This window comes from Pleurodeles waltl, chromosome 8 (assembly GCF_031143425.1).
Source record: "Pleurodeles waltl isolate 20211129_DDA chromosome 8, aPleWal1.hap1.20221129, whole genome shotgun sequence".
In the NCBI taxonomy this organism is placed as follows: domain Eukaryota; kingdom Metazoa; phylum Chordata; class Amphibia; order Caudata; family Salamandridae; genus Pleurodeles; species Pleurodeles waltl.
In genome coordinates, this window is record NC_090447.1 from 1,272,615,291 (window position 1) to 1,272,687,379 (window position 72,089).

A 72,089-nucleotide genomic window follows, 5' to 3' on the forward strand; every position below is an offset into this window, starting at 1 on the left:
TGATGGAACAGGTCCGTTAATTGATTTGAGCTACCCTAGGAACCCACTGAATGATTTGGGATCACAGGAATTAGGTAGTAACCCATTTACAATGACACCAGAGACCCCAAGCCTCACATTAGAGCAAGTGCCTGGTGTGAGTACTAACAACATTTCATTACAAGGTTTGACAGCTCAGAAGTTAACTGAATGGTTGGAGAAGCTGAGTAGCACCCAAGGAGATTCCAGTTGAGGAAGTGCACTGAATTTGACCAGGCTTAGACTAGAAGCAGAAGACTTAATTGAGGGAACGATGGGGTTGGACAGAATTGACTCTTACTGTGAAGATGAGTTACGTTATTTGTGCAAACTGATTACCAACAAAACAGGAATAGCACATCAGAAATTAGCACATCTGGCAGAAAAGTATGATGTAGAAATTGAGAAAACAAAACATTGAAAGAGGAGTTACGGATTAGAGTTCGACTCAAAGGACTTTGAGACCATGAGAATACCAGGAATGAAAATCCACGTTAGGGAATTAGTTCAGAACATTCAAACATGGGGAGCATTAGAGAAGCGGGAAGGCAGATGGGTGAAAAAAAGAGACAATAAGAAAAGCGATTCTGATAATGCAAATGTGCAGCAGGTTGAGGATCCAGTGAAAATATAACCAATGAGAGAAATTCCCAGAGGGAATTTTGTTCATGTCCCTTGGAGAAGAAGTGCCATTTTTTCATTTACAAATGATTATCCCAGGGTGAGAGAAAAGCCAGTGGAATAGTACCAGCAAACAGATAGGTTTGTGAAACTCGTAATATGTCTGTGGGAGGATTTGAACACCCTGTTAGAAATAGTAGTTCCAGCAGACGTATGCGTCGAATGCAAGAGGAGTGTAGATTGGCCAACAAGAGAACCTCAAAGAGATCCAGCAACAGGTGCACCGTCTCCTGACGTAATTTAATATTACTATAAGGTGTTTGAATTTTTGAAAACGAGAATTTTGACCAAGAATATCGGCTGGCAGAGAATAGACAGGACAGCTCAGGAAGGGAAGGAGTCAATACATGCATACTGTTTGAGATTGTTGCAGGCATTCAACATTACAGTGGGACAGAAACAATTGAGCTGAAAGACATGATTCAATTTGTGTTCAGATTTGTTGAAGGATTGAGACCCGGAATTAGCCAGATGATTAAGACTCATTTGATTTGTTGGCAAACAAAGTTTAATGATGAAGTATTGCATTATGCAAAGTACTGTAGTGATGAGACTGAGTTGAAACAGAGAAAGTTGAAAGAAAAGGCAATGGTGATGCAGATTAAAGCAGCACAATCAGGAATGCAGGGAAATTTTCCGCAGCAGCCGAACGTGTGGTTGCAAAACCAGAGGTTCTGGTGGAATTGGAAATGTGAACCGTGGTCTTGATTTGAATAATGTGGTTATTCAGAATGATGTGCAAGGGATGAAAAGAATGTTACCATGACACGCTTACGGAGGCCTTGGACATTGGAAACGGGAGTGTCCGATGTTAGTGCCATAATGTGTTGTTCAGCGGACAAACAAAATCAATTCTTTCCCAAATATGAGAGGACCAAGAATAAGAGGTAAAATATCAAATTTCCAAAGTAATGTGAATCATGTACAAGGTTTTCAGCCTATGCAACAACTGCAAATTCCGCCTTTGCAGATGCCCCAGTCTCATCAAATGCAACCCCAAGTTCAAATGGTACCTAGGCAGCAAATTCAAATACCTCAAGACCCAATGGAGCAGCAGCAGGTGATACTTCCTCTGCAGGTCAAAGGCTTAACCAGAGTAATAACACAATACACCAATACCCATTACACAATGAGGATGAAGTGAATGATAACTGGGTGAGCGAGAGTTCAGATGAGGAGGAATGTGTATTAGTAGCTTTATTAGAAGTAGATCAGAAAGGTCTACATGTGAAGAGAAAAGTGATGGGTCACAAAGTCTTATTTTTTGTTGACACAGAAGCTACACGCTCTACGGTGAAAACTGAAGAAATTCTAAACCTGCCCCTTTCAGGGAAAACAATGCAGATTGTGGGAGTTGCAAATCAGCATTTGACAAACCCCATTACAGAACCAGTCAAGGTTAAAATTGGCAACTTTAAAGGATTACACAAATTCGTAGTTTGTAGCTCGAGTCCAGTATCCTTACTGAGAAGGGACTTGCTGTGCAAGATAAGATGTTCGATTACTTGCTCAAATGATGGAATTGCCATTCAGACTAACAGTGATGATGAAGATGACTCATCCACAGGGCCAGATTGTGACATGGTGAATGAGGAGTACCCTTCGATCAGTTTCTTTCTAGTTTTCACAATTACTTCTGACTTACAGGGAGCAGTTAAAATTAAAGTGTGGGATTTCGCAGAAAAGGACATTGGTGTGATCAGAGGAGTTGAGCCAGTTAAAGTCCCAATCCCTTATGCGATTTTACCCCAGATTCCACAATATCACATGACACAGGATAATATTGAAGGGATTGCACCTATAATTGCAGAATTTGTAAACCAAGGCATTTTAAAAGAAGTATTGAGCAGTCCATGTAACTCACCAATAATGGGACTGTGGAAGCCATGTGGGAAATTTCGAATTGTTCACGATTTGAGGAAAGTAAATGATATTGTGATTAAATGTTGTCATGTGGTGCCAAATCCAGCAGTGATAATGTTTCAAATCCCATGCAGTGCTGAATGGTTCACCGTAGTTGACCTGTCTCAAGCATTCTTTTTGGTATCTCTTCATTTCTGTTTTAAATTTTTGGATTGAGTCTACTGTTGGTGCAGAATTCCTCAAGGGTTTTCAGAATCACCGTCCATTTTCAATCAGATCCTCAAAAAAGAACCTGGAGTCATTGGAAATGCCTTTCCAGTCGACGTTAGTCCAGCACATTGACAATTTGTTCAAGGACAAGGAAAGCATGCAAGTATGATACTATGGCCTTGTTGAATCACTTGGGATATAATGGACATAAAGGCCCTCATTACAACTTTGACGTGCGGCGGAGGCCGCCCGCCAAAGTTGCGCCGCAGGAATACCGCACCGCGGTCTGAAGACCGCGGCCGGCATTCCAAGTTTTCCCCTGGGCTGGCGGGCGGCCGCCGAAAGGCCGCCCGCCAGCCCAGGGGAAAACGACCTTCCCACCATGAAGCCGGCTCGTAATCGAGCCAGCGGAGTGGGAAGGTGCGACGGGTGCTACTGCACCCGTCGCGTATTTCACTGTCTGCTATGCAGACAGTGAAATACAAGCGGGGCCCTCTTACGGGGGCCCCTGCAGTGCCCATGCCATTAGCATGGGCACTGCAGGGGCCCCCAGGGGCCCCGCGACTCCCCCTCCCGCCATCCGGTTCCCGGCGGGAGAACCGCCAGGAACTGGATGGCGGGAGGGGGAGTCGGAATCCCCAAGCCGGCGCAGCAAGCTGCGCCGGCTTGGAGGATTCCTTGGGGGCAGCGGGAAACCGGCGGGAGACCGGCGGTTTCCCTTCTCTGACCGCGGCTAAGCCGCCGCGGTCAGAATGCCCCGCGGGGCACCGCCGGCCTGTCGGCGGTGCCACTGCGTCCCGCGGCCCTGGCGGTTACAAACCGCCAGGGTCGTAATGAGGGCCAAAGTGTCCCCAGCGAAATTACAGTACTGTCAGAAAGAAGTAAAGTATTTGGGATACCTAATTGAGAAGGGAACTAGGAAAATTTCAAGAGAAAGGGTCACTGCCATATCGCAGATGAATCCTCCACCTACAAAGAGAGATGTCAGAATGTTTTTGGGAATGGTGAACTATTGTCATCAGTGGATTCCCAACTTATCAAGCATTTCAAAGCCATTGCATAAGCTGACTCACAAAGAAGTTACTGATCCCTTAGTGTTAGACCAAGTCTGTATGAAAGCTTTTACTGAATTGAGAGAGAGATTCTGTGCAAAGCCCCGGCTTTGGGAATGCCTGATTACCCAAAGCCCTTCATGTTGTTTTGTCATGAGCTTGATGCATGTTCTTTGTCTGTTCTGACTCAAGTCCATTGTGGTGTAAACTGTCCAGTAGCATATTTTCAGCTACTTTGGACCCAGTCGCAGCAGCTTTACCTGGCTGTTTATGCACAGTAGCCGCGGTTGGACTGAGCCTCACTCAAAGTGAGGGCATTGTGATGGGACATCCTTTAACTGTTATGGTCCCTCACTCCATTGAAGTTTTACTTACCAGAACCAAGACCCAACAATTGACTAAGGCTAGGTTAACCCGCCACGAAACTGTTTTTCTGGGTTTGCTTAATGTATTGTTGAAAAGGTGTACAGTGCTTAACCCAGCAACTTTGCTTCCAAAATCGAATATTGAAGTTGACAAATTGAAAGATGTCGAACATGACTGTCTAGAGGTTACTGATTTGTGCACAAAGCCAAGACCTGATATTCGAGATACTTGAGTGGAAGAAAATGATCAAATTATTTTTGTTGATGGTGCCTGTCTAAGAGTTAACATGGGAACATTGATAGCAGGATATGCTGTGTGCACAATCTCTGGTATACTTGAAGCATCCTGGCTTCGGGGAGTGTGCTCTGCACAAGTGGCTGAGTTGGTTGCCCCTATTAGAGAATGCCAACTCTCTGCACAGCTTAAAGTTACCATATATACAGACAGCCAGTACGGATTCGGAATAGTCCACGACTTTGGCCGCATATGGTCTTTGGGGTCACCAGTTAGAAATGGTGACAGAATTTATGATTTGTTACAAGCTTTACAAATGCCCGAAAAGATTGCTGTGGTGAAATGCAGTGCACACCTGAAATCACAAGATTTTGTGTCAATGGGAAATGGATATGCGGATCAAGTCGTGAGGTTTTGCGCATTGAACTGTGTATCGTTCAAAGACAAATGGGAATTGTAACCTGAAGAAGAAATAGGTGCCAGTTACACTCTAAATGTGATTGACACTTGGGAAGAATTGAAAGCGCTCCAAGATAATGTTGACAAGGATGAAAAGAAAACTTGGCTAAAATTTAAATGTGTTCAGGGTGAGGATGATGTTTGGGTGTCCGGGGAGGGACAAGTGGTGTTACCAAACAATTTGTTGACTCAAATGGCTAGATATTACCATGGTCAAGCAGATGTTGGAAGAGAAGCCTTGATTTGAACATTTAAGCTGTTTTGGTTTAATCCAAAGTTTAAACAGGGTGCCAAAACAATTTGTCATCGTTGTGTAATTTGCCAACGGATGAACGTGGGAAAAGGGACTGAGGTCAACATGAACCACATTGGAAGAGCAGGAGGTCCATTTAGCAGATGGAATTCATTGAGATGCCTGTGTGTGTAGGATTGAGATAGGTGTTGGTGATTACTTGTATCTTTAGTCATTGGATTGAAGCTTACCGCACATGAAGAAATGACAGCTTTACAGTGGCAAAGTTACTGCTTAGAGAACTGTTTTGGTTTTCTGATCTCTTTAGAATCAGATAGAGGAAGTCACTTCAACAATGAAGTAATAAAATTACTATGTTCAGCTTTAAACATTGAGCTAAAGTTGCATTGTAGCTTCCGCCATGAAGTCTCAGGACTTGCTGAGCAAATGAATGGTACTTTGAAGTCAAGAATTGCAAAGATGTGTGCGTCCGCAAATCTGAAATGGCCAGACGCACTGCCGTTAGTTCTGATGAGTATGAGAAACACCCACAAAAGGAAAACTGGACTATCGCCACATGAAATCCTAATGGGCAGAGCAATGACATTGCCAGCGGTTCTTGCTAATGTCTTGTGAAAATAACAGATGATGTGGTGGTGGATTACTGCAAGGGTCTGGCTGATGTGGTTTGCTCTTTCTCTCATCAGGTGGGAGCCACCACACTGCAACCGTCTCACGATCAAAGCCACAACCTGAGAACTGGAGATTGGGTTGTGATCAGAAAGCACATGAGGAAGACTTGCTTGGAGCCCAGGTGGAAAGGGCTGTACCAAATAGTACTGATTACTCCTACAGCTGTGAAGTGCGCTGGAGTTCCAAACTGGATTCATGCCAGGCATACTCAGAAACTACTCTGTCTGGTGGACAATGAAGAAGAGTTGTTGAGAGTACCAACAACTGCTGGACACACCCCAGGATCTGAGAAAAAAAGGGGGCATCAGAGATTGAATCTGAGCAGACCAAAAACAGGATAAACACTACTATGAGAGGTGAAGTGGAAAACATACAAGAGAGTGACAGTGAACCAACCTCAACTGAGGTAGCAGGAGAGTCTAGTCAGAGGAGGGCTCTCCCAAAAGCAGACTGTCCTGAAAGGCAAACAGAGCAAACTAAAGACCCCGAGGTGGAAGGAGTTGAGGCGGATCAAAGCCAAAATGATCTGACTCCTCCTGAACCAGTTGCAGGTACATCAAGAGAAAATCCTACAGAACAAAGAGAAGTTACAAGTCCAACACTAAAAAGAGCATTGACAAAAGGTCCACTGAAAGGAGATAGGTGGCCAGAATCACAATCCACCAGGAAAGAGGCAATTACAGTCACAACAATTGAAGAAGAAATAGACACAACAACAAGAGAAGACTTGAGTGATGGAGAGTTAAATGAAGATCGAAGATTCAAAAGAAAGTGAATACGCAGGTCCTGAATGGGTGTATGCAATGACCAGTGAATGGCAAAGTGAATTTTTGTCTTTTTGTTTTGATCGAGAAATCCCAGGTCAATACTTTGGCACATGAAGAAGATCAATGAACTGAACTTTGCAAACTGTGAAACTAACAAAAGTGCAAACAAGACTATTGAAAGTAACCGGAAGAGAGTTTTAAATAACCTGATTTGACAGGCTGCTAAACTGATTTTGACCAATTGCTGATTTTTGACAAACTACCTATTTTTGACAAGGTCCTGGAAGAAAGACTGAAAGCTGTAAATAACCGCTAAAGAAGATTGAAGATTTTTGTTTTGTTTTTGCTGCATAGTTATAATTTTTTTTTCCTCTTCTACTTTCTGATTAGGTGCTGTAAATACATAGGTATTGGTTTGGCAACTGTGTGTATAATATTGTGTTTGCTGTTGATTGGATGTATGACTCCTCTTGATAAGATTGTAGCCAACCATACATCTGCTTTAGAGACAACTACCACACTCACAGAATTAAACAAGTTCAGAATAGATGAGAAGTATTTGCATGTAGACATCTCCCAAGGAGAACTTTCTTCTAATGTTTTCTATCGCTTATTGCATGAGTATGTTGAGACGATGAATGCAAGAGATTGTTATGTTTGTACGCAGATTCCATCATCAGTGGAAGAAGGAGTTACTTATCATAGTTTGCCCGTTACTTATGGAATACGTTGTAGTCTTTTACTAACAAGATTCTATAACCAGGAACACCTTCAGTATTTCTGATCAAATCATGATGTAGTGTTTTTGTTTGTTCGTATAATTAAGTACCTGAGTAGAGTAGCTAAGGAAAATACCATATAATTAGTGAAAGGATTCTTTGAACTTACATTAACCTTTGGTACAGCTTGCGCTCACAGAAAGAACCTCACATGCTTGCTTACACCTAGAGAAAAGTGTTTCTTAGATCAGACTGAAGACAGGAGAAAGGCATTAAAGGAGAAATTAGAGAAGGATTTAGAGAAAAGGACATTTAGAAAATGATCATGCGTTAAGCAAAATAAAGACACTAGGGAAATTAGCTTTAGATGCACACGTTATTTGTGAGAACGAGTGAACGTAGACATGTGTTTTTGTTTCAGAGTAAATGTTAAATGTTAAATGGACAAGACCCAGCATTTCCAGGAGTTTATTACATCTGTGGACCCAATGCGTATTACCATCTTCCAAGAGGATGGTACGGCACATGTTACTTGGGGATAGTGTTCCCAAAGATTTATCAACTTGAGAACCTGAAAAATACCTAGAATGATTGAATTACATCACAATAGACAAAAGGGAGAATCATTTTCTGGCATAGTTGGAGATATATTTGGAGCAATAATTCCTTCATTGGGAGTTATTCTGAATTCTTTGGAAATTCGAAAGTTGTCTACAATTGTGGTTAACATGCTGACTAATTTTTCAGGAGCCATGATCATAATGGATACAGAAATGGCTGCAGTAAGATCTATGACTCTTCAGAAGCGCCTTGCATTAGACATCCTTTTAGCAAAGGAGGGCGGAGTTTGTAAAATGCTGAACTCGCAACATTGTTGCACTTTTATACCTAACAATAGTAAAGAAATTAGAGGCCTCATTAACAATCTGACTAATGATAACGATGATTTGAAAGAGTTGAAAGAACCAGGAATTTGGGAAAAAGTTGGCAAAGGTTTTTCTTCTATCGGAAACTGGCTGGGCAACCTTGAGAAAAGGATAATTTCAAAATGTATTCAGATAATATTGATTATTGCAACTTGTATAATTGGAGCATGGGGAATTTATAAATTGTATAATGTGATTAAAATGAAGAAGTCGAAAAATGATCAGAGGAGGGAGGAAATTAAAATGGAAAAGTTCTTTAGAGAAAATTTGAAAAGGGAAAGGAGAAATAAGAGTTACAGAGAATGCTAATTTTAGGTGAACACAAATTTAGTATGGAATAATGTAAGGTATAAGTCATCAGAGGAGGGATTGTGAAAGCTGAATTACTTACTAATAATTTTCGTTTGTTATGAGTTAAGAATGTGCATAGAAGTAAGCTAATATAGAAATAATGTGTGACTTGGAAAATGTGCCCACTTGAGTGGCCGACATAAAATACATAATGCTTTTAGTAAATGCATATTACTATTAGAGAAGTGCAGGTGTAGCGAAAATTGTAGTAGTATGTCACATTAATGATTTCTTGCCATGTATTTGCTTATTTTACTATAGGCCTTAAGTTAGCGAGGTTTGGGCATAGTCTGCACAACCTCATAATAAGCTGTAATGTCTAATAAAATGGTGGGAAATGTATGACCTGGGAGCTCATGCTTTGTGGTCACACTGTGCTGACCAAACGTTTAGCAAATGTTTTAGACTTTCTCATGAGAACCACTGCTAGAATGTCTTGTATTAGAAAGTGTAACTTTGTAAAGTTTGCTGCATGAGACAGCGATGTTCCAGGAACCAAACAATGGATGCACTGACTGGAGAACAGATTCCAACAAGAAGGTTACCTGACGAGTCTGATGATGGGAACAGGAGAGGAGGAGCCAATCATTGACATGTGAAAGACAGTTTCATTATATCTTAGATCTGTATTTAAGTTTCTGTTGGACTAACTGTAAACGTTTGATTTTCTGACCAATGACAAGGTGGGAAGTTTCTTTAGGAAATTCTATCTTAACCTGACTGCACAGAAGAGAGGGAGCTCTTTTCTACTCTGACTTTCCTCAGAGTGGTTCTGTTTGAGGAGCTGAATATGTTCCTGATGACTTTATTTCTAACTTTTACTTTATTGCTCAAGTTGCTAGTGCTGAATGCTGATCCCTCAGAGATTGCTTCTTAAATGGTTCAGATAGCTTAAAGTACCCCATGTCTGAGCCATTCCCTTTCACTGCCCCGTTGCTGAGGCTGACCAGACAGGTGTCCAACTGATGAAGAGAATTGCAGCTTGCTGGTCCATACTGAGGCGAGGTATAACAAAATGCTATTGTCCTTGTAGATTTGTTCTTTGTTTCTGGGTACCAACTGCTATTTTGATAGAGCCATAGTTTAGATCTTTTTCCAAATTAACTTTAACTAAATTGTTTTGCATAAAGTCCAAAATGCTCTTCTAATCAGACGTTTAGTTAGGGAGCCCTGGAAATGTTAACAAATTGCAATTAACCAAGAATTGATGTTGAATCTAGATGTATGTCATTTCTATTGTGCAGTTATTTTTTCTGTTAATTTGTATTGTGACTCTGGAATGCTTAATTGTTAATGATTTGGTTAAACTGAGATTATTTAGAAGATTTGGTCAGCCGGTGTTATTCATATATGTTTATCATTTGGTATTGAGACTGATTTAAGTGACATTAGCATTGTTAATATAGGGAAATCAACTTTCTAACTTTTACATAAAGTTGTGATTATTCATGGGCAAATGGGTCATGGTGTGTGAAGATTATTGACTCCAGATGAAATGTTTGCTTATTGATTAATGTTGAAAGAATTGTCGTTTAGATGTGAAGCTCATAGTGGAATCACTCCAAGCGTAGTCAAAAGGTCCATCGAACCTCTAAAGTGTCCCCTTATAAATTAAATTATAAAAGACCAACTAAGGTCAGATGTGCTCACACCCCTGAGCCCCTTTCCCCTGCCCTCCATGGTCCCTTGAGATGCACTGCCCTTCCCGCATGCCCAGCATGGTCAACCTGTTGCCTCTGTAACCTCCTCCCTGCCCTCAATTATCCGAGTCCGTGCCCCTGACATCTGCCTCCTCACAGAATTCTAATTAACAACTAGATTGCTAACATTCTATATTTATTTTTAAAGTGTGCCAAGCCTGATGTCATTTGATGTAATCAAAACTGTAATACCTAAAGCAATTCCTTTAGAAATTATAAAAATGAGAGTCTTGTTCCTATAGAAATTATGGTTAGTGCTGTGAAAACTAAAATGAGAACATATTGTCTGAGTTCTCAAACAGCGACAAAGCACTTTTAAATTATTTGCTATCTTGATTTTTTTCATCCAGTTGATCTCTTTATTATATGTTGCACTTAGGAGTTAGAATGTGGCATTACGGGTAGAGCTGTAGACTTTGCAACTGGGGAACCAGGTTTGAGTTTCAGCATCAGCTCAACGTCTACTGTTTCTGGGAAAATCACTCTCCATACCCAAAGCCCAAAATGATTGTGTTCTTGTGCAATGTAACTGATGCCAATGTAGAGCACTCCAATACCTTTGGGTCAAGTCTGCACTATATAAAACTGTAAAAAAGCAAAACATTTAAGTGTTTTGCATACTTCTGTCATTGGGCAATACTTGGGCTACATTTGGGTGATATTTGTGCTATATTTGGGTGCTTTTTTCTCTGGTGGCCATGTTAGGAGATTTCTTTGTTGTGAAGCTCCCCGATCTCCTCATTCACTGCAGTATCCTCAGTAGAAAATGCTTTCAGTTTTCCACTTCGATTCCATCAAGATGGCGGTCAGATATTTCACACTTTTGGCACAAATTCAGAATATGTATGTTTCAGTCTACATGTCAGAATTTTTTTATTAAATAGAAGCAGGAGATATTTAAGAACTCACGGGCCCTAATTTTTCTTTCTACAGCACTAACCATAATTTCTATGACAATATAAAACCCTTCATGTTGTTGCTTTCTAAATTAAATGTTTTAAGTTTTACCAGTTTGATTCAATCAAGATGGCTTCAGGTGTGCCACACTTTAGTCATAAGTAAGACTGCAGTAGAACACAAACTACTGAACAGATTTACACCAATTAACAAAACATACACTTTCTGCACCAAGAGCTAACTTTCTGCCAAATCTGGTGTAATTCCGTCCAGCAATTCAGGCTGTTATCGTGTTCAATTAAAATGTGAAATGCACTTTTTTGACCTCCCCCTTTTTTTCCCACCCCCACTTGACGGATCACCCCAAAACTTCCCATGTACATCAAGACTCTTGGGCACACTTTCTTGGAATATTTCAGAAAGATTCATCAAATTGTGCCAAAGATATAGCCAAGTCAAGAAATGATCTTTCTATGGAAAATAGGTCCTAACTGTAACTTTATACTGACGACTGCCAGTAGGTCATATTTGTATATATATATATATATATATATATATATATATATATGTTCATTGAAAAAAACAAAGGTTACAGGGACGTTATAGTTAGGGTCACATTTTCAACGTAACAAACCATAGATATTCACCTGGTATAGTTAGAGTTATCTCAAGTAACTAAGATAACTATAACTCACACCCCCACCATGCACAGTTTTTTCGTCAATAATTTTAATGCAAATATTACATTGATTTTATCAATGATGTTATCAAAGATGCCATGAGTGTTGTAATTTTTGGGGTAGTTAGCAGTGCATTGTGAGGGGTGCGAGTTACCTTTGAGCCTAACTATAACGTCCCTGTAACCTTTGTTTTTTTGAGTGAATTTCTATGTTTTTTTAAATCCTATTTCCTATTTATAACATGCCTGTAACCTATTTTTTTCAGTTAATTTTTATGGGTTTTTTAACGTAAGGTAATTGTTATTACTATACATTAATACAATCACCGCTGCGCACAGCCTTCGGTCGACCACTGCCTTCCGTGCGGGAGACCATGTGCACCCCCCCAGAATCCCCGGAGACGGCCACCTCTCCGGGGCATTAAAAAAATACAAAGCAGGGGGGGACGCTTGACCCCCCGCAGCTCTGGGGACTGCCACCTCCCCGCGTCTTTCAATAAATAAATACAGTGTGGGGGGCTATGTGGCCCCACACGGCCCCTGGGGACTGCCACCTCCCGAGGCTTCAATAAAAGAGTGGAGGAGGTCCGTGTTGGACCCCCATGCCCCAGGGGCCACCATCTCCCTAGGGCAATGCTCATTAGAGGCGGGCCTCACGGCCCCCTTCATGGAGCTAATAATGGCCCTGGGAACTGCTACCCCCAGGGCCGGCTCCTGCTATGTTCCGGGGTGCCCATCCCCAGGACATAGCTGTTTAACAGCTCCCACCAAGCAAAAGCAAACAAAGTCCGCTTTCTGACAGCAGGAGCTGTCAAACAGCTCTCGCTTGCAGAAAGCAGAGTTTTCATCCTTTTTCCTGCACGCAAGTATACGTGCAGGGAAACAGTTTAAAACAATTGCTCCCACAAGCAGGGAGCTGGTATTTAAATCAGCTCTCTATTTCTGTGAGCAATGCCAGCTCCTGCAGGACACGGAGAGTTGGCTAGGACCGCGGGGGCCTTGAGGCTCCCCCCTGTAATCCTGTCACTCTCCCTCTCTTTCTTCATGCCATAGCGGGATGGAAGAGAGAAAGAGAGAGAGAGATTTGCATTGCAATGGTCTCTGCATGTAATGACTTCAAATAGTAAGACTAGCAAGATGTTTGGTATGAATGTTAGACTTATGTTGGGATGCAGAGTGGAACAGAGTAACTTTTGGGCTAATGGTCAAGATCTAGTGCTGTCATTCAGTAGGCTGAACGTTCAAATCCTAGTATTGCTTGGCAGTGTGTTTGTTTGTTTACTGGTGTATTGACAGTTAAATCTTCCTAGTGATGGAACATCCACATGCGTGCGTTGACTGTCATTGGTATGTCTGGAAGTATCATAGTAAGGAGTCACCTATGGCCTGAAGGGGAAGGTCACAGACCCTCCCACTGACAGTTGAGGGTTCTACTCCAAGTGTGTATGTGGTCATTTTCATTCTTTCATTTCTTTTAAACTTCAGACGTTTAAGGTTCATACTGAAAGGTGATCTCAATCTTTTTAAATGACAAATACATTTTTCTTTTCAATTTGTTCAGAAATATCTCATTCTAAGTATATCATTCATCAAAGTCTAAAAAACTATCTATCTCTCTCCCTTTCATTCTCCTTCTCCTTCTCTCTATTTCTCTTTTTAAATCTGTTTCTCCCACTCACACACCTACTCAGACCCTTACACACCCACTCTCAGACCCACTCAGACACTCATGCAGACACTCAAAGACCCACTCAGACCCTCGTTTAACCACTCACAGCCCTCCTCAGACACTAACGCACCCCCTCACGGACCTACTCAGGCCCTTACGCACCCACTCACAGACCAACTCAGGCTCTCACCCACCCACTCACAGACCCACTGAAACCCTTACACATCGACTCACAAACCCACACAGACACTGACGCACCCACTAAGACATTGATGCACCAACTCTGACACCCAGACAGACACTCTCACAGCCACTCTCAGCCTCAGATACACTCTCTCACACCTATTCTCACACCCACAGAGACAGGCTGCAGCCAACTCCCTCTGCGCACGGCCAAAGGCGTTGTGCAGCCTGTGGTTAGCCGGGTTGGCAGCAGGGTCTGTTTTAAATGCCCCCAGGGCCTGGCCCACTTGGGAACTTAAGGGAAATCAGCCACGATTTCTGCTGAAAATGTTTTTTTTAAATTATTTTTTGCTCTGGGTGGCTCCCTCTGGGACCCCAGCACCATAGCTGTAGCTACCCTGGCCTCTTTTCTTTTTTTTCATATATTTTTCTGGGACTCAGCTTCAACATGGCTGTCAGCACTTCCTTGTTGAAATGTCAGCAGCCAATCAGATCTAAGAACGTGAATGGGAGGGTTCACAGATTTTTTGCATCCCTATATGTACAAATTTGGATTTTCTTTATTTTCTCTGAACTACTGAACGCATATACACCAAATAACAAAAAGAGCTCTTTCTGAACAAGAGCTACCTTTGGTGTAATTGTGTCCAATGGTTTGGGTGCTATTGCTGTTCAAAATCCTATGGAAAAATGCATGGGGGGAAAGCGTTTTGGGACCCCCCCTTTTTCTCAGCCCCTGCTTGATAGAAACTTTCCAGACCGTGAAGTGAGCGTCGTATTTCCTTGGATAATTTAGTGAAGATTCATCAAACAGTGCCAAACTTATTAGGAAAACAAAAAATGCTTTTTCTACAGAAACTAGGTCCTAATTTTAACTACCTAGTGGTGACCGCCACTCTGTAATGTGTGTGTATATATATATATATATATATATATATATATATATATATAAATATATATATATATATATATATTACCTAGTGGTGGTCGCAACTAGGTAGTTATAATTAGGACCTATATATATATAGTTTACTGAGTGTTACAGAGTGTTGGTAGCCACTCTATAGTTATTGTTAGGGTGACCAGTTATAGGAATATAGGGATTTTTGTCTCTTCATAACTTTGCATCCATTTGACAAATGTGTGTGTAACTTTGCAGACCTTCTTCCCCTATTTCTTGTTGGAAGGACTGAATGATTTGATGTGTTTCAGCAAAGTAGAAAGAGGGGTCCCAAAACAGGCTTCAAATCTAGTGGATTTTTAATGGACTTTGAATTTTGCATAGCGTAAATACCGTCAGCGGGATTATCATAAAATTTGTCAGTATTACTTATTAGGGGGTGCAGATGATTCTGTGGGGTACTGCAAGTAAGTGAGGTAAATAAATTTAGGTAAGTTAATGCTAATGTAAACCTATCAACAAATACATAAGGAATAGTATACATCTTAATCTACATACGTTTTCTTTGCATGGTCTCTGGCTCAAAAAATAAAACTGGCCCAACAAACCAAACAAAACCCAACTTCTTTCTGCACCCATGTACAACAAAACACAAAATTGACCTAGGAATGAGCCGTACAAACTACTATTTGGGGGTGTGAGCTGGTAGACCATATGAAGAAAGGTGGGGTATGGCCACCAGGCCACTTGTGCCCCCCTGTCCCTCCCCACCCCACTTGCCTGAGTTGATGCACCTGTCTGTGGGGTGCCCTACTGCTCTCCCCTCCCTGTGGGGGCCGCGGTTCCCCTCCTCCCACCTCCCGGTTCTCTAACCCCTTGCTACCTAGGCCACTAAGGTTTTTATGCAAGCTCTCTCTTCCTGATTGGATTGTGAGACTACGCACTGCTGAACTGCCACCCTGTTGTTACTGTTCAATGTACTGCATGATGCAGTCTGTACTGTTATGTGTAAAAATGTGAATAAACAAATTTGGGCAACAAAAACTACTATTTGGAGGCATGATAATTGGCCACTGGGAAAAAAATGATAATATAATTTTTTATTACGATAACAATGATTGCCTTTCATTTACTCCAGCCTTTATATGTAGCACAATCCTACAAAAAGTAGCAAGGAAGCTCAAAGAATAAATTAGACTCATTATGTAAAATTTCAGATTTAGTACATGAACAGCTGAAACCCCCATTTATGGTCAAATGCTAATGGAAATCTATGAACAAATACATAACAAACAGAATACATCTAAACGTACATAGGTTTTGTTTGCATGCTCTCTGTCTCACAAACAAACAAACAAACAAAAACAATCTTCCTTTTGTACTCCTATGCAACAGAATGGAAAAATATCCTAGCAGTGAACTACGCAAACTACTATATGGAGGATATAATAATTGGCCATTAGGAAAAAATAATACTTCAAATTTTTATAACAATAATGATTGGCTTTCATTCACTTTGTGCTTCATATGTAGCACAATCCTACTTAAAATAGGAAGGAAGCCCAAAAAAATCTAGACTGCATATATAAAGTTTCAGAATTACTACATGAACAACTAAAAGACACATTCAAGGAGACATGATTATGTAAATGAATAAACAAATACATAGCAACTACAATGGATGTAAAGAAATAACTCACATTAAATCCAATTGCCATTTTGTAGTTATAGTCATTATTTCCAAAGATAGGAATTCCTAGGATGTTACCTCCCTAATAACAGTCTGCCTGTTTGACAAATCAGCACATAACTTTCCAGACCTGCAGCATTTTCTACATTTTCAGATGATGTAAATGTTTGTGGGAATCCTCAAGGGGTGCAAAGGTAGAAGGAGGTCCCAAAACACATTTTTCCACCAATGCATTTTCCATAGACTATTGTATTTGAAGTGGTATGAAAAGGGCTAAATGGATTTCTGTGAACTTTGGCAGGATTATACATTATGGTGCCAAGATGATGCTTTTTGGGTACTGTAATTAAGTAGAGTAAGTATTTTTTACGTAATAGGACATTTAAACTTAGTGATATCTGTCACTCTGGTACTTTCACATAATTTCACAACATTTTGTGAAACTACAGCAGTGCATGGCCATAAACCTATTTAAAAATATATAAAAATATAAATAAATCCCATACCTTTTACCACCTTAATAAAGTGGTTATAGGTAGAGATCTACTAATGACCTATATCTAAGGCCCTAACACTGAACACAGCCAAAATGTAGAAAAAACAATATGACTCCCTTTTCATTCTCAAAAAGCAGCCATTACCCAATTATATACTGACTTGTCATTGCCAAGTACCATGGTATACTGCAATTTATCACTGTATACCATGGCCCAAAATATAAGTCCTAGCTGTATTATTGGATTGTGGTACCCTTGCATCACTCATGGCACTCAATGCAATACTTAAGTCGGAATGCAAGGTCACCATGCGTGGCCCTCTGTTGATTGGTAAATCTAGAGAAAAACAATTCGCTGTTTTGCATTACTTTGTACACCTTAATGTACATTGCTCATAAATTTCGCATACATCTGTATGCCATGCCATTGTAGACACTTCACTATACTCCATTCCACTCTACGCTTGTCCACTGTATGAGACTCCACTCTACGCCACTCCATTCAATGCTATTACACTCTATGCTATTCCACTCTTTGCCCCTCCAGGCTACCTCACTTCATTGTATGCCACTGTACTGGGCGCTACTACACTATATACTATTCCACTCTAAGCCATTACACTGTACGCCACTAAAATCTACTGTATTCCACTGTATGCCACTCCACTCTACATCACACCCCTGTATGCTATTCACCTGTATGGGCCCAATTCTGAATTTGGCGGGCGGCCGGCGCCACCCGCCTGGCGGGAACCGCCACTTGCCCGCTCCGCGGTCAAAAGACCGCGGAGGCCATTCTAGCTTTCCCGCTGGGCCGGCGGGCGACCGCCAAAAGGGCGCCCGCCGGCCCAGCGGGAAAGGCCCAGCTACAAGGAAGCCGGATCCGAATGGAGCCGGCGGAGTAGCTGGGGTGCGACGGGTGCAGTGGCACCCGTCGCAATTTTCACTGTCTGCGTGGCAGACAGTGAAAATCCTGCTGGGGCCCTGTTAGGGGGCCCCTGCACTGCCCATGCCTGTGGCATGGGCAGTGCAGGGGCCCCCAGGGGCCCCATGACACCCATTCCCACCAGCCTGGTTCTGGCGGTAAAAACCGCCAGAAACAGGCTGGCGGGAAGGGGGTCGGAATCCCCATGGCAGCGCTGCAAGCAGCGCCGCCATGGAGGATTCCCCCAGCCGGGAGAAATCCAGCGCAAAAGCGCCGGACTCGGCTGGGCGACCGCGGCTTCACAGCCGCGGTCGGAATACAGGATGGAGCACCGCCAGCCTGTTGGCGGTGCTTCATCCGGCCTCCACCCTGGCGGTCATAGACCGCCAGGGTAGGAATGAGGCCCTATGCCACTCCACTGTATGCTACTCCACTTTACGCCATTTCAGTGCGCGGCATTCAACTGTACGGCACTTCATTCCATGCCATTCGATTGGACCCCACTTCAATGTATGCCACTCCACTCTATGCTATTACACTCTACCCCATGCCCCTGCATGCCATTCCAGGCTACACCTCTCCATTATACACCACTCCACTGTATGCTACTCCACTATACACTATTACATTCTATGCCACTCCACTGTGCATCACATGGCTCTACGCCACTCCATTCTATGCTAATAAACTGTATACAACTCCACTCTAAACCAGTCCACTGATGGTATCACACTCTATGCAACTCCACTCTACACCTCGTCAGTGCACGCCGCTCCACTGTATGCCACTCCACTATACACCACTCCATTACATGCTATTCCACTCCACACCATTTCACTGTATGCCACTCCACTGAAAGCTACTCCACTATATGCCACTCCAGTGGACGTCACTCCACTCTATGTTGCTTCAATCTATTCTATTCGATGGGACCACACTCCAATGTATGGCGTCCACTGTATGCTAATACACTCTACTCCACGTCACTGTAAGCCACTCCAGCCTACACCACTCCATTATACGCCACTCCAATAAACACTATTACAACCTCTGCCACACCACTGTACAACACTCTGCTCTTAGCCACTCCACTCTATTCAATTACAATGTACACAACAAACTCTATGCCAGTCCACTCTACTCTTGCACTGAATGCAACTCCACTCTACGCCTCTTCAGTGTATGCCACTTCACTGTATGCCACTCAGCTGTACACTACTTCAGTATAGACTATTCCATTGTACACCATTCCACTGTATGCCACTTCACTCTATGCTATTCCACTGTATGCCACTCCACTTTATGCTACTCCACTATACACCAATCCAGAGCATGCCCCTCCACTCTACTCCACTCCATTCTACGCTATTCCATTGGATGCCACTTCACTGTACGCCACTCTACTGTATGCTATTACTCTTTATCCCATTCCAGTGTACGCCACTCCAGTCTACAGCACTTCCCGGTACACCACTGCACTGTACTCTACTCCACTGTACGCTATTTCAGTCTACACCAGTCTACTATACACCACTCCACTCTACACTATCCTGCGTTACTCCATTCTATACCACTCCAGTGTACACCACTCCACTCTATGCCAATCTCTTTCTATGCTCCTCTGTTTCTACTCTACACCATTACACTATAAGCTTTTGCAATCTACAACACTCCACTGTACACTAGTCCACACCACTCCACTCTACACCACTCCACTGTACTCCTTTCTACACTATTCCACTGCATGCCACGCCATTCTACACTATTACACAGAATGCAACTTCAATCTTTGTGCCCCTTTATGCTATTCCACTCTATTCTATTCTCCTCCACACCACTCCTCTGTACTACTCTCTACACTATTCCACTGTGTGCCACTCAATTATACGCTATTATACTGTATGCAACTTTAGTCTTTGCCCCTATACTGTAATGTATTCAACTCTACCCCACCCCGATCCACTGTATATCACCCCACTGTATGCTATTACACACTACCACAGCCTACAATTCACCACTCCTGTCTAAGCCGCTTCACTGTACGCCACTCTACTCTATGCTACTATACTATTACACTTCACATCACAGCACTGTGTGCCACTCCAGGCTATGCTACTCCACTTTATGCCACTCCACTGTATGCTACTCCAGTCTACACCACTGAATTGTACTATCCTCCACTCTATATAACTGTACTCTACAAAACTCTACTACACTCTGTGCCACTGTACTAGACTCTACTCCACTCTATCCCCATACACTCACTGTCCAAATTTGCACTCAACCCTGTGGCCGTAGACTCTACTGTACAACATTCTACTCCAGTTTATGACAGCTTCCAACACTACATGACACAACACTCCAATCTACTGTATGAAACGCCACTCCATTTGATAACAGTTTCCTCGACTCTACGCTACGCAACCTCAATGTATGCCATCCCCATTCTGCGCTAATCCGCTGTACCCTACACCCCTCTATGCCATTCTACTATACTCCAATCTACTCTATGCTTTTCCAATCTATGTCACTCCACTCTTCACCACTCCACTGTACAGTATTCCCCTAAACGCTGTTCTACTGTATGCTACTCCACTTTACGGTAATCCACTCTATGCCACTACAGTGTACGGTAATCCACTCTATGCCACTACAGTGTATGCCACTCCACTTTATGTTGCTCCACTGTATGACCCCCCCACTCCACCACACTCCATTTCATGACACTCCAGTTAACAACACTCCCCTGTACAACACTCAACTCTATTGTTCAACACACCACTACAATATACAACATGCTGCTCCATTCTAAGATACTCCATCATACAATAGACCACGCCTCTCCAACATATAATGCTTTACTCCAATAGACAGTAAGTCATTTGATGCTACTCAACTCCGATCTATTCCACTCTACAAAACTCAACTCTATGACACCAAAATCTACAACACTCTCCTACAATGCACTGTACTACTCTCTACTTTAGGACACTCCAGTCAATGACACTCCACCATGTGATTTGCAACACATTTTTATTAAAACCAAAACCATTGACATACAATGAAAAAACAAAGCTTAAGGATAAGTGATAAATATTCTTTCTACACAAACCCAACTTAAAATCCACAAACATAAAAAATTGTAAAATAATAATTATAACTTCAATTTATAATTCATGCACCATCTTCAAATTACTATAAGTTGTGTATCTCTGAACACAGACTTGTCACCTCACTCACCACACTATGCTAAGTATAATTAATGTGTATTCCATGCACTGTTTATAGCCTTGCACACTACATGACTTATAGCATGTGAAATCACAGCACTAATAACAGCACATAACTTCTCAAAGAAAATTATTTGTCACAACACAGTGCATGGTAGAGTGGCAAATTATAGTTAGTGTTGTTCTGCTGGCGACCTGAGAAGAGTGTGTAACAAGGTATGTTGCTTATAATAATTTGAAGTTGGTGGATAAATTGGAAATGAAAGTTGTAACTACTAAAACTTTAGAATTATTAAAGTTTGTGTAGGTTAACCTTGGTTTGTATAGTGAAAATACGTTTTCTCAACTATAACTAAGCTTCAACCTTTGTTTTTTTCATTGAATCTATATACCTATATATATATTTATATATATAGCCTAGTAGCGATCGCCACTACGGCACTAGGTAGTTATAGTTAGGACCATGTTTCCATAGAAAAGTGTTTTTTGACTTGCCTATATCTTTGACACCGTTTGACGAATCTTCATGAAAAAAAAAAAATTAAGTGTGCCGGTGATTCTTATTGCGCATGGGAAGTTTCGGGGTGATCTGCGGGGACCGAGAAAAAGGGGAGGTCAACAGCATGTTTCCTATGTTAATTCCCAAAGGAGATTTGAACATGACTAAAGCCCAAACCCCTGGACAAAATTACACCAAATTTGGCAGAAAGGTAATTATGGGTATGCAGATTACAATCTCAGTTATTTGGTGTAAATCTGTTCAGTAGTTTTTGAGATATTAAAGGGAAAGAAAATTTGTATATTTAGGGCCGCAGATCCTCCTTGACAAATTTGTAAATGATAAGAGCTTGTGTGCAGAGCTGCAGAGCTCTGATTGTCTTCCAACACTCAAACCAGGAAGTGTTGGTAGCCATCTTGGGACTTGGCTTCAGTCAAAATAAGTGTTACAAAAAGGGGGCCATAGTAGGTACACCCTGACCCCTTAGCTCTGGTCCCAGAGGGACCCCGCCAGCACTAAAAAACACTTTTAAAAAGAAAAATTCACGATGAAGCTGCAAATTTGCAAGAACATTTTTAAAAAGAGGCCTCCGGCTGGGCAAGGCCCCTGGGGCATTGACATTTTGAATGTGGGGAACACCACTCCCTCGGGGTACAATTTTTATTCAAATGTGGGGGGGGCAGTCCTGCCCCTCCGGCAGCCCTGGGAACTGCAATCTCCCCAGGCACAAATTGCCAACCAATACGGAGGTGGCACAGCCCCCCAAAGTCCGAGGGACCACCACCTCCCTGGGGGCACAAATTGCCAACAAATGCGGGAGGACCACCTGGCCCCCTGCAGTTCTGGGGGACTGCCACTTCCCTGGGGCACAAACTGCCAACCAATGCGAGGGACCGGCCTGGACCCCCCGCAGCCCAGGGACTGCCACCTCCCCAGAGCAAAATTGCAAACCAGTGCAGGGGTGCCGCCCAGCCCCGCAGCATCCTCAGGGACTGACACCTCCCTGGAGCTTAATGAAATTGAATGCAGGGGGGCCACCCAGCCCCCTGCACCCCCAAGGAATGCCACCTCCTCTGGGCTTAATGAAATTGAATGCGGAGGGGCCATGTGCCCCCTTCCCCCTGCAGCCCCAGGGACCGCCATCTCTCCAGGGCTTAATGAATTTGAAAGCGGGGAGCCACCTCGGCCACCAGTAGCCTCAGAGAGCAGCACCTCCCAGGGGTTGTATAGGTTGAAGGTGTGGTCCCCCCATACTCCCCCTAAGGAGCCATAGATGCCCCTGGGGACCGCCACTCCCCAGGGCCGACTCCTGCTATGTCCTGGGATGCCCATAGCAGTTTCCACTGACTTGGCGGGAGCTTTGACAGCACATATATATATGTGTGTGTGTGGTGGGGGGTGATTTTATTAAACAAAAGGCAGCATTACATAAAATTCTGCTGTATAAAAACCCATATTTCAAAGCGCACCGCAAATAAAATATGGGAAATATTTCATGGTTCCCTGCAAAATGCATAATTCATCATCATGATCACAGCCCCCAAACCATTCCACAAAGCTTTAACATTAACTGGGGTACTAGTATTTGGCGGCGTAAAGGACCAAATGACGTGACAAGGTTTTAGTAAGTATGCAGCAATAACTGAAAATTATGCGGCACATTCTCTGACAGTATTATTTTTACTCATAAAAGCAACCTTTTTTGTGAACTCTGGAAATTTTGAAAATTGTCCAACAAATGAGGTGACAATTGCAGCAAGCTCAAAAATGTGTGGTAACTGCTTCAGTCACAGAATTGCATAAATCATCTGGCTTTAGGCATTGTCCATTGTTTTAACAACAATTAATTCATGAAAGGTAAGCCTAAATATTCTAGGAGCGATCGGTGCCTATTGGTAACTGCAATTTGAAGAAAATAGGTTTTGCAACATAACTCTACCCCAAAAAAGCATGTGATATAAAAATGCATAATGGGTATCGTGTAACATGGTCTTATACTGTCATATCTTGGTTCTGTTGCAATTTACAAAACACTCTGCCTTTGGCCTCTTGGATTATGATGTCACTAGATCCCCTTGGTGGCAATATTGGACAACATTAAATTGCTATGTGATATATATAAATATATATACACACACACACACACACATAGCATCTTCTCTTTTGTAATAAAGGTTATATGAAGAGTTAAATACCAATGTCATTAATGCAGTGTTTTGTTGGTAAACGGTCAAAAGAACAGTGAAAAGAACGAGAACAGTATGCTTCACCTTCATAAAAAAAAAAAAATGTTTTTTTAATAAAGGTTATATCAATATTTAAATATCAATGTCATTAATGTAATATTTTAGTTACTAACGATCAACGGATTGTGAAAATAATTGTTAAAAGTATGCTCTTCCTTAATCAAAAAGTAGCAAAGTTTGCAAAACGTATTTCTACATTACTTTGTTTACAACATGCATCCAAAAATGTTAAATTCTGCAACATTCAAGACCTGCTACAGTTTAGTGCCACAGTGATAAACTGACTTCGGTGCTGTCGGGATGGTGCATTTGTTTCCAAGAACATTTTACATGTATGCTTGCTTCGGTGCTTCATATTCTCACCACGTTTTAAAGACTGGTGAATAAAAGCAGATCCAGGGTCCAACTCTCAGAAGACCCGCGAAGACACTGCGACCTGGGTGAAAATGGTACACGCTGTTTCATAACTTTAATGTCTTTGTTGTGAACGGCGACATTTTTACAAACATTGCTTTGAACAATTGATAATAATGTGTAAGTTATCACTGATTGGCCGCTAGTTTGCCCAGTTAAAAAAAAATGTTCAAGCTCAGTGAGTGATATAGGATGTCCGATGTGCGCCCCAGTGGCGCTGTGGACTCTGAGAGATAAAAGAGCGAAATACGTTCCTCGTGTTTTTCTTCCGGTATAGGTACGCCTGCATGCATGCATGCCTGAATAAATACACAGAAAATTAATGCCAACAATGTACACCTAACAAGATTTGGCGCGCAAATAGAAAATGTTTACCTTGAATATACAGCAAGAAACAGCTCGAATATTAGTTTATTGGTAATGGTTGAATAAACCTTGTTTAAATTTATTTGACTGGCAGTCCTTCTTTAGCCGAAATGTGCATGTGTACGAGTATCTGACTGGGCAAGCGTGTGTGCGTGTGGAGTTTTGTGCGCGTGGCTGTGGGCGGGTCTGTGTTGTGTCCGTTTGTGGTCTCTGCGCGAATGTACATGCTTGTGCATGTGTTGGAGCGTACCTGTGCGTGCCTGGTTCTCCATGTGCTTACCTGTATGTATGTTCTTTCTCGCTGTCGTGTGTCGTGTGCGCGTATGAGCCTGTGTTTGTGTGTGTGGATGTGGCTGTCTTTATGAGTAGGCGTCTCTGAGTGTGCAATGGTGCCAGGGCGTGCCTGTCTGTATGTATCTGCTTCTGAGACTATTGTGCGGATATGAATTTGTATAAGCGCTCGTCTGTCTCAGTATATATATATATATTATATATATATATATGTCTGTATATTTAAAAACATACACTTCTGTGTGAGCCGCGCAAGCCAATTTTCACTGATCATTTGCACAGCACTATGGGGCCATGTGACATTGTGATATTTATTAAAAACCTTCTGGAGGGTCAGGGCGAAGTAATATGAAGAAGTAAGAAACGAGGCGACAATTTGGCGGTGGGTATGGGGATTTTGGGGCGGGGGTGGTTTAAGAAACCATCACTCAGGCCTGTCTTCTATAAAATGGCAATATTTCATAAGAAGCAGGCGCGCAGTTTTTAGTCTGGTTTTCGTGGCGTTTTAGTCTCTGTCTCCGCAGTTTGTCTGTGTTTCTCCTGGCGTTTTACTGTGTGTCTGTGTTTGCTCCGTAAAAAATCTATGTGGCTGGTTCCATAACTAAATTACCTTTGTTATGAATCTTCTGCTGACAAGTAAATACCCCAATAAAGTAGATGGGCTAAAGTATATACAATACTGGGCGTGAGGCAAATATGTACAAGAGGAACGCACACAGCTATTCACAAATGGCCGGCAGGACACTTTCTCCGCTCTGTACTAAAAAGTTGGTGAGCCTGTATTACGTGGCTGGACGTCTAACCAGCGTAAAATACTTTACTCGTGAAATGCTTTTCGAAAGGGTAGTCTTGCGATTAGAGCAGGCCAGCCACAGAAACAAACAAGAACACAAAAACATATAAACTCTACAGTAATCTGGGTAGGGTTAGGGTACCTCTGGTTGCACGGTGCCTGGTGAGAGGAATTTAAGATGATCTGTATTTGCTGTATATTCTGGTACTTGTGGTCCGACATTTATATTGTGACAATTTAACAAAACTCCAGGTACCAGAATAAAAGCAAGACCCTCGATTACAATATCCAGTCAAAACTGACATGGCAAACGTGAGCTCTGTGCACGATTCAGTAACTGACATCTCAAAATATAAGCGCTGGACCGATAAATCCTTAAAAGTGTCCCGGAGAAGAGCAGGAACCGGATCCCCTGGGGGCGCGTCTATTGCAGTCCTCTGTGCCCAGCGGCCTGGGCACGGCATGTCCTTGCCTACGCTGCTCCCAGGGGAGCTCACCGTTTCTCCGGCAGCCTGCTGGTGCCCCCTGAGGGAGAGCGGGGAGCCAAGCTGGTGGAGAGCAGCAGGTCCCCAGGGGCCTCCCCCGCCGCGTGCACCTCTTCCTTGCCCAGCAGGTCCCCAGAGGAGACCAGCGAGTCCTGCTCAGGGTCGGCGCCCCGGCCCCGCTTCTTGTCCTCCTCCTTTTTCCATTTCATGCGGCGGTTCTGGAACCAGATCTTGATGTGGCGCTCGGTGAGGTTGAGCATGACTGCCAGCTCCACCCGCCGCGGCCGCGAGATGTACTTGTTGAAAAGGAACTCCTTCTCCAGCTCCAAAAGCTGCGCCCGTGTGTAGGCCGTCCGCGTCCTCTTGTTCTCCTCCTGCTCCAGCAGGTACGAGCCACCTAGGGAAAAGAAGCAGAGGTCAGCACGGGTTAATGAGAGCAAGTCGACTTCTACTGCAAGGGGGCGCGAAAACACAGGGCGATAAGCCGTCACTGGAGACGGACCAGTGTCAAACCTCACTATTCGAATAGTTGGGCAAGCATTGCCGAAAAAAACACTTATTGGGCAATTATTATTTTTTTAGCCAATTTAGCTTTTATACACTTAACGCAAACATCTACTTGCTGGTAGTTTGCTATTTCCGGACTTTTCTAATTGCGTATTACATTGTGCTCGTACAATCCTTTGAATAGAAGCAACATGCTTTAATTGCTTTTATATAAAATGCCACATAACACAGTAAGTTACACTTGAGTTATGATAAAACACTTTTTATACTCGATACTCGCACAAGTATTTATCGAATACTTGAAAAAAGTATTCTCCAAAACATGCCAGTTCTATGAATACTTGCCTAAATAGGCAGATAATTAAGGAACTTCTATTTGACGCATACATAGAAGGCTGTTATTAATCAAAAATGCGGTGAACTCTGGCTAACTGTTAGAAAACATTTTACTACTTGCCAAACATTTGCCCATAATTTGAAGAACTGTTGATTAGTTCATCAGATGGGTCATTTCTAATAGTTAAATATTCACACATTCAAAATTCGGAATCTCTTACAGCGGATAACTGGTTGCGGTTACAGGAAGGGGCAGATTATATTTTGTTCAACACACTTGGTAAGGGGCATAGTCCTTCTGAGAGGCTAGCGCTGTGAAATGATACTAACACATTAGTAATGTAAACGCATCGTCACCTATCAGATATTGAAAGTATTTGATGTTTTCGAACATATTTTCATGTTATGTATGTCACATTAGAAATAACTTTCTTGTAGCAGTGCATTTCCAACACGGGTTGCTGGACACATAAACTTGATTTGACCAGGGACATTTTTGAGATCGGATTGCAAAAAAAATCAGAATATTGGGAAAGAGAGCAGCCATTTGGGACTTAACTCAAGAGAACCATGTTTGGTAGATGGGTTACATATGTTTTCTACACGTTTGAACTATGGGACCTACAGGGAGGTGCGATTAAGCCCCGAGCCGGGACTAGAGACCAAGGTATCCGAACATCTTTGCTGGACTTTGGCCTCTAGCGGATAGAAGGGCACCAGGTCTAACTGGAGTTACCTGGCGCTCTGTATGGATGGAGCAGGGGTCTTGAGATCAAGCCCCAACATCTCGTAGATTCTTCATTTCCCAGCTTCAAACAATTCATCATATGCGCCTCCCCGTTAAACTTTTTTTTTTGTTAGTTGGTACAAGAACGTGCTTCGTTTTTTTCGGCCGGCTGTCTCTGATGTCACGTCTGAAGCTGGCATTACGTTCTGGGATCTGACTGAATTTAGACTTAACATGTAGAACCCAAAGAATCAAAATGGAATTAAATCAGAGCACTAATGGTTTATAACCGATTACTGATTTTACTGGTGGTGTTTAGATGTTTATATTCTTGAAAATAACGTATTTAAAAGGCTGAATGCGTTCAAATGTTTGAAGTAAAATTTCTCTTCTTATTTGTTTTAATTGTTTTAAATGTTGAAAACATAGTCAGCTTTCTTGCTTAGTGGATGTGGTTTTAAAATTGAAGCAAGAAAGACTGCAGGACATAGGCTTGAAGGTCAGCAGAATACTATATCAAAGTTAAACATCCGTACCATTTTAACTGTCCAGAAGGAAATGCTTAGCACCAAGGTGCGGCACCCCGACAATGCTGGGGCGTGTGGAAGGATGGGGCCTTCTTGCGTCTGTAACTGACCATAGACAGACGTCATAGGTGGACGTTAGTTTCAAGACTACGAAGCATATTTTTTTCATACATACTATATTTTACGACCACATTAAAACTTTACTTAGTTGTTGACCACATATGAAACTTTAATGAAATTTACAAGCATTTGGAACAACAGTGGCTTGTTCCTTAAATACATGTAATGTTTCAGGGATACACAATAATCTATCTATCTATGCTACACAGGAGGATTTGAAAATATCATTTATGTTGTGTTTTTTTAATGTGTATTAGGTTTCAAAAATAGATTAAACCATAAACAGCAACGGGGATTTAAATCATTGCAATGAAATAGTATTACATTATGGACCTGACTACAAGTAGTGCAGAGTGGTATCTGGTGCTACCCTGCAAGATTACGAAAGAACCGGGTGCTTACTTGCACTGGTCACTCCACTTGTATTTCCATCAACAAATCCTACCTGCAGAACAGACGTGAATTTCTGTGGAAACGCTCCCAAAATCAGGGTGTCTCGTGCTGTAATGGGCCTGGTAATTCCAGGGCCCGTATATTGCTCCTCATTCAGGCCGGACAACTTTTAAGTATGCTCTACAATGATAATAACTGGATATTTAGCATTTGCCTGATTATGATTCATTTATGGATTACAGATGTGAAAATTAAAAAGTTGCAAACTTTTTCTCTCGCAAAATGCCCATAAAACACACTAATACTATGGGCCATATTTACACTTTTTGTGCGCCGCATTTGCATAATTTTTTTATGCAAATGTGGCGTAAACTTAACTCCATATTTATATTTTGACGCTAGACACTTCTAACGTCAAAATATTGGAGTTTGCACCATTTTTTGGATGCATGAACCTACCTTGCGTCAATGAGATGCAAGGTTGGGGTTCCCATCCCAAAAATGGCGCTATCCCCATTGCGCCATATTTATCCCCTGTGCAAAAATGAAGCACAGGTGGGAGGCGGGCCTATATAATGGCGCTAAGCTTGCTTAGCACCATTATTTAACACCTAGGTCTGACCAGGATTTAAGGTATCTGGTCCACAGGTGCCCTCCCCAAGCCCCAGGAACACCCCCAACCCCACCAGAGGGACACCGGAGGATGGGGGACCCCATCCCAGGTAAGAATTAAAAAAAAAAAATAGTCATAGGGGGCTCTAACTTGGGGCCCCCAGCATGGCACAGGGTCCAATGTCCATCCACAGGTGACACTTGTTCCCTGTGCTGGCATTTGGGGTGGTGGGCATGACTCCTGTCTTTTCTAAGACAGGAGTCATGTTTTTGGTGGTTGTGCACAAGGAAATGGCGCTCATCTGGTTAGCAGCATTTTTTATGCCTCTAACCAGGATAGCACAATTTTTTGATGTAAGCCCCTTCCTTCCCTAACACCACCCCACCCGTCTAGTATCGTTTTTCTGGACGCACGCCAGGACTTACTACCGGCTTGCGCCATACTATAAATACGATGCCCGGCATGCATCTGAGAATGATGCACGCCGGCAGTAAAGTTTTTGACGCAAAACTGCATTAGCGCAGTTTTGCACCAAAAACTATAAATATGGGCCTATGTTTGCTATCTATAGGATGTGCAGATCTGGGCATGTCGGATTCATATGAAAATCATAGCTTTTGTTCTCCTTTTAAGTTGTTGGGAAAAAAATGTTCTCTACCATCATCCAGTTTTAAAGTTGTAAGGAAAACAGTTTTAAATTTAACTCGCAAGAAAAAGGTAAATCCATTTTCAGCACCAGCTGGAATTTGAAACAAAATATTGCCACCTTGCATGTAAAAACTAGCACCGGATGGAGACACAGGTATGACGAGAACTCTGCGACCTATGGAAAGGGAAGCAATTGGGATATATTCAGGATCTATTTATTTCTGGAAAAAAAAAAAACTTTAAGGAGAATTGAAATTGACAGAGGTATTGAGGGCTGCACCACAAAACCTCAAAAACATGAACTTCACATGTAAGGTACTACTTTACTAATAGGTCCTGCACCCTCTGCTCTCACTTAGCTTTTACTCACCCTGTGTGACATCACATTTGAAGGTGTTAATGAGATGTGAATGAGAGACTAGGTTAGTATGTGGATGTGTGTAAGGGTGTATAATATGGTGTGATTAATCAGATGGAGTGATAGAGATTTGAAAGAGAGCATGCACAAATGGTTCTTTGTGAAAGTATTGTTATTTTGTGCAAGAATCTAATTCTGAGGACACCAGTCGGCATTTTTGTGTGTGGCCTAGAGACAGTTTTAGGACTGAAAAAACGAAATTCTAAAAATTATATACATGTAGATCAAGGAGTGGAGGGTCAGCCATCCTCTTATGTTGGTCTAATCAACTGTCAATCACATTTTCCTTCAAACTATCACAGCATACAGCATGTGGCAATAGGTCAGCTTGCAATAGTCAATAGATATTTGTGAGAAATTGGGTTGTTATTTGAATATGGGCTGGATGATCCCTGTTCAATCAACAGCTGCAATCCCTGTCAGGGTGAACAAAAAAAGTCACTAAATTAACCCATGCTTAAACCCATTACTAGCTTGGTACAAAATCAGTCCGACTTAACTTAGAGACAAGGTATATTTATGCAGCACACAAACAGTAATATAACGTGAAAATACAACACAAAAAATACCACATCAATTTTGAAAAATGGAGCACATTTTAATAAACTATTTGACACCAAAACAACAAAAATCCAATCAATAAAACAGGAGTTATGAATTTTTAAAGTTTTTAGTAAAAACTAGTGCCTTAAAGATCAAAGAACCAACCCCCGATATCTACTCACGTCAGACTGGGTCAAAGGAAATAAATATGGTCAACAGAGATGGAGCGTGGGTCAGAAACAAGAAGCTGATTGGACCTGGTTGGCGCTTACCTTTAGACTTTAGAAATTTTAAAGAAAATATCCTGAGAAGGTACAGTTCAGTAGGGCAAGGCTGCAGACAGTGTTTTAGGAGGGAGCGTCTTCATTGGGGACCTACTGGACGAAGTCGTGGTTAAAAGTTTTATGTTCGGACTTAGTCACTTTTATGGAAGTCAAAAATCTCTAGCAGGTTGAGACAGGAGGCTGTAGCTGTCAACAGTTCCAGGAGGGTGAATACCTGTTTGGTGAAGGACGGCTGAACAGGATTTGTTGCTGTGCAATCAGGCTGGCTGGCGATGCACCTCAAGCGGATCCACAAGCAGGCAAGTCTCGATCTTCCCTGGGTTCTTGGGGCAGTTTTTAGCCAAAATTATTCTAAGTCCCAAGTTTTTGATTTTGACTATCTGAGTACCTCTGGCAATACCCCCAAGGGTCCAGGACTAGAAGGGCACTACTTGGAGGGGTTGGGGGTAGCACTCTCTCAGACCGGGACCAGCTGTGGGTTCAAGATGGTGGATTCCTGTTATGTCCCATTTTCTCTGAACAGGCCAGCAAACTAGCCATTGAAGTCACTTTGGTAGTCCTGGGTTCAGGTGGAGAAGCAGGGCTCAACAGCACGGCAGGCCTCTGAAGGTTCAAAGCAGACTCCAGGCAGCAAAGCAGTCCTTCTAGGTGCACCAAAGTAGTCTTGTGGAACACACAGCAGGCCACAGGCAGTCCTCTGAGAGTCCTTCCGTAGGTCTAGAAAGTGAACTGAAGAGTGGATCTGAAGATCCTATTTTTATACCTGGTGTCTTCTTTGAAGTAGAAGAAGTTTCTAGAGGTTTCTCTTTGAAGTGTTTGGAATTCATTGACTCCTCTGCCCTAGTTCCAACCTTGCTGCAGGAACAATGCAGTGCAGACAAGCCCTTTGTGTGAAGGGAAAGCAAAGCCTTTTCAGTTGCAAATGCGACTGTGCCCAGCTTTGCCCCCCCAACCTGCCAGCAGATGGACCATTCAGGCACACCTAATCTAGTTCCTCTATTTTGTTATTGTCTGGGAGGAATTCACAAAGTGTAGATACCAACTACACCAAGTCATGTGACCTAGCCCAGGCTGCAAGCACCTAATCACAAAGGTCAGGAAATGTCAATGTTGGACCTGACCCTTTTTGCAGGATCATCCCCAAACTTTTTGCCTTCCTCCTCCTATATTTCTGACCCTCTTTTTGTTGGCTTTAGGACTCTCAGCACTTCATCACTGTTGATCAGTGCTAAAGTGCATCTGCTCTCCCTTCTAAACTTGGTATGACTGGCTTACACCTGATTGGCACATTTAATATACCTGTAAGTCTCTTGTACAGTGGAATCCCTTATTTCCATGGCCTGTAAATTAAATGCTATTAATGGGCCTGCAGTGCAGCTTGCGCCACCCACAGAAGTAGCCTTTCAAACCTGTCTCAGGCCTGTCACTGCGGGGCCTGCGTGCGCAGTTTACTGCCACATTTACTTGGCAAGGCCAACTACTTGCAAATGCATAAACTCCCTTTTTACTACCCGTAAGCCACCCCTAGGGCCCTAGATGACCCTATGTGCAGGGTACTCTTTATGTAAAAGGTAGGACAATGTCTTTATGTACTACATGTCTTAGTAGTGACAAACAGTCTATTTAGTTTCTCACTACTGTGAGCACTGCTCTGCTCATAGGAGTGCCTTGGAAAGGTTCTGACATATGTCTATGTGGTATGTTCTGATATATGAGGAATCGTGTAGGCATATTTAGTATGTTTGGAATGGTATTTAGACATGCTGCTTTCTGATGTAGGTGACATTTTAATTACCATTATAGAAATACCACTTTTAGAAAGTGATCATTTCTCTGTGATTATGACTCTGGTGTTTTGCAGCTTGACTCCAATCCATGTCTGGGGCAGAGTGAGAGTTGGGCTTTGTGCATACTTCTAAGACAGCCTGTACACAGGGAGGGTGGAGGTGTAACAAGAGTACATCTGCATACTGAATGGTCTTCCTGGGCTGTGAGAGGTAGAGGTGGGGCACATATGTATCTCTAAAGGCTGTGCCCCGGCCTCACACAAAGGGCTTGTTTTCCCCCTACTGATGTCTGGAGTCAGTAATGGAGGAGGAAGGGGGCATTCCTGGAACCGGTTAGTGTTGGTTGTAATCCCCTCTCCGCCTTTTGTGGATGCTGCACAAAATGATTATAAGTGCAGGGTGTTGTCCCCCACATTTTCAGACACTAATGGACTAATGAACTGGACACTGGATGTTGCTGGAAGGACTCGTCAGGAACCGCCTTGGGACTGCTCTGCTGGTGTGCTGACCTGTTACCTGCTAGGTCACTGAGAGGGACTGCGACTGCCTTTGAACCTTGTGATGACCTGCTTGCTTGGGGCCTAGCAGACCCGTGCCCCCATTGCTGTCTCCTGGGGCTGGAAGGTGTGCCCCTCTTCCCCTGGCATTTTCACTTTCTTAAACGGAGGAAGGGCACTTTATGATTCACTTCCCCAGTGTGAGGGAAGCGCTTTTACTAATTTCTGCACAAATAGTACATTTTGAGTATGCCCAGACCCGCATGAGGTTGATGTGCTCCCCCCCCCCCCTTTCTTGGCAAGGGGAGTGACGAGAAGCCCATCAGCAGTCTTGGCAGAGCAGGACCAAGCGCATTTTGCGTAGTGGCCCGGGGGTACCAGTGAGCACTTCTTCCTGAGGGGTCTCAGTGCCACGCCTCGGGTGGGTGCATAGGAACGGCCGCATTACCTGAGACAAAAGCAGCCTCTGGAAAACTGGCCAAAAGCCAGGGCAGCCATGCTGGGGATTCAAGGGCCACCATCTGTCAGAACGGCATGCACAGGGAGATCTGTAGAGGTCTTCCCACATGCACAGGAGGCACAGACCCCCTTTCTTGGTTCTTCCCACCAATGGGAAAATTGTGAGCATGTGTCCCCGCCCCCTGTGAGGTTCCAAGGAGGACGCAAATGTAGAGGACTTTTGCGACATATCCCTTGCAGGACGCTTGTGTTGCAGAATAGTAGTAACCTATGTGTTCACTTGCCTACTGTTTGCTTTTGCGAAGTACTAGTAACTTGTGTGATGTTCTGGCAACTGCTTGCGTAGCAGGGTATTACTGATAAATGTTGTGTTTGGTCTAATGATTTATGTGCAATACAGTTTATTTTTATATAACTTGTTGTAATGTTTTCTTTGTGGTGTATTTATTGTGTCACGTGTGTTGTGTGTGTTGTGCAGGCGTTTTACACATTGCCTCTGCGATAAGCTTGACTGCTCGTGCCAAGCTACCAAGGGAGTGAACAGGGGTTATCTTGGGTGTGTGACTATCCTGCCCTGACTAGAGTGGTGGTCCCTGCCTGGCTGTGGTACCTACCCTAGCCAACCAGAAACCCCATTTCTAACAGACAACTTTCTAAAAGTGGCATTTTCAAAATTGTAATTTAAAATCTGACTTTGCCATTATAGATGATTTTAAATTACAGTTCCATAGGCACCAAACATGAAATGTTTATCTATTCCCAACCAAAGTTTAGTACTTATTGAATGTACCCAATATTATCCTATGGAACAGGTAGGCCTCACAGTAGTGAAGAATGAATTTAGGAGTTTTTCACTACGAGAACATGGAAAATTTTAAAGTACACACCCAACCTTTTAATTACAATGCACCTCACCCTATGGGCTACCTAGGGCCTACCTTCATGGTAAGTTATATGCAATAAAAGGGGAGTTTAAGGCGTGGCAAGGGGGGTTATACTGCCAGTTCGAATTGACACTTTAAACTGCATTTAGGCTGAAATGGCAGGCCTGGGACACGTTTTAAGAGGCTACTTAAGTGGGTGGCCCAATAAGTGCAGTAGGACCACTAGTAGCATTCAATTTACAGGCCCTGGGTATATGGTATACCACATTGCTAGGGATTTATATGTAAATTAAATATGCCAAACAGGTGTAAACCAATTTTACCATGTCTGGGGAGAGAGCACATGCACTTTAGCACTGGTTAGCAGTGTTAAAGTGCACGGGGTCCTAAGGCAGGCAAAAACAAATTCAGCAAAAATAAGTAAAAGGTTTGGTGTGACCCAGCAGACAGGGCCAGGTCCAACAAGATTGCACTGGGAGTGACAGCATTTTCTCTGATCACATGTGCACATTCACCTAAAATGAATGGCACTTCACTGAAAGGGATGCATAAATACCTCACTTTGCCAATGCAACATTCTTTATACTCTTCTCATTTTTGTTTTTCAAGTCACCATTGTTTTTTAAACTCTGTCCTCTAGTTATAGTTATTCAAAGTCAAGAGTACATTTTTCCTGTGATGTGCATTAGAACTAAAAAGGGTTGCTCTAATGGTTGTAGTTGTACCTGTTTTTTTAGGAAGCACCTGTACTGTTTTAATAAATGTATATGTATTTTATTATTTAAAATCATTACAAGTATATCACTGTCATGTTTAGGTGCCATCATTTATTTCTTTTTTCTTTTTCTGGCATACGACTGCAATAGAAAAACTCAGTATCATACTGGGAAACAGCCTTAATCATGGAGGCTAAAGAAAGAGAAACCTTTACAACAAAGGCTTTATAATGGAAATGCCTTTACAACAAAAGGCTTTTAGAACAAAATATTTTACGATTGTGCATTTACAACGGATGCCTTTTACAACGAAAATCGCGGGAAACATAAGTATATTAAAGGTATGTATATAGCTTTAAAATAGCTTTTAAATAAATGTTTGTGTATACACACATACATATAAATATACATATAAATATATGTGTGTATAATTTTTAGAATATATATACACATATATATTATCTAGTGGCGGTCGCCACTAGGTACTTATAGTTAGGACCATGTTTCCATAGAAAAAGCGGTTTTGACTTGCCTATATCTTTAGAACCATTTGATGAATCTTAACAAAATTTCCCCCAAAAAGTGTTGCAGTGATTCTTGTTGTGCAAGGAAAGTTTCAGGGTGATCCATCAAGCAGGGGCAGAGAAAAAGGGGGGGGGAGTTGAATTTCCCATGTTAATTCCCATAGAACCTTTAGACACGTCTACAGCCCGATCCGCTGGACAGAATTACACCAAATTTGGCAGAAAGCCAGCTTTCTGTATGCAGATCACGCCTTTTCTTATTTGGTGTAAATACATTCAGTAGTTTTTGAGATATTAAAGGGAAAATACATCTGTATATCTCTTGCTGGGATGACTTCGCAAATTTTTCATGAATACACATGTAAAAAGAAGCATTGCATTTGGCTGACCGTAACCTGACTGGAAAGTTGCGTCTGCCATTTTATTTCACGGGACACGGTTACAGGGGGTGAAAATCCAAATTGAAAGTGGCATGTGGGGTCAGGGTGAAGGTACCCTGACCCCAGGGGTGTGATATAGGTGTGTTTTAGGGCAAATTATGGGTTTAAAATAATTTTGGGTCACCATGCAAGACATTGGTGAAAATTAGCAATTTTTTGCAAAATATTCACGAACATGGAAAAATTTGAAAGGAAAACCACAGACTCATTCATACACTAATTCATTCACTCATACATGCACTCAGAGACTCATGCGCCCACTCACACACCCACTCATACACTCATGTATCCACTCAGACTCCCACTCCCACTTACAGATCCACTCAAACACTCACATACCCACCCACTCACAGATCCACTGAGCTGCCCACAACCAAAGGACGTGTGTGGCGTGGGGTTAGGTGGTTATAAAGGGTTGGCTGCAAGGCCAGGCTGCAGGCTACGCCTTCTGATCAACCCCTGATGTGTACGGCCTTTGGCCGTGCGTGGTGAGGGTTGGAATAACATATAGGCCCTCATTATGACTCCGGCGGGCGGCGGAGGCCGCCCGCCAGAATTCCGCCCTCCGTAATACCGCTCCGCGGTCAGAAGACCGCAGAGGGTATTATGAGTTTTTCCCTGGGCTGGCGGGCGGTCTCCAAAAGACCGCCCGCCAGCCCAGGGAAAAACTCCCTTCCCACGAGGATGCCGGCTCGTAATAGAGCCGGCGGAGTGGGAAGGTGCGACGGGTGCTGTTGCACCCGTCGCGTATTTCACTGTCTGCAAGGCAGACAGTGAAATACATTTTGGGGCCCTCTTACGGGGGCCCCGCGACTCCCCCTCCCGCCATCCGGTTCCCGGCGGGAGAACCGCCAGGAACTGGATGGCGGGAGGGGGAGTTGGAATCCCCAAGCCGACGCAGCAAGCTGCGCCGGCTTGGAGGATTCCTTGGGGGCAGCGGGAAACCGGCGGGAGACCGGCGGGAGACCGGCGGGAGACCGGCGGGAGACCGGCGGTTTCCCTTCTCTGACCGCGGCTAAGCCACCGCGGTCAGAATGCCCCGCGGGGCACCGCCGGCCTGTCGGCGGTGCCTCCGCGTCCAGCGGCCCTGGCGGTTACAAACCGCCAGGGTCGTAATGAGGGCCATAGTAATTAAAATTGCTTTACCATAATAAAATATAAAAGTTCATTGAAAAAAATACAAAGGTTACAGAGGCGTTATAGTTAGGTTCTGAATTTACTCGTACAAAACCACAGAAATTCAGCAGTTGTAGTTAGAGTTATTTCAAATAACTATAACTCGTGCCCTAAGGTAACTATAACTTGTGCCTTAGCCAAGCATAGCTAATTACTCCACGTAACCTTTGTTTTTTCAGTGGATATACACATATATATTTAAATATTATTTTTAGGCTCCAGGGTGAGTATGGGTTTGTGGGTGATAAGGAAAATTTAGGTTTTAGGGAGGGCATGGGTTTTTGGGTGGTAAGGGAATTTTTAGGGTTTAGGGTGGTATAGGTTTTGGAGGGGATTTTTAGAGTTCATGATGGGTATACGTTTTTGAGTGGTAAGCAAATTATTAGGGTTTAGGGTGGGTATAGGATTTTGGGTGGTAATGGCAATTTAAGGGATTAGGGTGGGTGTTTGTTTTTGGGTGGTAAGGGAAATTTTAGGGTTTGGGGTGGGCATGGGTTTTGGGTGGTAAGGGGAGTTTTAGAGTTTAGGGTGGTCATGGGTTTTTTGTGGGTGGTAAGATAATTTTGGGGTGGGAAAGGATTTTTTTAGGGTTCAGGGGGTTATTGGTTAAAAGGTGTGTGTGTGCGTATCTATATATATATATATATATATATATATATATATATATATATATATATATAAATAAATAATATGTATTTATATTGTTGAAATATATATATATTATCTCTTTACAATGGATTCCTTTCCCCAAAAACGTATTTTACAAGTATAAATAAACTCATTTTATATATATATATATATATATATATATAAATATATATATATATGGTTTATACTTACCTGTTGTGTAATTACATTTTATGGTAAAGGCTTTCGTTCTAAAGGCATATTCATTGTAAAACAACTTGTTGTAAAAGCCTTTCGTTAGAAAGGCATTTTCAGTACAATGCTTGTGTTATAAAGCCATTTGTGCTAATGGCATTCAGTATTCTGTCATTCATCCATCATACCCGCTTGCCGAAGCCAGATGTTTGTTTTGTTGTGATCTTTAGATGGAACTGTACTCTTTAACCTGCTTCTTACATGGTCATGTTTTATAGCACTTTCTGTGCGGCATTGTGTTATCAAATTTGTTTGCCGTTTAGAATGTTGATAGCCATGTGTTTTTATTATAGATGAATTTTGTGATACTATGAATTGTGTAATGTGGTATTGTTTGGGTACAAATGTTTCAGGGTAGAAAGTGCAAGGTTGAATTAGATCAGTAAAGAGAGGTTAAGATAGTACCTTAAATTGCGAGTTTCATGACTGTTGAACTATTCTGATATGGTTGCTATTATCTCCTGTCAAATTTAACTCCTCTTTCATTTTAGTGTTTTGTATTTTTTTAGGAAAAGCGATTAATTTGTATAGGTGTACATTATTATACACCAGCATGATTTACAACATGCCATTTTTGCTACTGCAAACACTTTGATGCTGCAATTGCCATCAGTTACTTCCTGCTAAATTCTCATTTTTTGGAGGGTGCAGATGGCACTGGACAGTTTACAGCTTCATAGAACTCCTGGCCCTTAACCATCTTCCACCTAGAGCTAAGGTTGGTATATGTTTGTATAGGCCAGCCTTGGCTATGCGTATACACCGACATTAAGTAGACCCCCCAAAAGCAGCTAACATCTGCACCACTGCACTTTGTGCATTTGCACATCAGACAGCAGGAAAACTACCACAGCCATTCATAACTACCACCAAAACGAGGGCGAAAAAGGGTCGGTCATCTCAGTTGTCCTGTTCCATTTTTCACAATGTGGTGACAGGACAACTGTGGACCCCCTCACTCGGCCTAGGCGAAATTTTAATTATGCCTTAGCAATCAAAGTAATTTTGGCAATTTTGTGTTACTCAATGATGCAAAATTACCAAAAATTACGCGATTATGTCCACTTGCACAATTCAGAGTAATATGGGGCAAAAATGCCTATGCAAGGGCACAGGAACAGAATGCAAGCAGCTGCTGCTTTTCTTTTTTCTGTTACATTAAGCACTGATATTTTAGTGCAAAACCCACCCTCAGGTACATTTTGGATGTGAATGCGCATTTTGCTTTAAGAAATAGAACTGAAGCACAGGGTTATGCTCCTCACGTAATTCTGTGTAATCTCATGTAATTTTGTCTAATCCTGCTACACAAACTGCACAAGTTATGCCCAACTGTAGTCCTTAGCCTCCATCACCCTTGTGTCTTCAATGGTAAAGAAGGACCCTTAATGCTCACAGTAAATGCACAGGGGCATCTGTTAGCTGCCTTATTGTGCACCTTCAGTTGAACCCCACACCATTGCCCTTTGGCAGAGCAGGGGATGTTGTTTAATGTTTTACCCTCTACACTTTGGCAAGGTAGGGGTGCAGGTACTGGAAATCCACAGCTTCCACATTTCAACGATGTGGGAGCTTGGATGTAATCAGCACTCCTATCATTGTTGAAGATGGGGGAAGGGTGTACTATCCTACCACCCTTGTGCAAGGTTACAAGGTGCAAAATAGGACTTAATTAGGCAGGGGTTGGAGGGAGTTAAAGGAAGCAAGGCAGCATTGAGCTACCAAGTGCCCTTTTTTCTGGTTAATCTTGCATCAAACTTTGCAAAGTGGGGTGGAGGGAAGCAAATGTGGCACGTCCTTTGGTCAAGGCGGGGAGGGGTGTGTGAAATACCTACACACTTGCACATGATGGTGTTGGAAATTCGCCCTTTCTGAAGGGCTATCCCAGATTCCTTTTGCCTCTTTGATGAACCCTATTGCTGCTGGCTATAGAACTCTGTGCACGTTATCCCTGCTAACCAGTAGTAAAGTGCTTGTAGTCTTTCTTTCTACATGAGGAAACCTTATTGGTGTATTTAACTTACCTATATGTCCCTAGTATATGGTATCAAGGTGTACCCAGGGTCTGTGTGTTAAATATCACAGCTGGACTGCAGCACCCATTATGCCAAAAACTGCAGTGAAATGTAAACATGAATCAAGGCCTGCTACCAATGCCTGGCTGTGCAGGTTTTAAACAGCAAATTCTATATGCCTTTCTTAAATATTTATAAGGCACCCTGAAGTAAACCCTACTGCCCATTAAGGTAGGGTACATAGTGTATAAAAGTAGCACAAGTAAAGGTTTGATATTAATCATGTCCTTACAGAGAAAATGCCTTCAAACCTAATTTCACTGTAGCAGTGTTGTATATTCCATAGGAATGGACTGGGATACAATATTAAGTTTACTAAATGATATCCCCACATAGGAAATGGCTACGAGCATATTTTTGGCATTTTGAATATTTATTACAAGCCCAATTCACTGGTGAAGTTGAATTTGTATAGAATAGTTTGAAAAGGTGTCCTGACTGAAGTCCCTAGAAGCTAATCTGTATTTTGTTGCCCCCTTCTGCCAGTCAGTAATCAGCATTTCAATGGTTATGAATGAGGCATCAACTTGCTATCAGGACGTCAAAGACCTTTGGTGTCGGGAGGTGTTGTTGCGTCCTTGACTTGATAGCATGTGGGCTGGGCCCAAGGACTTGATTATCTTCAATGAGGCCTAACCTGTCACAAGCTCAGCTCTTACATATTGCATCAACCCCAGCACTAACAGCAGCAAGGAAGATTTCATCATCATCAAAGATTTCACTGCACCATCTGCCACCTCTAGCAACATTACCCACTCGCAAGACCTTTGCAATAACCTCTTAGAATTCTTTTGTGGCAAAATCACCTACATATACAGCCACTTTGACCCTCAACCAGACCCTTTCACCTTCTCAGCTAAACTTTCCATCATGGCCGATTAACTAACCCTGACCTTGTGGCCTGTCATTAGCACCATCAAAATTTGCTGCTACCATGAAGACCATCTACTTGGAGGCTTCATCTCACCCTTGTTTCCACCACGCCTTCACCAAAGGACTCCTACTAATCAGCAAAGCACTAACACCCATCCTCAATGCCTACGTTGACTCAGACATATTCCTGGACAATTGGAAACATGCCACCCTCATACCCTATCTCAAGAAACCATTCACTGACCCAGCCATGCTCTCCATTACAGACCCATTTCCCTCCTACCATACCCAGCAAAGCTCATAGAGAAACTGACGTCTCATCAACCATCTCACCAACCATTAGCGCCTCAATGCCATGCAGTCCAGATTCAGGCCCAACCACAATACAGAAACAGCAGTTATTGTCACCACAGATTACATCCACATAATCCTTGACAGGGGAGACATGGCTGCCCTTATTCTCCTGGACCCCCCTGAAACTTTCGACATGGTCTCACACCCCATCCCCATCAGGTGGCTGCATAAGATTGGCATCCAAGGACCTGCTCTCTGCTGGTTCTGGTCCTTCTTCAGCCTACTCTTCTGTCAACCTGGCACCTTATTCCTCAGAAACCAGCATACTCATCTGCAAAGTGCCTCAAGTTCCATCACTCAGCTCCACCCTCTTCCATGCATACATGTTCCTTCTGGCCAATGCCATCCACGCAGACAGCATCAACATCTTCTCCTACGTCAATGACATGCAGCTCATACTCTGCTTTTCAGACAAGACCCCCAACACAAGAAATACATTTACTGAGTGCATGACCGAAGTTGCTAACTGAATGAAAGCTAACTGTCTCAAGCTCAACACCGACAATACAGAAGTAGTGATCTTCAGCAAGAACACCTCACCATGGGAGTCCCAACTGGTGGCCAGAGGAACTCAAACTCACACCCAGCACTCACGCAAGGAACCTCAAAATAATTATGGAGAGCAAACTTGGCATGACTGCACAAGTCAACGCCATCATTGCATCCTGCTTCCACACCCTGAAGATGCTGGGGAAGATCTTCAAATGGCTCCCAAGTAACACTAAAAAAACTGTCACTCAAACCTAGTCACCCGCAAGTTGGACTATGACAGTACCCTCTATGCCAGGACCACCAAGCAACTCACTTGAAGACTAAAAACCATCCAGAACTTGCCAGCCAGGTTCTTCCTCAACATACCACTCAGAACTCACATCACACCACACCTCTAGGAGCCCCGCTGGCTCCCACTATACAAACATGCTCAAATCAAACACACACACACATTCAAGGCATTACACAAGTCAGACCAGACCTACCTGAACAGTTACATCTCATTCTACCAACCACTTACACCCCTCTGCTCCATAGACTCCTACTAGCATACATACCACACATACGCAGGGCCAGATCAGGAGGATTAGCATTCTCTTACATTGCTGCTAAAGCAAGAACTGCCTCCCATTCCACATCAGAGCCTCCTCCTCTCTTCTTGAGTTATGCCAGAAGCTGAAAACCTGGCTTTTCAAATAACCAACCTACCTTAGGCTGGGAAAAGCACACATGCCTGCTCAGTGCCAGGATACTATTGCGGGTGACAGTGCGCTTTACAAGTACACATAACATAGCAAGTAGATGTAGCATTCACCCAGACCTGCACCTTTTGATTGACCCCAAGCCAGGACAGCCTCCATCACAGGGGGCTTCTTGTAGACATCACAGTGTCAAACCCAGCTGGAGTGTCAAGATCCACCTGACAGTTCTGCTAGGATTTTTCGTATGACATTTGGGCATACTTTAATGTAGGGAATCAAAGCGCCAAAACAATTTGTGTTCCCACTGTCTAGTTGCTGAAAGCTCAGCTTTGTCCCACCAGACTTCTGTCTCTGAGGTTGTTGTGGGTACATGGACTGCCTAAAACTAGATATCATTGTAAGATGTGGGAGGACAATAGTATTACCATAGTACATTACCCACACAAACCCAAGCCCTCAGAGCCCAAATTTTGTGTGGCTGAAGATTTGAACCATCTTGAAAATGCCAAAAGTGGGTAGGTTTGGCACTGGGAAGCTCACCCCATTGGTTAGGGAACCCCCAGAGGCCCTTCCCACCCATAGGTTTGTGTCAGACATAAGTGTGGCATCTCTAGTCACCCACCTGAGAACACTCGGGACCTGTAGAATATCAAAAGGGGAATGAACCTGCTGTCTGAGGCCTGAGAAGGATTGGACCTGTTCTCCCTCTTCTACCCAAGACAAAGAAGTGGATTCCAAGGGTCACATGACTGACCTCCTGTTCAAACTACAGGGATACAGCAAGGCACACAAGGCCTTTCCTGCAACTGCCCAGCTGATCAGTGGCAAATGGACCTAGATTGGACTCTGCCTGCCAACTTATGAGTCTCCAGGTGCCTCCATGGAGGTCCTTGAGAGCTTTAGTAATGTATGACTCTGGTGGATTGGAACTTAAAAGGCTGAAGTCAAAAGGTAAAATCTTTGACCAGGACGAACCTAATTGGTGTATCCAAACCACTCTCCATTACAGTCAGCGTCAAGTTGTGCCTAGGTTCCGGGCTACCACAACCATTGACTAACATTCACACTTTCTGCTTCTTGGCACTAGTTCTATTTAAAACTATACAGTTTCATATCTCTGATTCCCCTTATTGGATTTTTGTCATTTTTAATGTCATTTTATTTAATAAATATTACTCTATTTTTTCTAGATTTGTTTTGGGGTTTTTATTGTTTTGCAATTCAACGTTATTACTGTTTTAGTACTGCATTAATAAATTACACATTTCCCTAAGGTAAGCCTGTCTGTTATGTGGCAGGCTACCAGGAAAATGAGCTCAGGTTTATTTAGTGACTTTAGTAGTTCACCCTGACAAGGACTGTGGTTATTAAGTGAAGTGGGTACTTACACTCCTCAACTAATACCCCAATTGCTAACAGCTGGGGACAAGGGGGTTGAAAGTCAGCAATGACACAAGAACAACACTGAGCTGCTTGAGCTGGTTGTTTGTTTTTACTCTATTTCTCTTTAGAAAAACAGGGTTATGAGAATCCTTTCCAGCCCCCTAGGTTAGGGTAGGAGGTCAGGAAAGTTGAAACACCTCTACCCTTGGTAAGGTGGGTAGATTTCTAGGTCTATTAGGAAATGGAGAAAAGTCAGCTTCTCCTCAATAGTTCTTGGCATGGTCGGAGAGTGCTTATTCATTTGCACCCTGGTCTCTCAGGCCATGAGTGTGTTACATCCCACTCCCCATTTACGGTGGCGTGAGGTGGGTGCAAAAGAAAAGGGCTCTTATTGTTTGACTCCTCCTGAGCAATTAAAACACTGGCAGGGGAGAGATACGAATAAGTGGGTGGCCCAACGCCTGCTCACTTATGCTTTGTGCTGCATAGGTTCTCCCACTGTGTTGTTTTGTTGCTTCTTTTTCCGTAGTCCCTCCAGTGTTTGTAAACATGGGAGTGTTGGAGACTGTGAATGTATAGCGCACATGCATCCAAATGGTGCTTGCACATTCAAAATGCTCAAATGTTTCTAAAATAGCTGAAAACAAACTCATAGAACTAAGGCACTGACTGTGGGACAGACCACTGTGCCATAAAACTCTGGTGGACTTAAGTACAGCAGTTTTGGAGCTATAAATAGAGAACCTTTCCTATGGAAAAAACCAAGGCTGTTCGATCAGCCATAGACACTGACTACAATAAGAAATGCCCCTCTGTATTTCAAGGGTGAATGCCAAGCACACACACCTGAAACTGAACCAACCAAGGTGCCATGCATTCACCTCACCAATGACCTCAGAGAAACTAAATCCTGGAGTGACTCTCAAATGTGAACTTGTTAGGATTCACATGTCATCTCATGCTATGTGAAAATGCAGTTGCGTTTGCCATTGACTTTGGCCTCTGATGTAAAACCAATATCATCAAGAAAACAAAGAAAGATTTGTACCTGCTCGCACTCCATTCGAAGTTAAACCACACTGTCCCGAAACAGAACTCGGAGCAACTGCTCAATCCCTGGTCCTCTCACAGCTGTATGGTGGCGACATACACCTCGGAGGAGTTCCAGATTCCATCCAGGCCACGCATAGGAGTGTTCTCTGTGCCACTGCACGCTTTATCTGAGGACAGAAGGGATCTGGAATACATCTCCCTCTCTGATTGATTTACATTGTTTGCCCCTGCCAGCCTCCAACATCTTTAGGAATTCCTTGAACAAATGTCGCAGCTCCTAGCTTGTCCAAAAACGAAAGATATCCCAGAGGCAACGGAACACAAGGACCAAGGATACTATCAAACTAGAGGACTGTGCAATGAAAAAGAAACCCTAAGATGAGCATTTGTCAGATACTACCTAGACTACAGATCAGCATCCATATGCACACCAAGCTCACCCCCTGCATCCTAGAAGTTAGTAAAGAGGCCTTGATAAAAGTTCTTCTAAGAACATTTCACTTAACACTGAAAGGGGTTAGCGCATCCATGCACTTATTTCTTTTTTAGTGTTATAAGTGCGAATTTGCACGAGGGCATCACAAGAGAACCAGACTTTACAAATTCTTAGGTGACGGAAGATTAAGAGATTTGATCACAATCACAAGATATTGAGCAGAGACTGGGGTTCGGGTTTTCTTCCCAAGCGCACAGTTGGAAGCTCTAACCCCCGAGGCCACATCTCCTACCAGACTCCTGTAAAATGAGATTAACCTTTTCTCTGCTATCAAACTCTCTTTACACACGTGTGTGTTGCCTGCTTACAATGATGAGCAAGGACATGTTGTGCAGTCGCTTCGGTTTGCGCCAAAGATACCGACAACCACATCCATTCATATTTAGAGACACACACACATGTATAGATACAGTAAACCATCAGTTGATTGTTCAGCTGGGCACATAAAGCCTTCATGGTATCACTGGATCCGGTAGAAACCCACTGTAACTAAATAGTCGACTTGAATTTCTTTGTAACGGGTTAGTTGGAAATTTTGGCAAAGAGGTTACAAACTGGCTTCAGGAGCAAGAATGCTGCAGTAATGCTCAGTTCAAGCTGTATCCATTATTTGCTCCAGTAGAACGAGGGACACAACGGTCCCATTAATCCAACGAATGAGGCGCTATCAAACCTAGCCCAAGGCATAGGAAGCAATGGCTGCCAGGCACAGAGCCTTATGGGAGGAAAGTTCGTAGTTCCAGGTTTGTGAGAACAAGAAAGAGGGTAGAAGGGGCCAGGCAGCTCGCGACCGGAAAGCGCAACATTGACACTCGTGCTCACATGTATCGAAACTACCCTCCAATGAAAAAGGGAAAAATGTCGCTTGCTGCTAAAATATCCACCGTCCATGCTACCTATGTACATTAAACCTGAATAAGCGTACCTAAGAAAAATCTAGAGTGTAGTACCGCTATATGTGGTGCACCTTCTCTGGGAGAACCAATGGCCGTTTCTATTTTTAAATGTAAGAAAACCATTTTTAAATGTAAGAAAACTGCTGTGAAAGTCGTTAAATGCTCAAAAAAGTTAACGTGAAAAAAGCTCTGTAAATGAGACCCTAGCACAAGACGCATGAGTTGCGTGCAATGAATGAAAGAGATCACAGATCGGAGTGAAAAGACGGGTCTTGAGAATTTAAGAGGCGCCTGGAACGTGCCGCGTCATGTGAGTTTTATCAATGAGTATTCTTGAGAAGGCGTCGTCTAAGGTGGAACAAGAGTATTAAAAAACAATGCTCATTTAAATATTGAAGGACGAGCGCGAGGGTGACAACGTAAAAGCTCTACCGTTCTGTCGCTAATTTATATTTCAAGGCGACCTGACATCGCCACACGTTCAGTAAATACAGATGCACCTTTTCCAGTGTGCGTCCACTGAAAGCAAATGTTAACAAATGTATTAAGTCAACATACTGACTGCTGAGTCTGTTGGACTTAGGGCCTCATTTACGAGGCCCTATTGACACTGCCCCTTCGGAGCGTCATTTTTTTGACACTCCGGTGGCGCAGTGTACCACCCCATATTTACAAGGCGAGGCTAAGGGCTTCATATTCCTGTAAATATGGGCCGCTTTCACGCATAAAACTGCGTGAAAGGGGCGTTCCATGGGTGTTGCTGTGGGTGTTCCCACACAACACCCATGGAAAGCTGAGGATTCTGATGCATTCCCAGATTTATGTCAGATCACTACTCCACCTCAGAGGTGGCACAGAAGTGAGGCAAAGGGCGAAATTATTCCCGTTTTTCCTCTTTCTATGTGTGATGCATTCTGCAGCACACATAGAAAGAGGAAACCACCTCTCTTGGCTGTTTTTGTGCAGGAAGGTGCCCTTTCCCTTCCTGCACAAAAATAATCATCCCCACAACGCAGGCATCCTTGCACCACAGGGGAAGAGGACAGAAATGCGCCTTATCTTGTAGACAGGGAGCATTTGTGCCCTTGGCAGCACCGCCCTAGGCCGTGGGGCTTGAAAATAAGCCCCTTGGAGTCCTTTTGATAGTACAAAATATAACACTAAAACATACACACCAGCTAGTATCTTCCACAGCTGTTCCTTGGGTGTGATTCCTTTTATGTTACATTTTAATCTCATTTGTTATGGTTGTATAGACGTGCCCGTGTTCCCTTAGCAAAGTTATTTTTTTCCTTTATTTAAAAATAAACGGATAAATTAATGATAAAGTAAAAAATCTACTTTTTACGCATATCGTCACAAAAACTGCATTTTAAAATTGTACGGAACAATCCGTTCAAATTATCCCTCGCCAAAGTCACACAGCAATATGAAATATCATGATGAACGGAAACTGAACGCACCACACACACGCGAGGGACACTAACTGGGGGAGTGCAGATACACAAAAAATAGGCAAAACGCACCTTTGTAACTGTGCTGCACAATGTAAGCCAAGGACAATAGTGCACTGCAGTAACAGCTGCACGGGAAAACATCGGAAATCTGCGCCGCGTGTTTACGATCTCTGATACGTTAAGATTTCTGAGTCTGGAATTGCAAGAGCACGCCGAATAACATTTGTGACTACTACTGGGACTTTGCACACTTTCACATTGTGAACAGCTGTACAAAAGGCAATTGCACTGTGGTTGTGCTATGGCACTTTTTTTCGCCATACGATATATTGTTCCAGTGAGTGGCACAACCGACAAACACACAAAATAAACTACATTTGAAAGGTAATTACTTCTGCTCTTGACCAGAGTAAACCTCTTGCTATTTCCAGGGTGAGAAGGCTTCAGAAAAAAAGTTCGTCACTATTCAAAATTCAAGTGATTTTAAAGTTTCGGGAGCCTCTCTGCTTTTTATAGCGGTTTTATACAGCACCAACTCGACCCGAAGGTATCCGAGCGCTTTACAGGAGCACCAGTTATGTGACATAAGGACACATTCATTTTTGTTTGGCACGGGGAGATTAAGTGCTTTGCCCAGAATCACAGGATGTTGAGCCGAGACTCAAAACTGGTTCCCTAGCTCCAAAGTTGGAAGCTCCGGCCGTTACGCCACATGCCTTCTCAATATGCACATGATTTACTCCTGCAGAGTACTACATATTGGCAGGGAAATACTAGAGCAAATTCAGTGCCTAATTAAAAAAAAAAAGTGCAGAAGCTCCAAGATGTAAACATTTTCTCAGAAACCCACTCCTTGTGCTGCGAAATGCCGGACACCAAGACTCCCTAACGATTCGACCCTTTGCCTCTTCCTTCCAACACCCCTCGCTTTCTCTCTCTTTGTGTCTCTCCTTTGGGTTCTATTTTTTGCCGCTGCTTTCTCCCTTTTTCACAATTTCCTCTCGTTTTTTCCCCTCTCTTTTATGCCTTTCTCGTCGTTGGTCTGAGTTAAGGTCTTAAGGTGAAAAAAGCCTCCATCCGCAAAAAAAAAAAAAAAAACGAGTGCCAGTGTCCTCCTCCGGCAAGCCTCCACCTGCACCCAGGGCCCCTGTCTGGCATGAAGTAAACAGATGTACATGTGCAAGGCTACCCTTTTGTGACTTTCTTGCACCCGCTAACGAGGCATTTACATGTGTAAGTTAACCTCAGATGCGTTTTAAATTAGCCCTGTAGTCTCAGACCTAAAACATTATTTTACAGCTCAAAATCAGGGCAGTGGGCAGTTCGGCGATTGAAATATTTACTATTACGTATTCATCATGGGTCATTTGTCAGCAACAACAAACATTGATCAGTGTGGAGATTGGTGGCAGAGCTCTGGCAAGATTTGCATTAACAAGGAAGAGAAAGAAAAATGTAAATAACACACATTTTCTTTACAAAGAGTATGTGTAAAATCATGGTTTAGAGGAGGTGTGAGACTGTGCTTACGCTCAGAGAATGTTTTGATGGCTCCCTTCTTAGTCTATGAAACCACTAATGAGCATATGCAATTTACAGGATCCTTGCATCCTAGTTTAAGGGACACGGTCACACGTATATAAACACTGCTGTTACCTTCTGTGATGATGAAATCAAAAGACAACATTGCAAGAGCAACTGGTAGAAAAATAATTTTGGCGATTTGTAAATGATTTCCATTGGTCCAGGTGTGGATTAAGGATTTTTAGATATTGGACTGAATTTTCACCCATGGACAAAGAAGTGAATATTTATTCATTAAAAAATTATAAACTGGAAACAATGCATCCCAATGAAATAAAAGATAAGTAAATCTATGGTTCAAATCACACAATGGATTCGGTCACTGCTGCCATCCTAGAAATACATGCCTTCGGGGCCTCGTCAAGTTAAGGATGGTCGTAACCAACATATATCTCACCCAATTTGATCATAACCAAACTAACATCCTTGACATGTCAGTCACTACACGAGAGGTGTCCTTCTCAGAGATCAAGAACTCTTTGTTGCAGATTGTTCTTATTTACTCCCAAATGCTAATCCGATTACAGGAAAATTTGCAGGTAAACATGACGGGGCCTGGAAGCCATGGCACGAATCAGTGTAAGAATTCAGAGTCAACTAACTAGGCCTGCAAGCAGTGGGTCAACCTTCAGCTGGTGACCATGACGAAGGGAGGGTACAACTTGCAATGCAAGCAAAAGAAATTCAGAATCTAGGAAACAAAATCCAAAGAAAAATTCATATGAGGGATTTGTTCAGTTCTGCTTCTTTGAGGAAACAAACTAAACAAACAAGCTCTTCAGAATCTTCTGGAAGACTACAGAACTAGTATGTCAAACATTAACCCTTCACGATCTTCCAAGATGTGCGAAGATCTCCCCCACTTCCTTAAACTCAGTCATAAAAATGATGATATCTTTAAAGCAATTCATAGAAAGTCTCACTTTCATTTAATTATCATTTCTATATTGCAAACCTCCCATAAACCTTTAAACTGATGCTACTACCCCAAAGCTTTAGACCCACAGACAAACATGCAGATGGAACCTGGACTACGGTACTACCTCGAGGACTGCATAGTAACTCCTGTTCTGGACATCCTGAAGATGCTGGATACATTAGTCAACAGTCAGATCCAAAAGGCACTAACAAATTGCCCTTGACAGTCCCTTACTGAAGACACCCATGCCAGATCAGAAAAGTCATAAAACTGTGTCACAAATATGAACCTGCCCTTAATAAGCAATGATCTCAATATGAGATGTAAAATGATAGCTGCAAAGGTTTGTGGAAACTCATTCAGTTCTCACCGACAGTCAATCAGGGTGTAGACCAATAAGAAGAAATTAGTTCACCTTCAGTGCCCACCTTCACTTCCCTTAAGTTGAGACACCTGAAGACCTGAGCCTGCTCCATCTATCAAGTGGATAATAATATTAAATTTGGATCACTCAAATACTGAAATGTACAGGAGTCAAACACACAACTCTCAATGGCTTCATAATCGCTTTGTGGCTGAGTCTACCAAATCTGAAGCTGTACCACTACCTCCTAGGCCAAAACTGTCACATCCAACACGGATCATCTTTTTCTCCTCACTCCTTTTCAATATGTGCCCAACTGGTACGGGTAATAACACAGCCCTACCTTAAGCTTTTAAAAACAATTGGAAGCCCTAAAGACAAACAACATATCCACATCAAATTGCAGAACAGCTCTTGTAGGTAGAATAAAATCTGAGATGGTCTCAGAGACACATTTGTCTATATAATGAAGAACGTTTGTGCATCAGTCTACCAAGGACAGGAATCATAGTGGTCAATATCAGCACAAATGAAAGCCTAGGTTTCAACTAGCTTCAAAGAACTGGAACTATCCTGTGAAGAAAGCAAATAATGCAGTCGCCTAATGCAATGTCAACCTCTTCTTTGTACTCCAGATCTGCGCAGTAATGCAAAGTTTGATGTTAAAGGAAATTCTACTGTTAGTGGAGGAAAAAATTTAGAAATTATCAGGACCAACCTACTGTCCCAATTAGTTTTCAGCAATATAAGGACTTGAATGATAGAAGGCATTTTGGGGCATGTAAAGCAGTACTCGAATAGTATTACTTCACATAAGACAAAATCTAGTTCACATTCATATGGATTGAGCTCCACTTCCGCCTTGTCTGTCTCCTGTTCAGCCTTAGAGTAAGTCCAGCACCACACCATAGAAACCAATGGAGGCAGGGAATCAAGCTAACGCGCTATAGGACTTAGGGCTTAATGATGAGCACATTATTTATTCTAAAAATATATATATATATTTGTTACTCCAATAGAGAGATAGTGACTCCTAGCCTTTTGCGCTGGGGCTTGTGCATAGTTGTCTCAAAACCACCAAATATCTACAAAGGTTTCCTCCCTTGCATTGTTGGAAGCAACAAACGAGCCACTCCAAACAGTTGCAGTGCTGTTCATTATGATTCATTACTGCAAGGATTTGAAATATGTATATATGTATATATAAAGAATACAAGAAATAAATGAATGTTGATTTTTTTAAATACGTTGAAGTTGAATAAAATTAATTGAAAACATAAAATTCCAAAATGTAAACTTACTTTTAAAAATGTGGATTTTATTTGAATTAAAAGCATACATTTTACAAGAAAATAAAATAATATTAGTGATGGTGTGTTTTTATTCTTAAATTATTGTTTAAAAATAATATATAGAAATTGAAACAATATATTTAAATTATTTCAAAATATGATACAAAATGTAGAAGTATTGTGTTGCAACTTTTTATTTTATTAGTTCTAGGTTAATCGTAATTATTTTAAAATAATTGACATTTATATTTTACATTAAAACAATTTCATCTATGTTACCTTTTAATAAAAAAATATGCTTTGATAATTCTCCCTATATGTTACTATATGGAGAACTTCATCCCAGTGGCAGAGATCACTATCAACAGCTGCAAAGCTACTGAAGGTAATTTTACAGTTGTGAAATGGGTTACAAGAGGCTCTACCCTCTCATTTGAGGGAACCAAGACTCTTAAATCTACACCTATTTGTAAATCTCCACTCAGAAATGGTTAAAAGCAAAAAAAAAGTGGACATTAACATCTGGGAGTAGAAGTGGATCTAAGTGAAAGTAGATCTACTCAAGTAAATTTACCTTTGTGAATTGGCCCCGTAGTCTTTGTCAGTTACCAAAGAAAAGACATTGAGAATCTTCAGAGGACCTAAATTCACACAACCCGATCATACTGCAATCTAAAGAAATCAGATGACCTCTCACCAGACTTAAAAAAAAGGCAATTGACTCTTAGTGGTGAAGACTTAAATTTAAACCTCCACATCCAACAATGGTGTCTTTGAAGTACACAGTGCAGACTGTCGATCCCAGGGAGATCACCACTGTATACCAAGGCAAAACTTGAGCAAGGTAGTGCCAGACTAATCAAAACAAATGTGTTCAAATGAAGTAACACATTGGAAAAAGTGCCCAAAAAGAGGAGTGCACTCACTGAACACATTCCAGCCCTCTATGGGGTCCCTCCTCAGTTTCCCATCGTCCAAAGAGGGCTTCAAACCATTGCTTCCCTTGTGTGAGAAAAAAATCCACAACACTTGTGACACCATCAGACCCTTTTTAATTCCATTTCTCCTTCTGTACTTTAACATTCTAAATCCACCTTTACACTTAATATCCTACATAACTTTATCTAGATTATAGGAAAAACAAACATTAAAGATGCAGGTGGAACCGTGTCCTTAGCCCTTCCTCATAGAAGCACTTTGGCATTTCAACGCCTCGTCAGGGGTAGTAAGCACTATATAAATACAATACAATCTACATTATAGTGCTGGGACTTTCCCACACTCATATTTGAGGATTGATGAGTCTCTTATCGGAACCTGCATATTCCTGTGATGCTACCAACAAATCCTGGGGACATGACCCTTTGATCTGATGTTTCCTCTCAACAGTAGCATTGTGGGGTGGCCAAAAGGTGACATGTGATCCCACTACAAAACAAAATGAATGCATCAGAAATTAAATGGCAAATTTCCAGGGTACTCGTGTGGCCTGGACACTTTTCATAACTGTTTAGGGTACTGGTGGTTAGGTCAGAAATCATGGCCGTGCTTGTGTGGTGGTTCCTGTGTGGAATACATACATCATAGCCTTGCCAGTAAACGGGGACCACACTATTAGCTTGGGAACTGACACACCTGGATAAATTGAGCTTTAGCCAACCTCACGCAGTGCCAAGAGATCCAGGAACAAGTAAAGCAGGTGTCCTGGTTCATAGCTAGACCAAGCAATACTGTGTGCACTGGACTTTGAGCCTGTGAATGCACTGCACATTGGGTTATTTATATTGACGCTCAACGAATCAGGTTGTAAAAAGGTATAAAGCACTTTCTAAAATTCATTCTAATTTATTAAAGTTGAGAATAGTTGGTCAAGGGCGACTCCTAATATAAAACTCCATAAAGAGTGTGCCACCATGCTGTTCACATTCCACTGCACACGGTTAAAATGTGTTTCTATAGGCTACTTTATATAGTAACTACACTACCTGGCATTTATGAAGCACAAGCTGCCACTCAATAGGGATTATTATGTCAATGTCATCAGGAGGCAGCATTCTGAAAATTCCCCAGCTGAAGCAATCCATTATTCACTGTGTGTACTGCACGCCAACTGTGGTCTCTATCTGTTTGTGGGTGTTTTTGCACACTGTAAAAGGTTAAAGGGCAGACGATATCGCCCGTGCAATATTGCTAGAATATACAATTCCAACCGTCTGTTTGAACAGAATGATTAATAAAATATTTGCATTTCAGGTGTGACAAAAAAGGTGCCCAGGGAGCAAGTGATAACATTGTGCTGTGAGATACCGAACACTTGTGCCTCAACCGAACTCAGAGTGCAGATGTGGGCTCCTGCGGTGGTGGCCAGCGCCTGGCTTCCGGTGTACCGGTGCTTATCCACATCCGGCAAGGATTTCACTGACAAACAAAGCTAAAGGACAGCCTGCTGCAGACAACTAGGCTGACACTAACAAAGCTACATTTACTGGCAGGAATTTGCAGACAGGGGCAAACGTTTGCATCCCAACTCTCTCGTTTGTCTACATTATGTGATTGTGGATACATTTCGTTCATGCTCTGAGACTCAGTGCCATTCTCTACCAAAAATTGGAAAAGCGTAGTTAAGGTCAAATGTAGCGCCTGGACAAAATAACATTTTATATATAGAGAGATAATAATTGTAATGTGTATGCCTGCGTAAAGTATTTTAATTGATAATGTGGATAAAATGTAAAATAAATATGTGACATCTATAGTTTTAAAACATACTTGGTTCACTTAACAAGTTAGAAAAGGTTCTCATCAGATCCCATTGTGTGCTTGAGGTGCATTTCCTCTATTTCACGTCGGCTTAGGTTATATATATGTAACCGAAAATATGCAACGATAGATACTTATGTTGTTTTAAAGCTTGGCTGGATTTTGCTGACTCAATGACGATAAATATTGGAAATGAACAACAAGAGAGTGTTTGAAGTGAATAAAAGAGATTGTTTCTGGTGCAGTTCACCTGTGATACCCCAATCTAACACGTGAGCTTGCCAGAGCTCCTCGGTATGTTGTGTACACCGGAGGTATCACTCTGAGCCTCCAAAAAGCTTAGATTCACGTGCCCCGGCTGTCGTGCTACTGTCTGGATCCATTTTTACTCCTCTAAAGAGCGCTACTGAGAGTGAAACACAAGTCACGTGCTGATATTGCTGTATTAGAGCGGGTGTGGGCAGTTTTACCAGCCTAAAAACAGAAACCCTTTGCCTTGAGAGATGAACGAAAAGATTACTTTTCATATCATTTAATAAATAAAAACAACACATTTAATGCATATATAAACTTAATATTGTTTTTATGGTCAAAGGATGCCTACACCAGAAAGTCTGATATTGATCTCAGGAGCCCTAAGGTCAAGTTTAGGTAGATATCGCTCAGTTACACCGCAGTGTGAGCAGACACTTGCATTTGTAGGACACATTATGATCAAACGCGTCCATTGAGTTAATACTTCCACAAATGTGTGCTAAGCATATTGTCTATCTTTTAAACTAAAACGACCTCGCATAAATCTTCGACATTTGAATTACATTTAATTGGTCAGTTCACACTCTGGGCCAATGTGTCACGTTGCCCTTCCGATAAACACAAAATCAGTGACACATCGGCAACAGAGACAGCGTGTGTGGAATGGAAGTGTGGAGATTTAGAGAAATCGGTTAATGTGAAACAAAAAGACCTTTTGAAGCCCAGTTTCGAGCAGGGGTAATGCTGGGGAGCTAACCCCTGTCTACTAAGCTGTAATGTCAAGAAAATGCTGCAAAGAGAAAGTGAACCACAGATAGAAGATTATCATTATCTGCGATTTATTGACTCTGCCAGTTATTAACGCCGAAATTGGAATTTTCTAATTGAGAAAAATGCTCAGCGTAAACGTCCTATTGCTGGCAGGGAGTCTTTACTCTAGTGGAATCCGCATTCAGGTGGACACGCTATGACGTATATAGTGCCAAAATGAAGAAAAACGAAGATCACAGCACCCAAAATGCAAAAAGCAAAGAGCACAGCACTAGCGGTTCTAAACACGCAACAGAATATACGTCGAAAATTAGACGCCTGATAAAGCGGTCTTGAGCGAAGCCATTTATAGTCTAAATGGCTAATTTTAAGAGATGCCTATAGGCATAAAGAAGCGTGGTTATTGTGCAAGCGCTTACAATTTTGAGCCACAGCAGTATTTTGGGGCCTGTGTATGTGTGAGCGAGCCCGTGTTGGCAAGGGCACACGGATGTGTATTTTATAGAGATCGACTCTCTGCATTTTGTGAATTTTCGGATTAAAGCCCTAAACAAAAATGGGACTTGTAGAGAGAATATAGGGTCACAGGCCCAATTGTCAATCCTGTTCGTATTGCCTGCCTGAAAGTCATCGCCATAACACGGTAGGACGGGGCTGAGGGGTAACCTAGATGTTTGTCCGCTGGCATGTGAGTGAAAGAGGCATATCTGAAGAGGACTAGATTAGCAGTTTGACGAATTATGGGAGTCTCGTGTAGCGTTAAACAAGAGAAGATTGTCTCACGAACCACTCACGATATTCGCCTAGCTTTTATGTCGACTCGACACCCTGACGTTGGCCAGACTCTACGTTCCCTGACTGACTAAGGGGGTTCACAAAGGCGTATTCAGAAAACTTCTCCGATGGGCTCGAGCGCAAACCCAGAGCGAGGCCCCTTTCTCCACGGACTGAAGACTGCACTCTGCGCAGCCGCGTCACCACCTTCCCTCGATTACCAGTCAGTCCACACACAGGGACACATGTTCTTCTCTACTCTACCAGTGTTAAAGCTGTCCCATCCGCCTAGAAAAGATACTCGATCTAACTAACAACAACCTCACTCCGCAGAATGACGTATGAGCGTGAGCACTGGGTAGCAACTCACCTTCATGGCGAGCCCGTGCCATGCTGCTCGGAGGGAACTCCGTGGCAGAGAGCGATCTTATAACTACCCCCCACCCCCAACCAAATAAAATAAAATAATATGAAGTTCAGTACATGCATTGGGTCCTGAAGGTGAGGGAGGGGGGCTCCTGGGGCCGTCTTAATTAGCCATCCTATGTAATATCATTTTTATTGTTGTTGTCGTCACCACGGTTATTATTAGCTTTCACATTTTGTTTACAGCATCTGTAGACTAGAACGTAACGATCCAGGTCGCCCACTAGGGATGAAGATGATGGTTATTATCTTTCTCAAAGTACTGTTGCAGAAAGATTCATAGCGACCGTGTAGTTAAAGTTTGAGAAGCACTTTACATCGAAAATAGTTTGTGCATATCTATCCATCCATAGATAGATAAATACATTAGCTCTAGTAATATCTACATTTCTTTCTCTCTATATATAGACAGATACTCTGCCATTTACGCTCCTAACTGAATAGTTGTATCTATATTCCTCTCTCCATATATACTCTGTGATAAAACCTAACAATTGAATAATCTATCTAAATTTAGAAATATATATACTATATTCTATAAACTTGGATTCTTGGAGAATATATATATATATATATATATATATATATATATATATATATATATATATATATATATTCCAAGAATCCAAGTTTATGTAGATGTACTTTATTATTTTCCCAGACAAAATCATTAGTTGTATTTACCGATCGCTCGTCCTACAGGTACACATATACACTCTGCCTATAGATATATAGCCACACTCTGGTATTTCCCCTAACCATTGAACAAAGAGTTGTGTATCTCCCTCTCTCCATGGACACTTCGATGACATTCGATCTTTGACTAATTGGTAGTATCTGTATACCTACCTCTCTCTGTGTACAAACGCATAGAGATTTAGATAAACGTTGTTTTTTTCGCCAGACAACTGAATAACTAGTCCCCCCCTAGAACGTCAAAGTCTGTGTATGAATCAGACCCTTAGTCGCCACCTCTGCGCACCGTGCGAGCCTCGGCCGTTACCTACCAGTCCACTGGCTCTTCCACGCGTGCGACTTGGTAGCTTTCATCCACGGGAAGGGCAGGCGCTGCTCCTGCGCGGCGTAGGGCGCCCCCTGCTGCAGGGCGTGGGGCTGGCACTGGTGGTGCAGCTGCGGCGGGCCCGTCTCGTCCGCGATGGGTGGTACCTCGTAGGGGGAGATGTCCGGGGGGCTGCCCGGGTCCAGCAGCGCCCCCAGCGCTCCGGGGTAGGCGGAGTGCTGCGGCTGCAGGTGCTGCTGCGTGCGCTGGCCCATGTAGAGGCAGGCGGGAGGCGGCCCGGGGCTGTAGTCGGGGCCGCGCTGCTGGAAGGCGCAGGGCTCCTTGTAGAGGTGCGGGCCCGGGTAGTACTGCTCCTCGCTGCCGTTCATGTCGGGGCCGCTCGCCGCTCCCCGGGCTCTGCCGGGCACCTGTGACAGGTGCCAGACTTACCTGAGGGCTGGCCATGCGCGGCCCCCGGTGACACTCTCTATTGGGCATCGAGCGCCACGTGACCTTGCAGCGGCCAGTCACGGGGCGGGGCCGGGTGAGATGAGTGTGGCCGTGCAGGTGAGGTTCCAACTGAGCCCACACAGGATCAGCTGGGAGTTCTTCACTGCCCCTGCATCGATGTGATGTGGCGACGAGAAAATGGTTTGCCGAGTGCAGACAAGGGAATTTCATGGGAACTGGGATATTGCTCGCCTCCAACCCACTCCCACACCAGCGGAGAGTCGGGGTTGGAGGCATAGGTGGGCAATGCAGCTTGTGGGGGGTGGAGTTGGCATTAGAGGTGGCGCCTGCCTTGTGGAGTTACAGGTACTCATTGAGGGAAAGACAAGTACAGAGCAGCAGCAAGACTTCTACAAAGCGGCTCCACTGCTGCTTTTGATTGGGAAGGATTGATCGGTAGTTTGAGGCAGGTGGGTTGACTGAAGAAGCTACTGAGTGCTGTGAGAGTACTTAGAGAGTGGGTAAAGCTGACTGGAAACAATATCAGCATAATGTCTCTTTCCAACCACTTTCACACCAATAACGGGCTTTCTAACCCAACCTTTCACAAAACCTGTCCTCCTTGTCACAGTCTTTAATCTATGAGAATACAGGCAACATTTTTCCTGCTTTTCTTCAATGAACAGAGCATAACTCCAGATTGTTCTGCTTTCTTAGCTGTGGGATCAGGACTACCAGGTGATCATTAACTGGTCCATAGTTGCTACTTTGAGCCTACCCACCTCTACTAGTTCCAAGAGGCCCTGATACTTCGGAATTTGGGTCATGCATGTTTTTTTGAACACCACATCAGAATCACGGATGCAAGTTACTAGATAAATACTTGCTTTCCTTTCTGACACTTCTTGCAGATCATTTTCGATGGGCTAATAATAATTTCACTGAATTGGAAACCCACTTGAATAGATTAGGCTTTGTATTTAGGTCCTGGTGAGGTACCACTGATCTTAGTTGGAAGGATGAATTCAAGAAACCTGCTGACCAGATTCTTATGAATTCAGGGAACATTATTATCCTTAGGATTCCTATAGTTTTTTTACCCTTTAACAATGGCCCCAGTAACACAAAAGTTTGTCATGGAAACTGTTATGGGAACCTTTTGTAAATATTAACGTTTTACTCCTCACGACCTATCTACCTCTCACATAATTTCTCTCCTTACACTTACTTTCAAGGGCATCAGTCTGATCTCCGGCATTGCAGCGCAAGCCCAATGAGGAGCATAGCCCGATGATGAAGCATGGCACTTTTTGGTCGGATAGGGCTTGTGCTTCCAAAAAATGACACCTCTGATGACCTGAATAGGTTGGTTCAAGCATATAAAGTGGCAACTAGGACCTTCAATACAAAACTGCACACCAAGTGATTGATACATATACTCTAGTAAGGATGTGTGTTGGATCGGAATTCCTCTTTGTCCCCTCCATTTTTTGGTATATGACAGTTTAATAATCAAAGATTAACACAGTTGAAATCGGAAATATAAAAACATTTATATCAATAAAGCAATTGGAAATTAAAACGAGTTAACCCCTACAATTTAAGAACATCCTCACTGCCCCAAGGCCATATATAAGCTATTTCCTTCTAACCATGAAATCCTAGATTGCACAAAATAGGACATGCACTTATAGTGTATGTGAAAAGAATCAGCAAAAAGGCTACATTCAAATGCAAAGGTGGGTTCCAGACCATCCAGGGAGTTTGTATTCAGAACTTAGTAACTGAGGTGGGAGCCCTTCCTCAAGACTTTTAGTTATAGGAGGTCTTAAGAGACAGGAATGCTGGGAGGTGTAGTCAAACAACACAGGGTTATGGGCCTGCAAAACAAGTTTAGTCATTGCTCCCACTGAAATCAAGCTACAAAGTGCATACCAAAACCATTTGAATTCCTAGAGAGCACCCTCGTTTTCTCCAACAATGTGCAGCAAATGGTATAAAATGGCCACCTGCCCACACAGCTCCATTCTCTATATGAGAATGAGAAGTCCGAACCAATGTGAAATTGTATAATAAACCTGAATGGTCTGAACTATCCGTGGAAGTAAGGAATAAACCCTTTTCAAGGTTTGATCAACACTGTTGTGTTGTCTCAGATGACACATTTGCAGACTGTATTGGCCACTATTTTCTCACAAGGCATTCCTAGTTAAGGTGGATGATGGAGGATAAAGCTGCTAAATGTCGACACACACATAAGTAGTTATTTAAGTAGAACGTTCTTGTCTAATATACTTGCAACAGCCACCACATTTAAGCATTTCCCCAGAGCAATTAGTGTTGATCTAAGATCAGATGGAGGTGCCACTTACTACACTTTTCTAACCAGCACAGAGGGCATTATTTGATGAACATTTGTGAATGACATAATTAATGAGAGGATGGGAGACCCAAAGCATGCACAGTGTTATAAGAAAATATCACATGATCTGGCACACTGTGCACAATTGTGTGATTCAGTAATATTTATTGGTTTGCATAAAGGGTATAGTTTTATTGAATGCTGTAAATAGAAGCTGAAGGGAGACTAGTTTATATACAGACTGACTAAAACCCTGTGTACTGTCCAATTCACTAGCAAATGCCTAAAAGATGGATTCTTGTAAATATCGTTACTCAATAAGCATCAATACAATCAAAGGAACATAGTAGGCAATATAATTTACACCACTTTAAATTACCATGGAATTTAAAGGATCATGATAATAGGTTTCAGTTGAAAACGTTAACAGCTAGTATCTTTGTAATTAAATGTAATGATAAATCAAAACTAGCAAATCACAAAGCATTTTCTTCCCCTGGATACACAATCAACCTAAACAAACAACAAGGTGGTTGATAAAATGCTTGAATTAATCTCAGCCACTGGAAATCACTTGGGACCGCAAGGCAATCTATCATTTTTGACCCACCATGCCACCTCAGTTTGGACCCACCCATATGCAAATCAATCTGGACCCTGCTCCTCATGTGGTCAGTCCAGCCTGAGCTGCCAAGCCAAGTCCTCTCTGAACCAGAACACAAGCAACCTAGGACCAGATTCGCCCTGATAAGGGTTAATCAGCCAGGTAATGTTGGTTCCTTTGGCACAGCGAGCATGGGATCCACATCTGGGCATACCTGTTGCAATCATGGCATCATCTGCAACAACAACAAGGTAATGGATGGAATGCTCAAAAAAATAATCTTATCCACTGGCAATCACTTTGGGCTGTATCCCAATCCATCCCATTTCGCCTTCTGTGCCACAACAGTTTGGAAATGTAAGCAGTCAAAATCAAGAACCTGTATATTTAATGTTTGGAGTAATGATCATTTATTTGTGTATCAATAAAATGGCTCCTAAACCCTTTCTTTTACAGCTGAAGGAAATTGGACATGCATAGCTAACATCATGTACATGAAATATATATCGTACATTAGGGGGTCTTAACCTGCAGTCAGTGAAAAATTTGGGGTCCACAATACCTACTCGGGGGTTGAGGGCAGGGGATCTATAACTGTTTAGGAAATAAATAATATTAGCAGATAAACAAAGTTTATATTACTAAAATTAAAAAAAAGTGAAAACTGCATATTTCCAAACACTTTGTAAATGTACAGGAATTTGAAACTGGGGGCTAAAAATGAAGTTGGTATATTTATCTTGATTTTTGGTCGCAGCACAAGTATGGCAAACAAAGTCAAGTATCAGCATCAGGGCCTCAATTGAAACACTAGTATGTACTGACAAAAAAGAGAGCATTCACAAGGAGCAAAAAAGACAAAGTTATATGTTAGAATCTAGCATATAGCTTCATTTTTAGAAATAAAACATTTTGAAGCTTCAACCTTACCATTAATATTAACAATTCGAAATGTGGATGTTTTATTTTAACATAAATATAATGTTTTATAATTTGTGTATTTGTTTGATGCAAACTAATTTCTGTATTTTTGTGCATTATTTTTAAGTTCAAAATATAGGAGTTTCTAGACGTGGACCCATAGCTCTCTGGAGTGATTCTGTGGTGGCCCCCAGAAGTCAAAAAGTTGAGAACCACTGTGGTATTCAATCAGGTCACATATTAATGAGGACAAATAAATGTATGTAAGTACACATACGGCTTACTTTAGCCTTCCATTATTAGAATATGGAAAGGTTGCTTTCACTTCTCTTCCTGAGCTATTTGCTTTCCAAGACCATGGAAATCAAGTTAAAATGGAACTGCCTGTTTTTCAAGAATAAGACCAAATAATATGTCCTACATGGAAAGTGGCTTCTTGGTTTTAACCTCATAATTCATGTCATTCTTTCATCTATTTAATCTATAGATGCCAGTCCTTTCTTTCCTAAGGAGAGAACACACCCACGCTCAATAATGGCTATGGACTGTCACTATGATGTATACCAAATGCATAATTCTTTTATCACAAAGACTCATTGGCCTCCATCATTTGCTAAATATGCTAGCACTGTACAACTCAGATGACCTTTTATCAGTAAATCTGGACAAGCAAAGATTTTAACATTTGTCTGCAAGAATATGTTATTGCTGGTCATTTAATGGTTTGAAGATGGAGCAGGTTACTTTTTACAGTTAGTTTTAAGGCGTACTGGTCACTACAGCATTAATTTGGATTACGCAATTCACAGCTGCTACCAATACGATACAACTCAATAAATTTGGGGTCAAAAGTAACAAGCATTTTAGTTTGCTAGTTTTAATCTGTGTGGAGTTTTTTGTGAAATAGGTTCAACACTGTTGTGTGCCACCGAAGACTATATTGGAAGGGTTGATGATTTTGATCTAATTGAATATGATGGAATGTTCTGCACTAAGTTTGGATCTGATGTCTCACAGGACTAATGCATCTCCTAAAGAATATCCATATATGTCTCTACATCAGCAGTAATTTACCTTTATTTTATTTATTTTATATAGAGAATGATTTTAAGAACTGATAGTGAAAATTCGTCAAAGAATGCTTATTTTAAAGCATGAGATATCATGTTATTACATTTTCAATGTTTAATGGTGTGCTTATTTTGCTAACTGTGGCTACTTCAATTACATTAAAGTAATTTTATTAAACGTTAAATGATTAAAATATCATTCAAAGTAAGAATATATTAAAGATATATCATAAACAAAACCTTGATATAAATTATTTGCAGGAAACCCAGGTAAAACAGTAAGAATACTTTAGAATAATTAAATACTGGATTGGTAATGTGATGTCATCCTCAGCTAAATATCAATTTTGTGACAACATCAAAAGCTCAAAATATGGCATGATTAATTTGGGTGACTGCACTAATAATTTTCTAACTTGATACGCCCAAGTATAGATGACCCTGTATTCTCTCACTAGTGTTGTGACTAATCTCTCCAGTGCTACACAACAAAAAGCCAGAGATTACTTCAATCTAAATAAAAACTCTTACTAGATTCACTTTTTACAGTTAGGTACATGCCTCCAAAAGGTTTTGCTTTTTCAGTGTACTTAAAAAAGCTAAATTGATTAATCATTTAAGTGTTCATTTCTTGCTATTTTTTTATCTCTAATAACTCTTCACGATCAGCATTTGTTCAAAATGATTATTTATTAACTTCAAGAGACTTTTATAGTTTGGAGTAATATTGAAACAACTAGCAAATTAAATTATCCCATTATTTCAACATAGATTCAGTTGGTTGATTGCTCTATTCATAGTCATAGATGGAGTACAAAAATTGAATCTGAGTTGAAGGAGAATATGGAACAATATGGAAATATTAAAATTAATGATTGATCAATAGTGGTTAATGATCTTATCAATAATAAACACTTGAGAAACTAAGCATAAATACAAATTGTAATGCATGTAAAGTAGTTATTAGAAGTGCAGCTCTACACACTATTGCACACAAAATAAGTTATTTAATGCAAGAGCTTTAACATTGCAGAAAGAATTGGCCAAGTAAGAACAATTATTCTTAACATTTTAAGCAACACATTATGTTCAAATTTGAAAAATGACAACATAAAGGGAATTTGATAAAGAGCAAGAGGGTGACTATCAAACCTGTAATACAAAATCTAAACAATATTTAATGTCAACTGAGCTAATAAATAAGTTCTTAAATATTGGCATTTAAAAATGAACATCATGGAAAGTCAAGTAATTAACAAAATCAATGGATACGTTGTGCTGTAGCAAAGAAAATCACCAATGAATATTATTTAGCCTTTATCATAAATCCTACAGTAAGCTATAAAATAGTGAGCATAATAACACAAATTAATTTGTTTTCCCCTGTAATTTGCCCAAGCAACTAAGGTCTTTGGACATTAACTTTGGTATTCAAAATACATTACAGAAAGAGCTGCTCTTAAATTTGTTAGGACTCTGAGAACAGATAGTATCCCAGATTATTTTATTCTGAAACCATTTCTCACGTATAACTTCTGTTTTATCAATGACAATGATTAGGTGTGCTCTGAATCTTACAAATAAGCAGTGCTCATCATGAACCCTAAAGAAGAGTTGTTTCAATTTATTGACTACTATCTTTTAATAAATCAAGATAATAAAACATATTGGCTAATCATCTTTCTGATATAACATACCCAGTTGTCCACATTGAGATGAACCTGTTTTCCAAACAGGCAGATAGTCATGAGATAAAATAGAAGTGTGTGTCATGTATTGTCTTTTGCTAATGGCAATTCCTGGTATTTTTAATATCTCATATTTGGTACTGAGAGAAAATAGTTCATTACATTTCTTAGAAAATGTTTATACAGGACAAAACAATTTTTAAATTTGGACTCCTCATTTGGAAATATGATTCTAACACTGCATTATGCTCTTACTGGCAGAATAGATATTTAATGCTTCACATCAGAATATGTTAGCTTGTATTATGGAACTCAATACAATAACATTTTATAGCTCCTCTTTTGTATGTTAGCTCTCAAACTATGTATATGTTAGATTTAAAATGTCTCCTAAAGTAAAATGTGTAACAATTGGATGTACCAAAAGGAAGATTCAGAATATTCAGCATGTATGCTGTTATTTATTGACAATCCAATTATTACAATATTCATCAATATTATTATTATTATGATTATTATCATCATTATCTCTTTGTAGGTATTAGTCTATGTTTGGACAATAAATAGGCACTTATCTGTAGTTGAACAAATCTGAGTTTTCTTACCATAGAATGTTCATTCTACCATAACATAAACAATGATGGCATAGTTTGATGTCTGTCTCAGATGAATTTTCCTTGCATAAAATTTGTTAATAATTTGAAAAACACAGTTGACTGTAAGTGAGCACACCATATCACAAAACAGGAGGAAAGAGGTGATATTTTCCGCCTTTTCATGGAAATATCAAGGTAGGTTGAAGCATGTAAAATAATTTGTGCATCTCATTGGCTATATTTATTCTTAGAGTTACTATCACAATTTCTTCTTTTTTGTTTTATGAAGATTATCTCCATAATAATTTCATTTTAATTTTGGAAGGCAAACATAACATTTCAATTAACAACCTTAAAGCCACAAATAACCATTGGGATTTGATCTTATTTGATGTTTCTACATACCATACTCCCTTTTTAGTTCACAAGATATTTATGTATTTATCAAATCAAACATGAGATGTCAACAATGTACTTAATTCTGTCTTAGTAGGAAAAAACAGTTTATCCAGTTCCTTTACCTACAATTCTTACTATGTGTCAAGAATGTTTGATAATATCATCAAAAGTTAATAAGGGAACCAATTTGGCAATGTTGTGCTATGTTATATTTGGAATGACTCAACAAAATTAGTAACCTTTCTTTTAAAAGATGCATGTCAATAAAAGGAATTTTTGCACTTCTATTATTACAGCCAGAAATTTAAATTTCTATCAGTAAAACAATTACTTTCCTTCTTAATTGGGTTCCCTGATGTGAGGCCTTCACATGTTTTCAAGAAACGAAATAATCTTTACCATTTACAATTTTTGTAGTCCTATTAGTATAAATGGATAACTGGATCTCATACACAATCACCTGGATTATTACCAATTTATTATCTTGAGGATTGTGGCAAATACTTTAATTTGTCCTTTACCAGTTGTGGCTATTTGCCATATTGTAAAAATAATAACATAAATGACAAAAATAATAACATTGACCACAGAAATTGTGACTAAAAATATAAACTTCTACAATATAGTTATGGGTACCATACATAGGGAAGTATAGTATAGATTTACTATTCTAACTTCACATCTATTTACCTTGATGATATTGTGTGAGCTGTTATTTTGCAGCTATATTAATGAGGTCATTATTTTTCAGTCAATACAGTAGTAGACCACCAAATACATTTATTCACATTACATAAATGCTTATGAACTCTAACCAATTTATGTAAATCTGAATTAAGTGGTATACGAAACTGCTGGGTTTGTGAATTTGATGTGATTGATTCATAAAGACATATTATATGGATGTACATTAAGGTAACAATTATATTTGAACACATAGAATTGTGTGAATTAAATGGTATATCCCATGGAATCTTTGACCTTATTAGCTAGTTATTTAAATGGTGAGTGAGAACCATGAGTTTGGTAGGTGGGGTATCTGCCGTGTTTTGGAAGGTATCATTGCTGCAGTTGGGTTCCACCCATTTAGTACACCCAGATTTTTTTGCTTTTTTGATCACTAATTTTTGGACCTTTCACTGTGGGTGAGTCTCACTGCTGGGGTCTCATTCACGGTAATCACAGGGTAAATGGACTGCCGGATTTTACTTCCAGTGTCCACCTTTTAAGATATGGCAGCTGCGACGCAGTTAAGTTAAGGGCCACTTGGCTGGTTACATGTGAAAATGTGTGCACAAGTGTGTGAACACGTGCGTGAACACGTGCAGGCTACTTGTGAGAGAATACCATCATTTGCAGCCAGTGATTATGCAGAGGTAGTCTGGTGAAAAAGGGATTCTGCAAGGTTAGATGTGGACCTGGTTTAGGCCTTATAATAGTAGTGGGTACTCATAGCTAAAGTCAGTAGAATTTACTGTTTTGTCTTCAGCCACACTGCATTACACACATAGGGGAAACCTTCCTTAAAGTGCAGTTCCACTTCTCTTCGGCCTAAAAAGTGCTCTACGGTATGAATCTGGCGTCGAACATGTGCACCCAATGTGGAAATGAAAATCCTAAGATCCACATGTACGCTTATGGGTCATCCATGGTTTTTATATTTCTCTGGCTCAGAATCAAAGTCTAGGCCTTTGTCACCCTAATGAGACAAGTTAATTACTCTGTTCCCCAGCAGATGGAACAAAGGTCTCCCCAGAAAATGGAGTAATAAATAATGCTTCACCCAGCTCCTGAGGAGGAAGGGGTAGGGAAGAGAATCTGCATCTGTTAATTAGCTGTCACGTTGTACAAGGGTGGGGACATCTCAAGCACACTGAACAAAGGAGGAAGCCCATACCCCTGGAGGCAGCACAGTAAGCAGATCTCCTTTGATGTTCTGGTGGGAAAGAAACTAACAGTGATGTCAGCTAGGGGCAGAGTTGAGGCTCCCAGTGGAGATGTGAACAGTGACTTTTTGATGGCAGCATCTTGTTATATCCCAGCATGCTGTGCAGGAAGGTTGGGGCAGAGGAGGAGAAGTGATGTGGCATCGTAGGATTGAACAGGGGTGCATGGCTTCTAGAACTTTACCTCTCCATTTAAAACCTCTTGCACAAGGGAGAGTTGTTGTTGGATTTGAACAATGGAACTGGACAGTGGGTGCAGCATTGGAAAACTGGAAGGACAAGTCTCTTGATGCCCTAATGGACTCTCCCAACAGTTGACCCGAGGAGCAGAGGGTCTCTCCAGGACCAGGGACGCTGGTTCCCTTGCACCACCTAATGATTATATGGGAGAAGATCTAGACTTCTACACCCAAGCAAGAGGACAGGAGCACCACAGAACAAAGAACAAGAGAAAGGCGGGCACAGGAATCCAGTGGAACAGGTTTCCTGCATTGATCGCCCTTGCTAGACTAGAAGGCCTGCTGAAATATCTTCTGGTGACTAGAGTTTATCACAAGGAGAAAAATGAGCCCAGGATCATCCAAATCGGCCTAACGAGGCCCAAGTTAAGTATTTGACCATTGACCCTTTGCAAGAAAAAGGAGCACATGGAGCTCCGCTGAAAATTCTAAATTTACCCCGAGGTGGGACAGTGCCCAGGGGTTGATGAAACGGTACAATAATTATGAATGAGCCTGGAAGGGGGTGTCCATAGCGCCCCTTCCCTAGAACTCTTTGAGGCCCATGGACCTCATCACCGCAGGCTGGTTCATTCAAAGAAGGGACCTGAAACCCCACATCCAGGCCCCTGACACAAGACTACGGAGAGCAACATCGAGTTCCACGAAGTTGAAAGAAAGGAGCTTGGGACGCCACCTTCAGGCCCCTGATGTGGGCAGACACAAGGGATACACAGTTGCCCTCTCCCCAGTGGTGGTGGCTTTGCCCCAGCTCCCCATTCCCTTATCTGGGGAGAGAGGGACAGTCGCCACACAAGAACCATACTGCCAGCATGGAGCAGGCAGGAGAGAAGCTAACTGCCAGTCCCCGCACCAGAAGCCACATGACCCAGCTGGGCAGTGTGGGAGTGGGTTCCCCATGCAGCCTAGCCAAAAAGGAGATGGTGGGTACCCAAGTGGGACCAGGCACCCCAATAAAAAAAAACACAAAGGACAACACAAGAAAAGCAGCTCAAGGTCGTTTACCTAAGCCGCAGTTCTCTCAAACTCAGCAGGAGAGCCACTAATAAAATAATCACTGCTTCAGGGATAGGAATACTCCATAATTCCCTGTTGGGCTTATTGGCATCCACCTTTCCTTCTTTTGGTGGTCCCAGGAGGGCAGGGGCAAAACCAGACTGAATTTTGAGTATTGCAGAGGTTGCAGGAAGTGCAGTAGCCCCTCAAACAATTGATAAACTGCTATAAATTTATGGGGTTTTAGATCTTGGGGGTCAATGACCCCCAGAAGTTTCATCACAGGTTTTAAGCATTTCCTAAGGCCTAAGCTTTTGCTCTTCAGCTGGGAGTGCAGTGCACGCTAGGGGTTGGGGGTTGCATTTTAAACTTAGATCAAAAGTCTAAACTTAGACCAAAAGTATAACTTTACTCAGAGTAAAGTTAGACTTTAGGTCTAACCATAGACATTTGTTCTAAACTTAGACTATTTTCTTAGTATACCTTTAGGAATTAGGCCCGTTATGGTTATTTTCAATGCTTTATTAGCTATTTATGCTGACAATGATTGTTGATAAATGTTGAAATGCTTTATTGACATTAATTATTATATTTGCAAATTATTATTTATTGATCATAGTGAAATGATGATGATTTTAACGTGAATTATTTGCCTTTAAATGTGGCGAACCCTTGACATACCCAATAGGCATACTTTATATGTTGTTGTGATGATCCTGTGCCAAAGCCAATAGGCTTGCTTTATTTAAAGTGATGCCCCTTTATATTGTGATGTTCTATCTGGTCTGGGTGATGGGGGAACTGTGATTTGGGGGGTCATAACCCAATTAGGGCCAAATGCGATTGCCAGATGTCACCAAGGTACTTCAATCTGTCTTATGTATATATTTGTAAATGAATGAACAGTATTTAGTGTTGGGTGTGTGTAATAAATGTACTTTTCCTTTTCTAACGAAAAAGCACTGACTGACCAGTCATTATTGTTATAATTGTTATAATTGCATGCTAGGGTATGGTTATTACTAGCCTGCACCACTTCCCCCAAGTAGGCAGTGGACTGCTATGTTTTGCTACCATGAGAAAGTCAAGTGCTGCAGTGGGGTGCTTGGTTCCCAGGAAAGGGAAATTGTGGACCTATTACTAGCACAGGCTTCACATCCTGCAAAACTAATAAACCCATTTCTTGCAGTCATAAACATATTACATTCATAATGATATCCTTTGTTCTTTCACTCTTGCACTTCCTTCTGACTAAATCTTTATTTGAAATAGTTAGACCACGTGTTTTTGTGGTCCACATGTAACATTTGTCTACCAGTACTTAAAAAGTAAGTAGATGGTATAACCTTCCCTGGGAATCTTGGAAATGTGGGGTTATCTCTTCATCTTCATAATTAAGTCTTTGCACATGTTCTGCTTGCTCAGACAACATTCCTCCATCTCCCCCTTGTTTCTATCAAACTGTTGAGATATTTATGAAGCACAGAACACACACTTAAAAAATGAGGTCTCTTGATGCTATATACAGATACTACATAAAACTTGCTGGCCAGCAGGTATTAAATAGAAAGACCAAGTGATAATTTTGATATTATTCTGAAACTATGTGAAAAATAGCAGAAATATACTTTATTCAAAAGGTTGAAAGCACATATAGACTGTATAGCACACATAGGGGGTGATTCTCACCCTGGCGGGCGGCGGAGGCCGCCCGCCAGAGTTCCCCCCTCCAAAATACCGCTCCGCGGTCGCAAGACCGCTGAGGGTATTTTGGGTTTTGCACTGGGCTGGCGGGCGACCGCCAAAAGGCCGCCCGCCAGCCCAATGCAAAACGGCCTTCCCACTAGGACGCCGGCTCAGAATTGAGCCGGCGGAGTGGGAAGGTGCGACGGGTGCAGTGGCACCCGTCGCGTATTTCAGTGTCTGCATAGCAGACACTGAAATACAAAGTGGGGCCCTCTTACGGGGGCCCCTGCAGTGCCCATGCCATTGGCATGGGCACTGCAGGGGCCCCCAGGGGCCCCGCGGCACCCCCTACCGCCATCCTGTTCCTGGCGGGAGACCCGCCAGGAACAGGATGGCGGTAGGGGGTGTCAGAATCCCCATGGCGGCGGAGCGCGCTCCGCCGCCATGGAGGATTCACAAGGGCAGCGGAAAACCGGCGGGAGACCACCGGTTTTCCGCATCTGACCGCGGCCGAACCGCCGCGGTCAGAATGCCCTGCGGGGCACCGCCGGCCTGTCGGCGGTGCTCCCGCCGACCCTGGCCCCGGCGGTCTCTGACCGCCGGGGTCAGAATGACCCCCATAGGCTTTTGCCATAATAAACATTGGGTGATGTGGTAGATTGATTTTATTGTTTTCACATCTGTGGCATGT

The 72,089-nt window shown here is 42.0% G+C and overlaps 1 protein-coding gene across 1 annotated transcript; it reads right to left on the reverse strand.

Annotated features, from left to right (window-relative positions):
* Positions 1-23,727: 23,727 nt before the first annotated feature.
* Positions 23,728-58,858, reverse strand: PDX1 (pancreatic and duodenal homeobox 1). Its single transcript, XM_069202210.1, has 2 exons — positions 58,449-58,858; positions 23,728-26,432 (listed from the first exon to the last, which is right to left on the reverse strand). The coding sequence occupies exons 1-2, from the start codon at positions 58,828-58,830 to the stop codon at positions 26,044-26,046; spliced, it is 771 nt and encodes a 256-aa protein (XP_069058311.1). The 5' UTR covers positions 58,831-58,858; the 3' UTR covers positions 23,728-26,043.
* Positions 58,859-72,089: the final 13,231 nt, after the last annotated feature.

Coding starts and splice junctions, on each gene's coding strand:
- PDX1 (XM_069202210.1), bottom strand. CDS start 58,830: ATGAACGGCAGCGAGGAGCAGTACTACCCGGGCCCGCACCTCTACAAG. Junction 26,433..58,448: donor GTGGAAGAGCCAGTGGACTG/GTAGGTAACGGC, acceptor TCTTTTCCCTAG/GTGGCTCGTACCTGCTGGAG.